Source organism: Furipterus horrens, unplaced genomic scaffold, assembly GCF_987537825.1.
Source record: "Furipterus horrens unplaced genomic scaffold, mFurHor1.1.pri manual_scaffold_2, whole genome shotgun sequence".
NCBI lineage: Eukaryota > Metazoa > Chordata > Mammalia > Chiroptera > Furipteridae > Furipterus > Furipterus horrens.
Window position 1 is genome coordinate 23,291,257 of NW_028327172.1, and position 72,089 is coordinate 23,363,345.

General features: G+C 35.3%; 1 pseudogene; it reads left to right on the forward strand.

Annotated features, from left to right (window-relative positions):
• Positions 1-47,774: 47,774 nt before the first annotated feature.
• LOC150018024 (small ribosomal subunit protein eS6 pseudogene) lies at positions 47,775-48,561 on the forward strand (annotated as a pseudogene).
• The last annotated feature ends 23,528 nt before the right edge of the window (positions 48,562-72,089 follow it).

The window sequence follows — 72,089 nt, forward strand, 5'->3', positions numbered from 1 at the left end:
TAAATTAAAGATTACTCCTATAACTTCATTCTTAATCACAAATAGATAAGCCTTCTTGATTTTGAGAAAAACAGCAGCCGTACATAGTTTCTGAAGAATTGCCCAAAGCTCTGGATTGCAGCTCGTGTGCAAAAAAGACACACAATCCCGTGAATGCCTGTGGGATTATGTGGCACGTGGGAACATTATTGGTCACATACAGGGTTAGAATAAAGGCTGAGAACATCTGATCTAGTCCACCGAGGGCCAGTATATTAAATTGAATCTGTAAGTTAAATATTTGCCAAAACTTTAAAATGCAACACAGCTCTCGATGCAGCAACTAGATAAACCCGATCGGTCACAATGTTTGGTAGTAATTCTCCAAACTGAAAGGAAAGTACAACTTTGCCTAAACAAACACATTAAAGTGTTTAAATATGTCCATGTCACAAAGAAAATGAGTTGGTGTGGCTAGGACTAGGATTACAGGCTTCAATTTTAAAGGATGGATTACAGTGAGCAGAAATGGTGTGAGTGATATTAGCAGTGGGAAGATGTTATTTTTACCATATAATCATACAATCAACATTGTCCTTCAGTAGTTCTTGTTTATGCAAAGGCAATAGTGTATTATAGCAATAGATAGTAAAAATGGAAGACAAAGTACTTTTAATTTAGATTTGGAATCTATTATCTACTTTTAAATGAATGGGCAAGTTCATGTGTTGGGAGTCACTTAAAAAATCTTAATAAAACCTGCCCTAGGTTACCTAATACTTTCCACCTTCCCTGTTACTTCAATTTTTCTCACCACGTTAGTAAAACTTTCTCTCCAGCTGGTGCTTAAGTCTTCTCTGATGTTGGAAAGGTGATCGTTACACCTTTACGAGGGCTACATCAAGAACAGGTGGAGACATGAAAATATTAAGAAAAGAGCTTTAGCATTTTAGAAACTATTAAAAGTGAAGTTCTTGAGACTCATGCTCATGGAAAATCTTGAAATGTGGTTTATTAATTCCATTTTTTAGTACCTGAACAACATAAATTATCAAGGTGAACTGTGATCAGACTATATTTATGATTTATTAGGACACTTGGAAAGAATTTAAACTAAAGAGAGTACCTTAACACCTAATGTAAAAATAATATTCTCTTGTAAAATAAATGAAAAATATAGAAAATAGCAAGATAATATAAAAATCCCCAAGATTTCTATCATTTATTAAATAGTATGTAATCACTTTTTTAAAACTATATTTTATTATGTTGTTACAGTAGTTTCAAATTTTTTCCCCTTTGCTCCCCTCTGACCAGTACCCCCCTCCTCTCCAGCAACCCCAGCCCCCTTAGTTCATGTCCATGGGTTGTGCATATAAGTTCTTTGGCTTCACCCTTTCCTATATTATTCTTAACTTCCCCCTGTCTATTTTGTATTTACCAATTATGCTTAATCCCTGCTCCATTTCCCCATTTCTCCCCCTTCCCCCTCCCAGCTGATAACCCTCCAAATGATCCCTATACCTATGATTCTGTTCCTATTCTGGTTTGCTTAGTTGGATCTTGTTTTTATTTTTTAGATTCAGTTGGTAGTTATGAGTTTGTTGTCATTTTAATGTTCATAATTTTGATCTTCTATTTGTTAAGTAAGTCCCTTTGACATTTTATATAATAATAGCTTGGTGATGATGAGCTCCTTTAGCTTTGTCTGGGAAGCCCTTCATCTGCCCTTCCATTCTAAATGATAGCTTTGCTGGATAGAGTAGTCTTGGTTGTAGGTCCTTGCTTTTCATCACATTAAATACTTCTTGCCAGTCCTTTCTTGCCTGCAAAATTTCTTATGAGAAATCAGCTGATAGTCTTATAGACACCCCTTTGTAGGTAACTCTCTGCTTTTCTCTTGCTGCTTTTAAGATTCTCTCTTTATCTTGAGCCTTTGGCATTTTAATTGTGATGTGTCTTGCTGTGGTCCTTCTTGGGTCTAGCTTGTTTGGGACTCTCTGTTCTTCCTAAACTCGTATGTCTATTTCCTTCGCCAAATATGGGAAGTTTTTCTTCATTATTTTCTCATATAAGTTTTCAATTTCTTGCTCTTCTCCTTCTGGTACCCCTTTGGTTTGGATGTTGGCATGTTTAAAGTTGTCCCAGAGATTCCTAAGCCTCTCCTCATTTTTTTTCAATTCTTGTTTCCTCATTCTTTACTGGTTGACTGTTGTTTTCCTCCTTACAATCCAAACCATTGATTTGAATCCTGGTTTCCTTCCCTTCACCATTGGTTTTGTGTGAATTTTCCTTTGTTTCACTTAGCATAGCCTTCGCCTCTTCCCTTATGTATTTGCCATACTCAAGCATATTTGTCAAGCCTATGAGCATTTTTACTACCAGTGTTTTGAACTCTGCATCTGTTAGGTTGGTTATCTCCTCGTCTGTTAGATTGGCTATCTCCTCGTTGCTGAGTTCTCCCACTGGGACTGTGATCCTTTCCCCCTTTTGGGCCATACGTCTCTGTCTCCTCATCTTGACAGGCTCTTGTGTTTGTTTGCTTCTGTGTCTTAGGTAGAGCTGTTGCTTCTGTTACGTTGTAAGGGGCGGAGCCTTAGGTGTTCATCAGTACAGGGCAACCTATTTCACCACGTTGTGGCGCTGTGTGTGGGGGAGGGCTCTGAGAGGGAACAATGTCGCTTGCTCAGCACTCACCCCTTTCCAGGTACTTCTCTCACTTCGTATGGGACTGGTGCCTCTCTAGTTGTTGCCCTGGCTGTCATTCCCAGGGTGAGTGGGTCTGTGGATGTTCTAGGACTGTGAGGGCTTTTTAAACAAGCGGACTCTGCTGAGAGCCCAGCAGTTTCTTCCTCCGCCCCAACCCCCACTGGTTTGCACAGTCAGAAGCAATGAGGCTTGATTTTCCCCAGCGCTGGGACCGTCAGCTCTGTGATCTGGTCTGGTGCTGTGAGTGCCCTCCAGGTGTCCCTCCTGACTTTTTAAAATGTGTGACTGTGCTTCCCAGTAGCCTGCCGCTGCCACCACTGCGGCTGCCACCACACTGCATCCTCTCCGCCCTGGCTCCACTCCTTCTGCCTATCTGGAGGAGTATTTCTTCTTTATATCTTTGTTTGCTGAACTTCCATGCAGTTTGATTTTCTGGAACTTCTGGTTGTTTCTAGTTTTGCAGTAGTTGTATTGCTTCTTAGTTGCGGAGGTAGATGCAGCGTGTCTGTGTAGGCCTCCATCTTTGCTCGAAGTCCCATATGTCAGGCCAGTAACCACTTTTTAATACTTGTTACATCTTCTTTCTCTTTTGTATTAATATTTGTGTGTTTTAAAAAATACAATTAGCATCTAACAATTTTAACTGCCTTTTTGTTTCATATATTAGAAACATTTTATAAATCATTAAATTTTATTTTATAATATAATTGTTAATAACCATGTAGTGTAGAAAAAACTCTAAATGTATATTTAATTTAGTCAGATAACTTACTGTGATAAGTTATTTATAGGTTTTTTTTTTCCTGTGTAGATTTTAGATACTTGTACAATGAGAATGAACCTAAATTCACCAGCCAGATATCTTTTTGATTTATATGGCAGGAAAATTGAAGATATTTCAGAAGGTAAGTGGCAAAGATTTTGTAAACTAGATGATAATATTATGAAAGGCATTTATATAATTTTGTTCTTCCTTTATACATTTAAAAGGAAAACATACACAGCATTCCCTCACTTATCGTGGGTATTACGTTCTAGACCCCCCCCGCCCCCTGCCACGATAGGTGAAAATCCGTGAAGTAGGAACCTTACATTTATTTTAGTATTTATATGTATTTTAAGGCTTTATAAACCCTTCCCACACACTTATAAACAATTCCCACCCCTTATTAACCTTTCCCACTCCCTTATTAACCTATTCCACACTTTTATAAATACACTTATGTTCTTAAACATATTCTACACTCTTAAACCTACGTAACTTTAACAACATACGTATACAGTACCACAAAATCCCATGATATAGCAAAAAATATGAGATAAATAATTAAATATAATATTTTTAAAAATACCACGATACAGTGAGGCCATGATAGGTGAACTGCGATATAGAGCGGGACTACTATAATAAAACAGCTTAATTTAACGTGAATAGTATATCTTTCTTATACAAAGGGAAATCGTGAAAGGGCATTAAAATTTTGGGAATTTTATATTTTATTTTATATTTCAGCGTGTTTTAGTCCATTTGGGCTACTATAATAAACATACCATAGACTGAGTGGCTTACACAACAAAGTTATTTTTCACAGGTTGGTACAAAGATCAAGGTACCAGTAGGTTCTGCGTCTGTTGAGGGCCTGTTTCCTGATTCTTCTCACTGTATCTTTGTGTGGTGAAAGGGGCAAGGGTGATTTCTGGGGTTTCTTGTGTAAGGACACTAATTCCATTTTGGAGGGCGCCACCTTCATGACCTAATCACCTCCAAATACCATTTCATCAGATATTAGGTTTTAACATATGAATTGGGGGACAGGGGAACACAAACATTCACTCTATAGCACAGAGCAAGCTTCAATTTTTTAAAAAAAGATTGATGGGTATTTTAACTTTAGTAAACCATAACTTAATAAAGTAACTGATAAGTTTTCATAATTTAGCAATTTCTTTGGTATAAGCTTTCAAAAGAAAAATGAAAAAATGTACTACTGTATGCTGAGATTTTAAAAAATGTTTGGGTTAACTTCTACAAGTTTTTCAGAAGTTTTGATATGTACTTTAAAACACTTCTATTGTATGTTTTTGTCAAAATATGAGACCAACATTTTTATTTCTTAAAGACATTGATTTGCTAGTCTTCAAAAGCAAAAATACCATGAATTCCACATTTGTGCTACTACTAAATTGCTATTAATAGTAATTACTATTACTTTATGTTTTTAAATCTACGTTTTATTTCTTCAGTAGTAATTACTATTATTTTAATAGTGCTACTATTAACACTATTAAACGTGCTATTTTTATGGGCCTATCATTTTATGGACCTTAGTTCCATATGCTAGAGAAGGCCAAAATATAAAGTGGCATGCTCTAACTGCAAGACAACTAAAAGTGATTTTAGGTGGCTATACTGAATACTCCCCTTTGTTTCTAATATCCTTTCTTATACTCTATAAAAACAAACTTTTCTGGCTTTATTATCCTTAATACTATTGAGTGATCACGGTGATATTTTTCTCAGTAATTTTCAATATTTGTATTAAATATGATACTTATTTTTAATTAGGGCTTTTCATCTGAAGATGTCAAAGCACTTATAGACACCCATTATCTAGATGGTTTAGATAGTTATTTACATGTAAGACATAAGTAATTCAGGGAATCTTTCCTTATGGGTCTTTTGGTTGTTTTTTTTTTTTTTTTTGAGAGGTGCGGAGAGTATCATTATTAAAGTTGATTTCTTGTTCTTTGCATTTTTATCCCCTTCTCCATCATGCTGGCTAAACTTTTCTTTATGATCGACAATATTTTATAATCACTCTTAAACTTATATTAATAAAATAAATAAATAACTTATTTTGTTAAGATCTAATCTAGCTTTGAAATAGTTCCAGCTCACCTTAAATTTTAGATTTGAGTTAATTGTTAGAATTGAAACTATAAGGAACTCTGGTTAAGATTAAAGATTTCTATTTAGAAATTTGATTTTCTCCCTCCCAAATGTGGTATAACAAAAGTACTTAACAAAACAAAATGTCTCTGACTCTGAGGCATACTTCATGGATGCCAGAGACATTCGGATTCACACCTCATGCATCACGTTTCCCAGAAGTGTGCTATTATTACATTTTAAAGCATGTCTTGCCCTGTGTTTTTGCATACTTATAAAAGCTTATGCCAGCTGAAATTAGCCTATGCAACCACTAACATGTGGAAGCATAACAAATTCACTGGACTTAAAATATGTAAAGAAGCTAATCCTGTTGGAGAAACTTCCATTCTGTAGCGCTCTACTCAGTTAGCATTAGGCTTTTACATTTCTTTTCTCTTTGTTAGTGTGATTGTGCGCATCAGGTAACTGAGTTCCCTAAACTTTTATGTTTGATGGTCTTCTGAACTTCAGCTTGGGTAAGGTCAAGTGTTATGTGAAAGTTATCTCTTAATTTAAATAAATAAATGCTAATATTCTGATTTGACGTATAAGGTGTTTTTGATTGTTTTTTGCTTGCTTACTTGCTCTGTTTTGGATCAGAGAAAGTCATTTAATAATGTTTAATGTTAAGATCATAGCAATTACTTTTTATTTTTAAGCATAGATTAGAAGTGTTATTGTACCAAGGTCTAAAAGTAATAGATACACACAAATAATTTTTTTTTATCTAATCTGTTGCTTCTTTTTTGGAATTAGATATACTTTCTCCATGTATGACTCTGTCTCTGTTTTCCTTATTAATTCAGTTTGTTCATTAGATCCCACATCTGAGTGAAATCATACGGTATTTGTCTTTTTCTGACTGGCTTATTTCACTTAGCATAATGTTCTCCAGATCCATCCATACTGTTGCAAAGGGTAAAATTTTCTTCTTTTTTACAGCCGAGTAGAATTTTATTGTGTAAATATCCCATAGTTGTTTTATCCACTCATCTACTGATGGACACTTGGGCTGCTACCATATCTTGGTGACTGTAAATGACACGTCAATGAACATAGGGGTGTGTATGTTCTTTCAAATTAGTGTTTTGGGGTCCTATGGATATATTCCCTGGAGTTAGAATGCTTGGTTCAAAGCAATATATTTTGTTTCATGTGGAAAAGTTCTTTGGTTCCGGCTTCTGTATAGATCTATTTTTTCTATGGAGAAGACAATTACCCATTCTGTAAAGATGCTATATTCCTATATATGGTCAACATGCCATATAGCATTTATGCTGGGACATAATACATGCCTGAAATATGCATTCTGCAAAATCACTCCCAGAAAAATAATAGGGTTATGGGAAAAATGGACTTGAGGAAGACGATTCAAATTCTATTCACCTTTAAAACCAGAATACTAACTAAAAATGGTAATTTTTAACTTAAGAGAATATGAACAGCCTGAGTAGGCATCTTAAGGTGCCACTTCAGAGCATATTAAAGATGCACAGAAACAATACTTGAATGTGAGACAGTGCAGATGGAAAACTACTTGGAGGTTTGAGCTAGAGGGGTATTCTTTTCTTTTATTAAAAAAACACTTTAAAAATATTTTATTTAATTTTTAGAGAAAGGGAAAGGGAGGGACAAAGAGAGGGAAACATTGATCTATTGCCTCCAGCCCAGGAACCTTGCTGGCAACCCAGGCATGTGCCCTGACTGGGAACCCAAACAGCGGCCTTTCTGTTTGCAGCCTTGTGCTCAACCCACTGAGCCACACCAGCCAGGGCCAGTGGCACTTTCTTTAAGGAAGTCACAGAGAAGAGAGACTCCCACAGGACACATCAGGCAGGGAGTGCACCTTTCTGAGAAGGGAACCCCAGAACAGCATCCATCCTAAGGTCTTTTTTTTTTTCCTACTACAGGATAGAGTTCTACTCCTACTGTCTTGGCCTTCTTTGCCGAGAAAAAGCATAAATTCACCAACCAGACTTCCATATCATACTGACATCATTCCCCTACTTACCAATTATAGATGAGCTGTTTGGTGTCATTGAAGCCCATTAACAGTGGCAGAACACATACAGGTAGTACCAGATTTTGATGTAGTTGTACAGTAACACTCTCATTACACCTGACGTTGCCCAACTTTTTGTTCTCATAACTTCTTTGGCTTAATTATTACATCTCGTGAACCAGAGGGGTCACTCTCCCACTGGAGGAAGAAGATCTTAAGTCTCTTAGGAGCTTTATGAGGCTTCTATTCTAATAACCAAGCCCTGGTCCTTTGTGGATCCTTCCAGATCATGGTGGATAACATGAAATTTACCTTGGAAGGTACTAAGTTAGACTAGTACATGAATTAAATTGGTTCCATGGTCGTGCTATTAAACACTGAATGTTCATTTCCTATTCCATTTGCCACCCCAAATTATGCCTGGCAACTGTGTCCAAAATAGCTATATATTCTCTGACCAGTTCTTCAGAAATTCTGCAATGAGATCAAATGACAGAATTAACATGTTTCAGTCACAGCATTGAAATAACATAGATATACCCTGAATTTGAATCTTAATTCTTGCCCAGTGTCAATTTTCTCATGAAGAAATTAAATTTAAAGTATAAAATTGCCCCAAAACCAAAATATAAAAATTTAAAGTTTACATGGAAGTAAATTCCAAAATAATCTTACCTTTGTAATTTAAACTCCAATAAAAGTTCAAAGTCCTCAAGTTAAAATTCAAAGAAATTAAGGTCCTGTGTAATTTTTATTCCTCCCAGTGTCAGCCAGATGGCTTCTGGATGCCTGGTTGGAGCTGGAATTTCTCCAGGAGCTACCGTCTGGGCTCCTGCTGTGGGTGTCATCCCTCAGGACCGCAGAATTTGAGTTGGGTCTACACCAACTTTATCACATGCCTTACTTCCAGCTGAATCAAAAGATAATCACAACGTCAGCCTTCCACACCCAGCACCTTCAGAACATTAGCCAATCCGGTTTCTAATATGGCTATTCCTAGCAAAATGATGTTTGTAGGACCCTATGTGGGCATGATCCAGACGTGCAGGACAGTCGACAAAGACCATAGCAGAGACTAAGGGAAGGGAGGCAAAGAAGAGAAAACATTATGTCAGTCTTTTCAAGATGCTAGTTGATTTATGCTGTTGAACAGGGCCTATGACCTGTGACATAACTCATTGCAGGGCATTCTCCCATCAAGACATTCATTATAGTATTATGTACTTACAATATCTTGAGGGAAAAATTAACCAGTGCACGCTCTCTCCTCTCTCTAAGAAGCTGAATTAAATGTTGGTTAAGTGCTCTGGTTTTAGAGCCAGAGTTCAAATTTCAGTTATGCCACTTACTGTCTGACCTCGGACAGATTATTTAGTTTCTCTGAGAGTCAGTTTTCTGATCTGTAAGTCAGAGATTATACTACTTATCTTAATAGGTTGTTGTAGGGATTAAGTGAATTACATGTGAAACCTTAAAACAAGTGCCTGTCACTTGGTAAGCATTATGTAACATTGTGGTTATTGCTGCTAATATTATTTTTGTTATTCTCAAAGACTGTACTGAGAGTGTTGCATTCTTTACACTGGTAGGAGACCCAGTTCTAAAGATGTGTTTGAGATACTGCTTTTCCCTTTGTGAAGTATTCTCAACAACTTAATGTCCCTTTCCCTCTGAGTTCCATGTTTTCGGACCGTGTGCTGGACTGAGGGCAGGCCCTTTCTTGTGTCATAGCCCCCACCTAGTCCTGGGAGCGCTGTTTTCCGTCCTGGGTCGCAGTGGCTGCTCTAACAACTGCCTGCGGTTATAGAATAGTTTTAAGTTTAAGAAACATACTTTACGGGCTCACCTTTCCCCTCATCTCCATATCGGCTTCAGTTGGAGAATAGCTTTTGGTGAATTTCTGAGTTGAATTAGCTGTTTGTGTTGTTGAGGCTTGTTTCTTTAGGTGCCCAGTGAGGACCAATACTACTGCCTTTTCCATCTGAAGACATGGCTGCCTTAACGTTTCTGTCCTCATTTCCTGCAGTATTTAGGATTTGCCTCTACCATACTGTTCCCCTTAGAGAAGTTTCCTTTGCTAACAGACTTGGGCTGCACTGTTTGCTGCTGTTGAGTTCTTTCTTTCTTTCTTTTTTTTTCTTTTACTTTCCCTTTGCTTTCTGCTCCACACTTGTTTTTCTAACATATTCCTGTAGATATTTTTCTTGCAGTGGCTCTCATAGTGAGAGATATAAAGTCAATAAGTTCCAAGTTTGTCAATAGCATCCTTTGTTGAAACCAGTCTTATCCATTTTCACCTCCCTGAGTTAAATAATTGTACCCAAGATGTATTTTCCCACCACCTAACAGCTAATTTAGATCTGTACTCTTTGCTCTATTATTGTTCTGCCTGGATCCCTGTAATATAATTCATCTTGCCATTGCCTTTATAAAATCTTAGGCCCATAAATTTTCAGAGTTCACGAAAGACTTTGTATTTAGTATTTTATGCTAATTTTCCTAGGAACCCTTCTCCAATTTGTTCAGATGTTACGTGTCCTCTGTATAATTGTCCCTTTCTCAAAAGAGATTTTCCTATTTCTGTTAATTTATCTGTAACATTAATGCCACCTCTTCCCATTGTTTGGGATTCTGGCTTCTCTGGGGGATTGTTCTGAATTTGTTCTCAAAGACCTTTATCTTCCTGTTAGATTTCAGTGGACCCCAGTTATTGTCCCTGATTTTGTAAGAATTAAATATTTTCTCTTTTGTAATAACCTCTTTAAGAGTAGATAGATTTGGATATATTTCCTGTACCCTCATACCTGGTCTTCAGGAGCTCAGTTTTTCTTTTTCATATTTGTCAGGTGTGTATGCTGAGATCAGATGTTATCTTTATTCTAAGGCAACCTCTTTCCTCCTCCAGCTAAATAAGCTTGTCTTTTATTTGTTTTCCTGCATACACTGCTGCAATCTCATCATACGACTGAAGCATATTTTAATTATTTTTAAACACTTTTAAGATGATAGTTGCCATACAATGTTGTGTGAGTTTTAGGTGTATAGCAGTTACTCATCATTATGTACCTAAAGAAGTGATCACTGCAATAACTCTGGTAATCACTGTCACCATACTAAATTGTTACAATACGTTTGAGTCTTTTCACTAACCTGTACATTGTCCCTGTGGATTATGAATTTTATAACTGGAAATTTGTGTAGCTCTTATTCCCCTTCACCATTTTTACCCACATCTCCTTGGGCAACCATCAGTTTCTTTTCTGTTTCTATGTGTCTGTAAGATTGAAGTTATTTTAAAAACACTTTACTTTCTTTCTGATTCTTTTAGCAAATCTTATTCCTAGATTTGTAATACTTCCATCAAGTTGCTTCTCTACCTTAACTGAAGACGAGAGAGTGTTCCTTTTATAATATATCCACCACTGTTTTGTGGGTGAAGCTGAAGTTTGGGTTTCTGAAATTTAAAACCATCAACAAAATTTATATGACAAATAAATTGAGAGCCAACTGAGGTTGGTAGAGGTTCCTTTAAAAGCTTGTGGATGGGCTATATGAATCTAAGGTTAGCTCATCCACAAGGCCTTTATGGCCCAGAATACAGTTTGAAGACTAGAATTTGAGGCAGGGAATTTAGTGCTGCCTATCTGGTCTGGCCTGGTACTGACAATTTAAAGATAAAACCTCATGGCAGCACACACAGAACTCTGCTGCCTTTATACCAGGTCTGTCTGGAAAAAGTCCAGCTATTGTTAGTATAATGAGAATGGTTTGTGCAACATTGATGTTACTTGGCAACCAAGGAGAGTGGACTGGAATGCGCGTGTGTGAACAGTGATGACTTCTCTGTACTAGTCAGGGGGAACAGTAGACACTGCTGATTGAACATGTGTACTGTATAGCCGTTGCATTCAAAATGACTGAATGAGTAGAGCAACAGATCTACATCAAATTTTGCATTAAGCTTGAACATTCCTCTGCAGAAACTATTTGGATGATTCAAAAGTCTTTTGGGGATGATGCAGTGAGTGCAGCGCAAATAAAATGTGCCATAAATGCTTCAAAGATGGTCAAGAATCTGTTGAAAGTGACCCACATTCTGGAAGGCCTGCAACAAGCAGAACACCTGAGAATGTTGAACGTGTATGAGCTGCAATCAACAAAGATCGGTGACTGACAGTGTGAGAACCGGAAGCTGATCTGGGGATTCCAAACACTACTGTGTCTGAGATTTTGATGTAGGATCTTGGCATGAAACATGTAGTGACAAAATCTGTTCTGCAGCTTCTGCTACCAGAGCAGAAGGAACGTTATGCTATAATTGCTAATAATTCAATTCAAACCACTAGTAATGAACCAGATTTCCTCAAGAGGTCATAGCTTTGAAAGAGACTGAAGCATCATTTCCCTATGTACTATGTTTCTTCTGTATCTTCTTCAATAAATGGCTGTTTTTCATAGTGCATGGCTGGATACTTTTTGGACAGACTTTGTTCTTTAAAGTCCTGGCCTGCAGATGTGGCTATAAAACATCTGCAGAAAAGCAGCAAATGTTGTTCCGCCTTCAATGCCTAAAATGATTTTAATCTCAATCTCATACTTAACTTCAGTAACAGGTGAAGTTCACTGCATGGTTTAAGAGTAAACTGTAGCAGCCTTCACAGAAAGGCAAGCATGACCAGTGAGGGGTGCTGGGGCTTTTACAGTCCTTAGTGCACTAAAGCCATCATCCACTCCTGCCTGGCTGGCATTTTCTGAAGGCCAAGGCTATTGGAAAACAATCCCAGCTGCATTTAGCAGCTATGGCCCATCACACTTAAAATTCTATATAGCCCTTGCCTATTAAAAAAATTTCTGGCCAACCTCCCTATTTTCCATGTACAAGCCCTTTGGTAAAAATACAACTATAGAACTGTAAGTTTATCTCCTTGACCCAATATAAGCTGCTTGATGCCACTAAGGTTAAAAAGCAAACAAACAAAAAACTAACATAGTCCTTGCATATTAAAGCACCATCAAAGCGTAAAGCCACCTAGTCAAGACCCCTTCATAAATCTCAATCTTTTTGTGTTGTTTGCTCTCCAAAAGTACTTGTATATTGCTTGTGGAAATGTAAAACGGTTCAGCCACTTTGGGAAACAAGTTGGTGGTTCTTCCAAAAGATCAACACAGATAAACATAGATAAAGATAAACACGTGGCCCTGTAATTCCACTGCTAGGAATATACCCCAAAAGAACTGAAAACAGAATCAAGCAAGCACATGTCCATACATATTTATAGCACCATTATAGATAATAGCCAAAAGATAGAAACCAAATGTCTGTGAAAGGATGAATGTAGAAACACATGTGCTATAGACATACAATGGGTTATTATTCAGCCATGAAAAGGAATGAAGTATTGATAATGCTTTAATGACCCTTGAAAATACACCTTGAAAACATTATGCTAAGTGGAGGAAGCCAGAAATAAAGGGTGACGTATGATTTCATTTATGTGAAGTATCTAAAAAGGATTTATCCAGATGCAACATAGACTGGTGTTTGCCAGGGCTTGGGTGGGAAAGGGAATGGGGAGAAGTTGCTTAATGTGTAAAGGACTATCCTTTTGGGATGAAGGAAGTCTTTTGGGACTGGATAGAGGTGGTGGTTATTCATTTTGAATGCCACTGAGTTATTCACTTTAAAATGGTTAGTTTTGTGTTATATGAACATCACCTCAATAATGTATTTTTTCAAAAAGAAGTGGAGCAGAACCAACTTACCCCAGTTATTCCAGCCAGGGTAATTCTAGATCGGCTGATGGCCAGCTGACTCTAAGACGTGTGAGCAAGCTCTGTCAAGGCCAACAGCAGCACCCAGCTAATTGCAGACTCAAGAACTAAATAAATGCTTATTGCTTTATGCCACTGAGTTTTGAGGTTGTTTGTTATGCAGCATTATTGTGGCAACAGATATTAAGTACAATTAGCTCTTTATATTAATTAATATTATTGCATTATATCTATTCAGTAGTTAGACAGCTAAATTCTATTCCTACATCTTAATTCTTCATGTTGCTAAAGGGTAATCTTCCTGTATTTATTATTATTTTTTGTTTAAAACTTTATATATCAAGACAGTCTGCACACTGTGTATCCTGATATTCAGGCACCTTCGTTATGTGGCCTTGCCCTATCCATGCGACTCAACCACCCACATCTCATGACTTCCCAGCACACACCTTCTGTTTTAGCTAGATCAGCCCCTTCAGTGTCTCCGACAGTGCATTGCCTTGTGCAGTTAAGTGTCTGAAACATAGAAAGTGATGAAAAATACTTTTAACATGAATGCATAAATTATAACTAAAAAAATTCTTTGTTGAGTTAAATTTGCAATGAATTACCCACTACTAATTACTTTTTGTTGGCATTCTCACTAACTCACTAATGTCGCTTAATGATTCTCCAGCCACTTAGTGGAAGGAGTATTTTGTCATATTCCATAAAACATTAAAAGCTTAAAAATGCTCATTTATTAAACGCATGGGGCAGTATAGAAACAAATGATAATGACCCTCTGATATCTACTTCAGAATAGTGTTGTTAATTGATTTATTTTGGATCTCAGCATCAGAAGGGTTTTTGGTCATCACCAAAATCCACAAGTGTTCATTTAGTCATTGCTTGATTCATTTCTGACAGCTGTAATTTCTTTTTAAAGTATCTTATTGCTATCTGAAATCTGTTCTTTTAATGTTTACTGTTTGTCTCCACTGTGCCTTCAGGAGTTACATAATACAAATTAATTCTGAGTCTATGACTGTCTGTCAAATATTTGATCATGTATGATTTAAATCTCTTTCAGGTTAAATATCTCTAGTCTTTCCAGCCATTTCTCTGGACCCTCATCCACCTGTTCCCTCCTTTCTGTTCTATCTAGTTTCTGGTATTCCTCTTTGTGGGACCTCACATTGTACATAATTTTCCAAGTCAATCAAAGACCAGTAAAGCAGCCCACCTTTTCTTTCCTTTTTCAGGTCATCGTATAATCTACAATTGCATCATTATTTCTGTTAGACACATGATATTGTTGACCTATATTGATCTTCAAGTCAACCATTTCCCAGGTTTTCTCATAATTTTCTTTAAGCTGCTACGTCTTCTTTACCCTGTACTTGTATTGCTGAATTTTTAAATGTGAGAATAGAACTTTATACATCAGTTCCTACTAAATTTCTAATTATAAGGTTTTTATTTAGTAGTTTAGCCTGCCAAGATCTTTCAGATACTTAATCTATCATCCAGAGATTAACAGTATCTAAATAAATAGAGTAGATATTATAAAACAGTCTAAAAGTTAGAGATGTTGCCCTTCTCTGAGAAACATTGTACTTAGGTTCCTTTTGATGCTAAGTTGAAAATTTAGAACACTGAGAAAGAGCTTAATCAAAATGTTTCCCTTTCCTTTTATGCCCTAAAATTGCCTAGTACGATTCTTGTGTTTCTGGTACTGCTCCTGCTCTGGATTCTGTAATCTGGGATTCTGTAACGGTCCAAATAGCTTGGGCCCTGAAAATGGCATTACCTTTTTAGCTAAAGGTGGATAATTCAGAAGGGTGTATAGCCTAGGAGCTGGAGTTTAGCCCCATAAGGCACAACTGTGTGTGTGTGCATGCATGCATGCATGCATGTGTGTGTGTGTGTGTTCATTCTGATTCCTTTTATTGCTTTCTCCAGGCCATACCTTTATTTTGCCTTGTTTTGGTTATTAAGTGACATATTTCTCTGTCATTTCTAAATTGAAACATTTAAAAGCAAGCAACCATAGATTCTATGGGACTTAGCCAGGAGTTTTGCAGACCCTCGATGTTTTCCTGCCTTGTTGCAGATACACCCATTTACCTGGGTGGAGGCATACAGACCGAGTAGTACCTTGCTTGAAGAAAATAGATGTTAACCACAGTCTATTGGGATTTGCTTCCCACTGGAAGAAATAATAGTTATAAGCTGTATTGGAGATCTGAAGACCCATGTAGGGAATTTTCCCAAGAGTCTCCCTCCATGCTCATTAAATATTCCTTTAATATGTAAATTACCCCATGTTGGGTCTCAGTGATTACTATTTATTTTTCTAAGCGTTCACAAACCATTCACTTTATAATCTGTTCTAGAACTTTTCAGGGAATAATATCAAACTTAGGGATAAATATGTTCTTTAAGTGTATTTATTTGCCTCCTTTCAATTCTTGGGCCCTTTTCCTATATATCTTTATTGCTCAGATTTTATGAAATGTAAACCCTTATGCATCTTGCTGAAGAAGGATGTCAAGTGCTCGTGGTTATTAATCAGCCCTTAAATCTCTCCAGCACGAATTGGTGTATACAAAGGCAGCCAGTAAAGAGCACGTTTGTGTAGGAAAGATGCTGTTCAGAAGTCATCAGACCCTCCCTGGGAGTGTGCTCCCTGTGACCTTGCCTTGGTTTCAGGCTTCCTTGGACATGGGCCTCGGTGTCTCTTAGTGATTTCCAGGCGTCAGGTACCCTTGTTGCTTGGACAGGAACAGAAAGTGCTAAGTAATCACTGATTTATAGTTCTACTATTTGGTTTATAGAGAATTTTAAGACTTTTGTTAAGGCTTGATTTAAGAAGTGCTTTTTTAGTGGCAGTTAGAGACTCCATTATAATTGGATATCTGTCATTTTTATTAAATACGTGAATGCAGATTTGTGTGATATGAACATTCACGAAACAGTCTAATCTGCTCACAGACTCTTCAGTATGTTAGAAATTCCCTTTTGAAGTCTTTAAAACATAGACTCTCTTTTATATTCATGAAGATATGGTCATCACTTCTAGGTTTTGTTGGGCTAAACTTTCTTCAGGATTTATGTAATTTCTTTTTAAACCAAGTCCTTGCTCTTTTCCTCTTCTCCTTGAATTTGTCTTTCTGGCTTCCAGTTTTTAGATCTCTTATGTCTCAGTCTTTGAACTCTAATACCAAAAATTTTACTCTGATTTTAATGACTTCTCTATGTTCCTAAAAGTTCATTATAAAAAACATTACAAAAATGTTACTACTACCTGTTAGAAAACAATTTTTTAACGAAGTTCTCCTTATAAAATCACATGATTTAGCAGAGGTTTGGTTTTCTTCCTCCTAAGAGTTTTTTAGAAAAAAGATGAAATATAGACAAAAATGTATACAATGCTAATTAAAGAAGATTCTTCTTTTGTGACACAAACATGGAGAAATAAGTGTCAAAGGGGGGAACCCTCTATTGGAATTGCTAAAACTATTAAGACTTTTTTGTTTAAATAAAATGTTTAAGTGTAAATAATCTGTTCACTCAATATTTGCATCCAAGGAGACCAAAACAGCTTTACCCGCATTATCTGACTCCCAGGTCTCTTTGAATTAGGTGTGTGTGTGTGTGTGTCAGGTGTTATCATGATTCCTGCTTTTGAGACTGAAAAAAAAAAAAAAAGAGAGAAAGAAAAGAGGGAAAGAAAAGGGATCTAGCTATATTTTTTAGATTTGTATTAATTGTGACTTTACAATATAGCAGTAGAGTTTTGAGACATTTTACAATTAGCTTGCTTTTGACTGTAACTTACATATGTAAGTGCTGTGTATATTTGCTTTTGTTCTTGCTTTACAAAGATTTTTACTACATCATTTCCTACTGGGTCAAAAGTTAATTTGTTCCTCAGCTAATAAAATTTGGGTTTAGTGTTTCTGAATAGTAATAAAAGTAAGAATAATAATGTAAAAAAGTGTCATTTATTATAGCAAGCAACTATGACACTTTTAAAGGCCTTTATTTCTAATTTTTTCACATTGGTTATGTTTGTTAAGTTTCATACAGCGTACCTCCCAAAACTAACTGTAAGACAATACTCTAAATTTTAAAGAGCTTTAAGTTCCAAAAGCCAGTCATATATATTCAATTATTATGTATTGGTATAGACTGTGGACACATAAAAATAGATTAGATATAGTTAATTCTCAACATTCCCTTACACAACCTTAAGGTTGTGCATATACCAATTCAGTTAAGTTATTTTACATTATAACTACATATCAAATATTTTAAATGCCCCCAAAACTGAGTTCACAAAATACTGGCATTTTGAAAGACACGCACACACTGTTACTTTTGTTGAGGGGAAAGGCAATACTGAGACAATAGAATTCTAGCTCATTTCTACTTGTATAAATCAACTTATTTAAATAAATGAATTGTGTATGCTGACCTGTCCCACCAATGTGCTACTGGGGGGATGAAGAAAGACGTGCATGGTGGTGGAAGTAGAAAGAGGCATAAAGCGTATTGGAAAACTACCAAATGTGCCCTGCAAATGGGCCCTATTCAGAATCAGTAAGCGTATGATGAGTGAAGTGGTTTTGAATATCGCCTTTAGATTCCATGCTGTTACAAGGCCAGCCCTGAACATGGCAACTCTTATTTCCACACACAGTACCTCTTCACTCTCAATTTAACCCCAAAATCTGATGAACCCATTACTCCATACTTGATTTCATGGAACAAGGAGTAGATATAGTTACAAATGATCAATCACAAGCCGTGAACCAAAGCAGCAAGGCATTAACAATTCACACCATTTCGGTCCACTTGCTCAAGCAGAAGATGTGCCAGCATATTTAATGCACAGCTACTTCGTTCAGTTTAAGAGAAGAACATGACTCGGGCTGCATTTTCAAAACAGAGAATTCCTAAGATTTCATACTTCCTAAGCCCCAATGTCAGCGTTGGTTCACCCACCTATCAGCAATTAAAATAACCAGGTGTTCTGTAAAGGTCACATTGTATAAATTATATTTTGCTCAGGTAAAAACAAGGTGACCTGTGAAATTCTTCTCCCCAATGCATCCCTGTTCTGTTTGATCCTATCATACAAATCAATGTCTCTTACAGAAGTATTATAACACTGTAGACCCCACAGGCAATATGCCGTCAGTTTAATAGGATCACTGCAAAACTAAAGCAGCTGTGAAAGATTGCTCTAAGTATAGCAATTGTGTGCTTGTCATTTTGTTCAGTGGAGGAAAAATCCAAATTTGGGTAGGCACTGGTATTTAAGAAAACGACTGCTAAATCTTTTCTTGTAAGGACCTTCGGGACAATAGGATTTGACATATAGCATGTAAACAAAAGTACACAGCAGCTGTTAGTTTAGTTTTGTTTGAATGAAAATATACTGATATAAATCAAGCAACATGCGAGACAGTATGCTCTCTCCATCCTTGAACCTTCCCAGCAGACCATGCTTTTGAGTGGTGTCTGTTGGTTGCTCTGGGACCTGGAGTTTTCCAACTGTTACCTAAAGCTGGGTAAGGAACATTAAAATGCACACATACCTTGACACTAGCTTAGATTCCCTCTAGGAATACTTTCTGGATGGGAAGTACTCGAATCTTAGTATCTTTTAGAAACTTGCTTTGTTTTATTCAAAAAAAGACTTTTTAGATAAACTTCATTTAAAAAATAAATTCCAGTCAAATTGGTGGGAAACTTCTAAATGACATCCTCCTAACAATAGCTGTGTATTTTTGAAAATGAGATCTAAAACTTGCTGTCAAAGAGTATATAGAAGTTTATTTATAGCTAATTATGCTCTGGGCAGTGCTGTTTTATTTTTTTCCATAGTCTCATATATCTGACTGAAATGTGAAAATTACAGTATTATTTAAATTATGATCTGGATATTTAATTGACATGAATTTTAATTTATAATTGGAAGCAGGTTATTAAAATTTTTTATGATATCTAATGCTTTTTGGAAACAATAATGATTTAAAAATCATCTTTTCAGTTTTTCATAGTAGATTCAAATGCAGTATATAAACTGTCTCTTTTAAAATGAGGTGTTGGAGAGAGATATATATTCCTTAGGTGAAGTGGTTTTGAATATTGAGTCTATATCAGTTTGGTAAGTTCCATTAGCTTTGTGGTTTCTCTTTAGAGGGATTTTTGGCTCCTTGTCAAAATTTTTGTTCTGTTCCCATTATAAATCCCAATAAATTCAAGCTTCTTATCAGTGATGAAGTGGTTTTAAAATAAGTTCTGCTTGAAGGCTGAACAGTTTATTTTCTTATGAATAGCACTTCAACTCATTGTGTTTGGGGTTCTTAGAGGGAATTACCTTTATTATTTAAAATAGCTATTTTGACCTTAATCTAATATTAATTCTGTGTTATTGTAGTTTCATTGTATGTCTTTCTCCATAGTAACATGATTTTATGACAGGGTAGAAAAAAGCACATAAGGATTTCCCAAGGACTTTTTAAATACCCACCTCTGGTCTTCTCCTGACTAGTTAATGCTTCATTACCAAATCATATTGTTTTCTTCTTACGTTTTTCCTCCTTCTCATCAAAATAATTTTATATGGAAAATTAAAATGAAACAATCAGACATGCCCACAATGTACTTCAAAAGTCTGGTATATTTACATTTATTTGTCAAATTTTGATCAAATTTTCATTAGGTCACACCAAGTTACAAATTTGAAGTGATTGTGTGTAGCTGGATGCATGGTCCTAGAACTTAACCTAAAAGACTCTCCGCAGTATATCCAGACTACATTTATTCATCCAATAGTCATTTATGATGCATAGCTTTTACCAAATTGAAAAATATCATCACCTCAAATCCCAAAGCGTTTATGATTTACTGTAGGATATAAATGGAAGGGGAGCAGTAAGGACTAATACAAATCAATAAGGGAAAAATAAAAGTGTAAACAAAGCTCTGGGAAACATAGAGGAAGTAGCAATTAATTGTGCCAAAATAACTTGGGACATTTTGCCAGAGGATGTAACATTTGATGTGAGCCTTGAAGGACAATATATTACCAGGTAGTAAAAAGGAAGAAGAAATGCAAAGGAAAAGTAACAGAATGCATGAGAAAAGTTGATGGTTGTGAAACTGATATAACTACTACTTGTAATCATATGGCCTATTTACCCAGTATGCTCAGTATTAACTCTACCTAGTAAAGTTACTCTTTTTGGTCACATGATTTATTTATTCAGTATCATAACTTGAGAATAAACAAAATAGATTGAAAGTGATCATCTACATACCTTTAAACCTTCCCAGTGGCAGAAATGATCTTAATGGCATGATTCCATTTGACTGATCTATGCATGTTGATACATTTAAGGAATGATTAATTTCCAAACCTTTTATCTAATAACAGTGTTGAGGACTTAATGAAAATATTGAAATTACAGAAGAGCAAAGTTGTTGTCACAGTCATGTACACAGGAGAAAATAGGTAGGACACCTATAAGAAAGGCCTCAACCATAAGGGGAAATGCGGTATGTAGCCATGCACACAAATATTAAAGGAACACAGGATTATAGGAGCCAACTAGCCTTCTTGAGTGAAGCATTATTTCTGAGTAGCAGTTTGAAGGAGGCACTTATGGTTTGGAAAGGGGCACAAATACTATATATATATAGTGGGTTTTACTAGCTCATAGAAACATGTAGGTTTATTCTCTTTCCAAGGTTGAAAAATATCTATCATCATTCCTAAGTCATTGTCCTTATTTCTTGCAAATCTTTATGCAGTAGCCTTCTTTAACAGAATGAAACTTTGCTTTAGAAACAGAGGAGAGGAGAACTCTGCAGGAAAGAGAGAAAACCATTGGTTAAGAGCACCTAGGGGTCTTCTTTGGTATAGAATATTATAAATATCCACTAAAATGCTTTAAAAATAATCCATACCTTAAAAATCTATAGTTAGGGTTTATAAGTCAAGTGAATTTTTAAATAAAATTTTCTATTAAATTTTATAACTATCATGTTAGGCTAATGCTTCTTCTTTTTTTTTTATGGAGAGTTCTTTAGCTGGATAATAAATTTTATTTTTTCAATTTTTTCAATATATTAAGATAATTTATATTTCCTTTCTAAGCACTTAGGCATATCATTTTCTTATGTTTTCTGTACCTTGCTAGTTAGTGGAAACATTGTTCTTGGAGTGCGCTTTGTCTTCCTTTTCAAGAAGATCATCAAAGTTACTAGTTTGCAGTTTCCAAAAAGAAAGAGCCTTCTAATCCCTAGTTCAGAGGCTAACCTTTATTAGCACTCTTGTGGTTATAATGAGGACCTTGCTTCCAGCAGGGAGATTCGGGAATACTGAACAGATTATTCAACAAGTTCAGAGCAGATTCTGAAGTCCCTTATAAAACCTGCTTGTGAATACTGCTTTCTTTGCTTTACTGTTTCTGGTTTCCATAGTATTCCTAATTACATAAATCATGTGGAGCATGGGAGCTATTTTCAATCCAATATCAATTCTGACACAGCTTGCATTTTCATATAATTTGTGTTTTTTTTTTTCTTAAAGCTGTATTTTTTTTTCTTAAATTCATATGGAGGGTACAAACTCTGAAAAAAGTAGTTTTGTGTTAGAAGATCTATGAAATGTTTCTTTGGGATCCCTTGGACTGACAAAGAATTTGAAAGTTATTTTGTGACATGCATAGATGAATAAAAGCTGTAAGTCTAGAGAATCTGAAAGAATTTTCTCAGGGTTAAATTCAAGATCAAATCTATGATTTAAATTATTCAAGTTTATTATCTATTTCTTAATTTTAAACTTAATTTCAATTTAACAGTCTTTCCATATTCAAAACTGCTAGATTCAATGAGTGTACGAATTAAAAGAGTACAAATTGAAATCTAATAATATATGAATATTGTAGCAGTTAACTAAAAGCACTGGTAATTCTGAAGCTGGGTTTCTTTAGAAAAAATTATAATCAGAACTGACTTATATTATGTGTTTCTGAAACAAAGACCTATAATTCTGAAAATTAGTTTCTCTTTTGCTTTTTTATTTCTTTTATAATATATGTGATCTTATATTTTTAAAATGTTTGAGGCATTTGCTAAACAATTTATAGAGAAATGCAGTTGCTTTGAGAGTATAAAAGTGGTTTTAATATGTGAATTTCAGGAATTTAGTTTTAGGCTGGGTGAGTGAATTTCATGCTCATATCTGAAGATGTCTAAGTAGCCATTGGGTCATAATTTCCTTTTAACTTTATAGTAGTTTGAAAAAGTCTTAAACTCTATTTCCAATATTCTCCTTAGTTTTGAATATACTAGAAAGAATTTCAGTTGTGCTTTGGTAGAGAGTTGCAGAACTTAGTGCCATAAAATGCAGAACTTTTTTTACTAAGAACAAAATTCAGCAGAATACCAGTAGCAAAGCCAATTTGCATAGCTCAGTTGCTCAGCAGCTCTGCTGAACCTAATTGTAATTCAATTTCCAGATTGTTACGCTAGGCCTCTCTGCATAAAATATGCAACATATAACATAACCAATGGCATGGACCTGTCTTCTTTGCTGATGATCTATTTAATTTCTTTTTTATAAAAATATGTATCAGAATAATGTAGCCAAGCTATTATAGTTATTTGTATTATATGTTTACATTGTATCACATGAATACACTTCATTAAAGACCGAGTTTAAAAAAATCCTTTCATTTTTCTGGGTTCCCAAGTGTGCCTAAAATATATATTTCTAATTTCTTTATTTCTGGTTTTCCAGAGAGAAATTGAATCCTGAAAAATGTTAGCTAGCTGCCATGTTATTTGACTATTTTACATGAAAAAGACTGCATAAGCTAATCGTGTGCAAAAGTGTATAAACATGCCTTTCAAGTCCATATGGATTTTGCAATACAGGCCCACAAGTAAATATCTTCTGTTTATAAAAACGCATACTGGAATAGCATCCCTAAATCATTGACTAGCTTGTATCCCACAAACTTAAAAACAAAAGCTTATGATAAAACGCTTGCTTAAGATTCTCCCCTTTACTTTTAAACAGCCTTGCCGCCCTGTTTCATGGGTTATTTAAGCAGTAGCAATGGAGAGTTGAGTAGAATGGCTTATAAAGGTGTGTATTATGTTTTATGAATAATTTCCAGATGTCATGTTTTAGGTATAAAGACTCCTCTACGGGAAGCTGTACACAGAAACAACATGGATGTTACAATTTTATCAGGACAATGCAAGTAGATTTCAGCAAGGTTGGTTCCAACTCATCTGTGATAAATGAGAAGATAAGGCAATCAGTGCACACCATGACACTCTGTGCAGCTAGTTAGGCACACTTCAGAACTATTCCGGTGTGCTCACAAAGCTTATGAGTCTTCCATGGGGGTGTCTCAATATAAATACATCCTTCATGGTGGCCACTAGTAATGCAGGAATTGCCTCTGTAAGACTTAACCTAGGTCAGATATAAATAATAGATGTTAAGAGTTAGCTCTGGTACCGGGGCTGTGTTCCAGGCAGTGTGTTTCAGTCGGGTCAAAAGAATTTATTTTCCCTTTTTTTCTTGCTTGCGTAGTTCCTCTGCTTGAAAAATACCTGCAAAATTCCATCACACCTTTGCGGGGACCAGTTTGGGTCTCTAAGGGAGAAGGTTTCAGCCCCTCAGGAGCTAAGATGTACATCCAAGGAGTTCTTTTGGCCTTGTACCAACGTTTAAAGTCTGCAAAAAAATATTATAAACAGGTGAGTCAATCCTCTTTAAAAACTGTTTTATTATGTGTTTTTAAATGTACTTGATTGTATAAAAGCAGTGATTGGCATTGTGTCATAAAAAAACTGTGACATGTATTTTGTGAGCTCTTTGCTCATTAGGGAGCCAAAATGCTGCTTCTGTAATCTCAAAGCCAACAATAATGGGGCTAATTGTATCTGTCTTTTGGTATGGGATGTCATATGTCTCATCTTTTCTTGCTACATACTGTGCAAAGCAAAGGCAACTTCTTATGAAGAAATTCTATAGACAGTTCTTAAATAAGAAAATGAATAGCTACTAAGTCATTTGAAGGTTTAAATGTTCAGTCCTCGCTCCCAGTATGAATTCAGAATTGCTGTTGTAGAAGTTGGGCTAAAATATAACTAATTGTATTCTGGGAAATGAAATTGTAAATAAACTTCATGTCAAAAGTAACTTATCTCATTTATGCTTATTTAATTTGTATGTTTCCAAACCTGAAAGTATAGAAATAGAATTAATGTATTTGAATTAGGTTTAAGTAAATTTTGTTGTTTAATTCCTGAGCGTTTATTCTATAATTGTGAGTGTGTATGTAAAGACTCTAATATTTTTATAACTACTTTCAGGGACTCTGACTTATTTTAAAGTAGAATTCATATGTCAAAACAGAATGATTGATACCATTTAAAAAATAGAAATGGAGTTGCCACATTTTTAGAATCCTCTTTGGATTTATTCTTAAAAAGTTAAGACAACATTTTTCTACGTTAAATAAGAGCTAGGTTTTACATTTCTAACTGGGAGGTTTCAGTTTAGAACTGGACTCATTATCTCAGGTCACAGGCTGCTGAAAAATGAATATTTTGAAAGCATCATGCTATTAATCTCTGTGTGCAGGGGGGAGGGGTGGTGGGAATGGGATTCAGGCTCAGTGTTCACAGAGCACCTCCTGCTGTCTGGTTTGGAAAAGAACAACTAGCATTGATGAGGAAATTCTTGTACTAAGGTGCCCAGAACTGGCAAGAAACAGCTTCCCGTGAGAAACTTTAATTCTCGAAATGCAGTTGGTTTGTCGAGTTAATACATTTCAGTGAATCTATAAGGGAGACTAATAATGATCATAGATAAGGCTATTTATAATAATAAGTATAACAAAAGAAAAATCCAACTTATTTTAAATACTTTGTTAAGCTGATATATGTAAAAACTAATGTGAAATATATTTTATTGTATTTAGATTAAGTCACTTAAAAATATTATTTAACCTTTACAGTTAAGTGATATTGTATAATGGATTGTGACCAATTTAATTACAATCACTTATTTGATATTAAATGGTTTGATTCCACTGATTAGTCAGTTTAAAATTATTTAATGTTAAAGAAAACATGAGACCATTCTCCAATTCAAGAAAAGCACTGTTTTCATCAAACCTAAAAACACTTAAACATTTTCTAAATTTTATTAAAAGTGAGAGTGTTAGAGATAAAACAGCTCAGGATAGTTGTGGCATTTTTTTCTTCCATTTAAAATTTAAAGAGAGAAATAGTTGTATGAAATTGAAAAGTGCTCTGTGTATTATGAGAAAGAAAAATGCTTTAGGCATGATAGTTTTGAATGTAAAGGTTTCTTTATGACTCAAAATTGATAAAAAACATTTTATTAAAATAAATATTACATGTAAATATGAACAAAATTAATATTTTTAACATCTCTGAAATTATCTGTATCATCATTATGCTAAATTTAGAAATACATAAGAACCTAGGTTCTTTGCCATTCCTAAACAAACCTTTTTCCTTTCGTTAAATTGTTATAGCTTAAAACTTTGCACTTAGGAATTTTAATATGCTACTTGTTTAAATTTTGTTTTAAAATATAGAACTGGAGAAGAAGAAATAGGTATTTGCATAGTATGCAATCTATGCAAATATCTGTTTCTTTAGATATTCTCAATTACATGTATTTTTGAGTTTTCCTTTGCATTATTATATTGTAACCTAATTAAAAATTTTTGCAATTTTTAGAAAAGTCACTGTAGTGGTAGCAATATCAGGTCATTGGTGGTTAAGTGTTAAGCCAGGCAATAGCTGTATTTGTCAGTAGGACTTCTTAGCAAATATTTCTCTCAGCATTAATGAACTTTATTTGAACTGCATTTACTTCATTTGACCTTAGGGACAGCCTTTTCTATTTAGCTTTATAAAAGATTGTGTTAAGGAATCATTAGATAGGTAAAATGGGGATGGATGATGCTTCCTATTTCTTTAATGAATCTAAGCTTATAAATTATAGGGTTACATGAACTCTTAATATCATTTCCATCCGTTCCACTTCTGAGATCATACATAAAAACAATATTGTTTTGCTGATTTCTGTCAAAAGATTGTAGACTTTCATTGCTGTTTTGGAATCTCCACAGGAAATTTCTGTTGAGTAAACTGTGATGATGTCGCTTCAGAAGAAAAGTCAGAACTTACTGGTTTTATATTTATGAACTGAATCATTTTTAAATTTTTAACTTTAACCTGGTTATTATAGCATGCAACTGAATTAAGTGAAACCCACTAATTAGTGTGGTCTTAAATATATACTGACTCGTATATATAAAATGTGGTATTTTCAGTACAGCATAAAGTCACTTACTCTTACATTTTCACATTTATTTTCTTAAAAGTGGGAACATCTTAGAAATTGCTCACAGCTAAGCAGAATCTATTAAATTGGTAATTTTTGGAGTAGCATAAATGAGTTCATATGAAATGCAGTTAACACTTTCAGAGACAGGGCCTGTTCCATCTCATTAGCATTCTCGTTCTGTCGCGGTGCTGTTGGTGGGGGTGTTGAAGTAGGAATGCCATTGTGTCGAGTGCCAGTGTTTGGGGACAAACACTGCTGTGGAAGGAACGTGTGAAAAGGCCACAGTCCTGTCAGTGAATGAGGAAGGCTGTGCTTTCTGTGTGCTTCAAGCAGGGAAGCTGTCATTCATAGGCCTAACACAGCTAAACAGAGGCCAAAACACAAGCCTGCACTACCTTTTAAAATGATATTAGTGATTTTTAAACATGATCTTCTTTATTTATGATCCTATATAGAGCTTTTAGTTGCTGTCAGTAAACAAAATATATGTCAGTCTGTGCAGAAACACTGTAGAGATGCATAAAAGTTTATGGAACTGTGCCAGGAGACTATATAAATAATGATTCGGGATAGCTGGTCTTTAGTACAAGTGAGATTTTTTTGGGAAACATTCATTTCTAGAAATGTCTTCCTGATTTTGATCCTGCTTTGATTTTTTTCCTGCCAACCAACAGAATTCTTGGAGACTTTTTTTACGTAATGAATGCATAGCACTCTTCTTTTAAAACACTAGTTTGTACAAGAGGTCATAAACATATAGTTTTAGTCATTTAAAATGTTTACAGAATAGCCTAACAGTTGTTATAGCTTGCTTAGTGATTTCTGAAATTCAGAGAGAAACAAAGAATATTTAATTGTAATATCTTAACAACCCCCATCTTAATTATGAAAAAAGCCATAGTCCCTTTGGTAGTTAAGACATAAACTAACTTGCGGAATTTTTAATTCTACTTCTTATTTTCAGCTCTCTCGAAAGAAATGATCAACTTTGAAATTAAATTTTAGTTTGTTTGATTACTTAAAAAAAAAACCCTCAAATATTTCTTACAATCTTGGGGCATTTTCTAAACTTTGGCATTATGTAGAAAAAAACTGTCAATTTTCAATTATATCTGAAGCTTCAGTTTTATTTTTATGATTTTAATTTGGAAATACTAACTGGGCTATTTCTAACAGATCAATAGTCATAAAGTTTGTTGAAAAGTATAATTTTCTGCCTAAGTGATTTAAGTTATTAAGGCATATAGTCTTTTTTTGTTTGTTAATTTAAGCAGGGTACTTTTTTGAATGCTATTGTATGCTGCTTCTAAATTCTCCATATTTGTTGCTTTGAGTTTAAAAATCTCAGACACTAAATCTATTTCAAAATTAGGTTTTACCTTTTAAGCTGCAACTGTACTGTAACTTTATAATTAGATGAAGAACTTCAGCATATATTGATTTTTCAGTTTAAAACTGAAATGTACTTTATTATTACATGAAATTAACCTCTACCAAAGCCCTTAGCTTTTATTAAAAAAAAAATTATGTTAGTGTTGGTTCACTTTACATACACTTTCAGGAAATTTGATACTTAGATATCAAATCAATAATAAAATATAATTCTACTCAGATTAGAATTACTATTCAGAATATACTTGAATTACATTTAGTGCTAACAGATTTTGTTTATTGCAAAATGTATTTTTAAAGGAATCTTACCATTTCTTAATTTTCTATAAGAAAGTATTGAAAGTTTGTCTTTTCAGATTGTCTTTCCAGTTTGTGTTGTGTCTTAGAGCAATCAAAATCATTTATTGGTCTTTCTACACATTACTGAAATAATCACTATTTCTGTTTCATTTTTATGTATACTTTGTGTAATATGCCAGCTACTTTTTTCCAGCTTTATTGAGAAATAATTGACATATGCAGGTGTGTAAGTTCAAGGAGTACAATGTAATGATTTGGTACACATATACTGCAAAGTGATTACCACAGTAGGGTTAGCTAACACTTCCATCACCTTACAGAATTACTATTTCTTTTTTTGTGGTGAGAACAGTTGAGATATATTATTTTAACAGCTTTCAAGTATATAATACAGTATTGTTAACTGTAGTCACTTGCTGTGCATTAGATTCCTATTCATATGTACATTAAAAATTGGGCTGTTTTCTTGGTTTACCCTTCCTGAGGCAATATCAAAAAATATTTCAGTTTTGAATTGCTTGATGTCCTCAGAAACCTTGGAACAAAACTACAAGATATAAATATAACTTACTATTAAAAACATTACAGTAGCATTGCAAATGTTGCAAAATGAAGTCTTCTCTGCAGGTTCTGAAAGGTAATTTTTTAGAATGTTAGGTTGATTGTAGATCTGAGAGATAGTGGCATTTTTTTCCCCCTGAAACCAAGCTGCATTCTAGTTACTTGAAGTATTTTAAGAACCTTAAACTTGTGTCTTTTTCTAAGTGTCATGCTTTGAGCAGGCCTAACATCAGTTAAATGAAGTGAAAATTGCATTCTTTTCTTGATAGAGATGAAAATGGATTTCTGGTCATGAAATAGATGTAGTTGTCACTTTTTAAAAAAGGTGTCAGCAGTTTGCTTCAGCGAGTAAGGTGCCAATTCAGTATGGCAGTAAACTTGTGATCTGAGCAATCAATAAAATGCTTCAATAACTTCTGCTTCATTACACTTATAATAAGAGGCTATAGATCCATGGCACATAAAATGTTGATAAAGAGGCTATGTTGGGGCCGACTGTGACAATTTTCTTGAAAGTACAGTAAGTGCAATATTGCCATCTAGAGTTTGTGCATAGGTAATTATTACAAAGGGAAAAAACTGACAATGAGATAAAACAAGAAATGTTATTGAAATACTGTTTATTTTTCGTCATTAATCCATGGCTCATTTATCTTCATGGGACATTTCATTCAATTTGTTTTAAAGATGTTTATGTCATGAGAAAAAATTTCAAATCTGTATTTTTCTCTAACTCTTTTATAATTATACTACCAAATGTCAAATATGTATCTCCAGTTCAAAATTGAACTTTTTACCATAAAAACTATTTATTACATAAGTCCCTTTGTAAAAAGATGAACTTAAAGATTTTTATTTTTTTTGTTGCAATTTGGTTATATAAAACAGGGAGCTCTATTTACCTCTCAGTTTGCTACCTTTCAGTTTAAAAGCTTTTATTTGTTAATATTAAACACTCCTAAAATAAAGGCCAACTTATGTTAAAAATAGTATTTTAAAATAATTATATAAGAGGATAGAATTTCATAATGTGATTATGATCATTTTAATGACTAAGTTCCATTTGGGGATTATCTAAGACTATGTCTTCATTTTTAAATCAACATTTTTAATTGAAAAATTATTTAATTTTATAATATTTTGAATGAATTAGTATGAAAAATACATTTTTAAACTAAGCATTATTGAGTTCTTTCTCTCTGAACTTGTGACTAAAAATGCCAGTTGTATAATAGAAAAAATTCAGATCTACATTTAAGTGTTTTATGATACTTAATATAAGGTAAAGTTGATATAGACAACAATAAGGAACATTAACTAATGAGGGAAGGCTATTACTTTTATTCTTCCAAATTTTTCAATTTGAAAAGATAGCTTTTAAAAATAAGTTATAGACCCCAGCCTTCAGATTTTACTGAGAACAATAATTTTGCATTAATATATTAGTAATACATTCCCCTAATATTATTCTTTTTAAATATTTTCTGTTCTCATGTCTATGTGTGAATGACTTCTATAATTGTAAAAAATAAGAATGATTATAACATTTATTTTCCTTTTTGATCAAAGTTTTGTCCTCAAACGTCCTAGCAGTGTATTATCTCTACTTATATTTAAGACAACTCTTTAACTAGATGAAGCGCTCTTATTTTGAAATTTTTAATCGTATTGCATAGCAAATGTTGCATTTTAAAGCCTCCAATAACTATAGAATTGTTCTGGTAAAGGAAGTGAAAGTAGACCTGACAAATTTTCTTTAAATTACTCAACCACCTATTGGTATTATTGCCCATGACTCTTTTGAAATGAGAATAAATTTTATAGAGTTACAGCAGCAAAGTGAAAGAGTGAGGTTGATAGATTCTCTGAACAGTTTCAACACCCACAGGTATTATTTGTAAGAAAACAATCATGCCGAGTCTTCAGCTGGTTAGAGAGGGCATAGCATTCCATCTTCACCTGACATCCTATCTGTTCCATCAACATCCTGGGCACCCTGCCTGCCACCCCCTCCTCCCAAAACAATAATGCTCACTGAGAGGTTTGCGTGAATGGACAAGAATATGAATTTTTTCCCCTTTTCCTTGAAGAACTAAAACAGTATTGAAGACTTATTCTTAGAGGGAGGAAAACCAAATGTCTTGAGGATTGACTTGTATTTTCTAATTTTCTATTCAAATCGATCATTGTTGTCAGTGATTGTTAGTTAAAATCTTTTTTTAATCCTCACCCAAAGACATTCCCATTTTTTATAGAGAGAGAGAAAGAAGGGAGAGAGAGAGGGAGAGAACATTGATGAGAGACAAACATTGGTTCCCTCTCAAATGTGCCCCGACTGCAGACTGAACCCGAAATCCAGGCACATGCCTTGACCAGAAATTGAACCTGTGGCCTTTCGGTCCATAGGACCCTCCTCCAACCAACTGAGTCACACTGGCCAGAGCTGTTAGTTAAAAATCTTTGGTTATTAAAGCTGACTACTGGTTGATGAAAGGGAGACTCTTAAGTGTAAACATTTTGGAAATTGTTGATTCACTTTATTTTATTGAGAGACATATATTGGTTTCCTCTCACCTGTTATTAATAGCACTAGTCTGAACACACCAATAGTAACAACAAATTGCAGATTTTTAAGTAATATAATTCATTATTTGCTTATATTTTATATATGTAACAACAGATGAAAATGACATTAATTTATTACTCTCTTCAGTCAGATTTTCTCAAGTTAACGATGTCAGAAAATCTTTTCTATATTATTTCTTAAAAAACAATAAACACCCTGTTACATTTTAAAAGGATTTCAAGTTCCTAAATAAAACCAATTATGCATGGAAAAAGGATATGGTAAGTCCATTTATCAACACAACATATGTCACTGGGAAGTAAACGTTAGAAGTTCCAGGGAAGAGAATGGTAGCAGAAATAAAAAGTGCTGTAAAGATCTTAGTCTTCAGCTTTGGCAATCCACAGTTGAGTTATTTCTAGAGTTATACTGCTTAATATTCTATTTCCCATGTGGTTTAAAAATTTAATTATAATAAAAAATGTTTAGTTTCTCTGTTCCACTATCCACATTTCAAATATTCAATAGCCATATCATCACTGAAAAATCTATTGGACAGTGCTGTTCTAGAAAGAAGAAGAAATTCCATCCAGATACTGTAATTATACTCTGGCATGAGATTCTACATGCTATGGCAAACAAAATAACAAAGGCTCTTTTAACACGATCTGGGTTTAATTCAGTGTTGGGTAGATAAGGTACTCTAATTTTTACAAAACAAACAAAAATAATGTGAAAAAACACATAATCACATAGCTCACAATCTGTTTGCCATCTATACCAGGTTAATTAAATTAACCATATCTTGTTGGGTGAGAAAAGTTCTACCTACCTGAAAAAAAAAAAAGAGAGAGAGAGAGAGAGAGAACCAAAGAAACCGACTCAAATGATGAAGTATTGATTACTCCTTATTTTTGTGAGTTAACCAGGATTGAGGATATGGGAGAACTATCCAAGACTTTGACCTTAGGAAACTTACATTCTTTTAATGGAGATAAAACACACACACACACACACACACACACACACACAAAACTATTTGGAAATATACTTTGCAGATATATTTTGCAGTGTATAATTAAGTGCTAAAAATATATGGTATAGAGGCTATGTTGTATGGGGACTTAAATAAAAGAAAGATTAAAAATAGATTGAGCCCTGGCTGCTGTGGCTCAGTGGATTGAGCACCAGCCTGCAAACCGAAAGGTTGTCAGTTCAATTCCCAGTCAAGGCACATGCTTGGGTTGTGGACCAGGTCCCCGGTTAGGGGTGTTTGAGAGGCAACAGATTGATGTTTCTCTCCCTCTCTGTCTCCCTCCATCCCCCTCTTTCTAAAAATAAATTAGTAAAATCTTTAAAAAAATAGAATTAAAAATAGAATGAAAGCATTTTAAGGTTGAAACAAATTTTAGAGGCCATCTAATCCATTCGTCTTATTTTATAGGTAATATGTGTAAAAACAACAATAATGATACCTCATTGGGTTGTTGTGAGGATTAAATAGCTAATGTATATAAAACTATTAACAGCAGTACCTGGGACATAGTAAGTCATCAGTAGTTATTAGTTATCATCATCATCATCTTTATAATTATTTTTAACTTTATTGAGGTATAATTGACAAATAAAATTGTAAGATACATAAAGTATACCTTGTGGTGATTTGATATACATATACATTGTGAAAGGATTACCACCATATAGTTAATCAACATATATTTTATATATATATATATATATATATATATTTGTGAGAATATATAAGTTTGACTCAGCAAATTTCAACTATAATCATCATAGTCATTATGTTTTATATTAGAGTCTCAGGTCTTATTCACCTTATAGCTGAAAGTTTCTACCCTATTACCAACCTCTCCCTTTTCCCCCTCACTCTGTTTCTATGAATTTAACTTTTTAAAAGATTCAACATATAATATTATAGATAAGACAATTGAGATCATTTTCCAGAGTGAGATAGCAAGGCAGAATTGTAATGGGACTAGAGTGCTGTTTTTGCTGTTGAAGCAGGCTAGGTATGTTTCGTTAAGTGAACTATGGGAGGGTTTGAAAAGGAGACTTATATAGGTGGTGGCATGAATTTAGGACTAAGATATTATTTTCAATCAGATTACAATGGTTTGGCCAAAGAGTTCATTTGGTTCTTTCTGTACAATAGCTATAGTAGTGCTTAGTTGTCTTTAACTTTATTCAAAAATAGTTTTGTTAGATTGTATTGTGACAGCTGTCATATCAGCATGCATTTTAAAAAACCCATCAAAATTGGTGAAACTTTGTGTAGCCATTTTAATATTGAAGATGGAAGAAAATAAGCAACATTTTTGGCATAATATGCTTTATTATTACAAGAAAGGTAAAAACACAACTGAAACAAGAAAAGATTTGTGCAGTGAGTGGAGAAGGTGCTGTGACTCCTGCTTGGGATTTCTCACTGGACAATGCTCCACCGTCAGGTAGACCAGTTGAAGTTGATAGCAATCAAATCGAGACATCGATTGAGAACAATCAACCTTATACCACACGGGAGATAGCCAGCATACTCAAAATATCCAAATCAAGTGCTGAAAATCATTTGCACCAGCTTGGTTATGTTAATTGCTTTGATGTTTGGGTTCCACATAAGTTAAGTGGAAAAAAAAAAAACCTTCTTTATGGTATTTCTGCATGTGATTCTTTACTTAAACATAATGAAAATATTCCATTTTCAAAACAAATTGTGATGGGCGATGTAAAGTGGATACTCTATAATAATGTGTCATGGAAGAAATCATGGGGCAAGCAAAATGAACCACCACCAACCACACCAAAGGCCCGTCTTCATCCAAAGAAGGTGACGTTGTGTATATGGTGGGATTGGAAGGGAGTCCTCTATTATGTGCTCCTTCTAGAAAACCAAATGATAAGTACTGCTCCCAGTTAGACCAACTGAAAGCAGCACTCCATGAAAAGTGTGTGGAATTAGTCAACAGAAAACACATGATCTTCCATCAGTATCACGCAAGACCACGCGTTTCTTTGATGACCAGGCAAGACTGTTACAACTTGGCTGGGAAGTTCTGATTCATCTGCCATATTCACCAGACATTGCACCTTTGGATTTCCATTTATTTCAGTCTTTACGAAATTCTCACAATAGAAAAAAATTTCAGTTCCCTGGAAGACTGCAAAAGGCACCTGGAACAGGTCTTTGCTCAAAAAGAGAAAAAGTTTTGGGAAGGTGGAATTATGAGGTTGGCTGAAAGATGGCAAAAGGAGGTGGAACAGAACAGTGAATACGTTGTTCAATACAATTATTGGTGAAAATGAGAAACGTGTCTTTTATTTTACTTTAAAATGAACAAACTTTTTGGTCAACTCAATACTTGATACAAAAAAGGTTATCGGTGACCTTTGAAGGATAATGAAACCTTAGAGTGAAGGGTTAAAGATGTTGAGGAAGTAAGGGCAGTGGGTATACCTCTCAGAGGTTGAGAATGACCCATATTTTTTTTTGAGGTTCACAGTATATTAATGAAGAAATGAAAAAAGAGGATTTTGAAACCATTGGGTATATTTTACATGATTACACTTAAAATATCTCTATTAATAACCCTTCACAGCATGACATAATTTTTTTTATTTCTATCATAATTATAAAATTTGTAAAAATATTAATTCATAAACCATATAGATAGCACAGCCTGGTGATGGAACAAAAGTTTTGGACAGTTGTCTTCTTTGGTTGATTCTGTCACTGCATCTCTTTGATTGTATGTCTAACCTTATTTGGAGGTGGAAAAAGGCTAGATTTATGGCCCATTTTGAATGAGGCCAAAATTCTTTCCTGAGCCTTAGGGCTAAAGCGTCTGAGATCCTGGAGTGGCTGAGGACTGTGAATGGGGAATGAAAGTCACTGAGTTTGGAAAGCATGTGCTAGAGTAAAGAAGGAGACACATGCTTTAAGAAAGCAAATTCACACAAACACTGCACGAGATATGCAAAGAAGTATTTTTTAACTGTTGCCTAAATCTGATTTGACTTTTTGTACAAGATATTACTCACGGTAGTGGGGGAGAAGTAAAACTAAATTTCATTCAGGCCAAATAATTTAACCAATTCTTTTAAGTAACGTTCAGCTTTTTGGATAAAGAGGCTGAGACACTCATATTTCTGCTCTTCTTCTGTGTTCCCTGCAAGTGGCCATCCGAGTTTATAGGGTGTAGAAGGGGGTCAGTCACAGCTGGGGTTGTTCCTCTACAGGTGCACAAAGAGCAAGAGGGAGTCGTTTTAAGGAATGAATGACTAGATTCTTCTCAACTTCCATGTGTACTTGTTACTAAAATTATCCTGCCGAAGAACATGGCGCTGTGTGCCATGGGTCCTTTCCCAGCAAAGCTGCCTCTTCCTCACTGGAATCTGCTCTGGTGCTTCATCCTGGAGTGTAAAACTGTCCAGGGATCAAACAAAGGGACATTTTATAAAATCAGTGCCATAAACTTCTTGTAGGGCTCTGAACCTCTCCTTGTCGTTATTCATATATATGTTTCTGTTAAGGAAGAAATGAGATAGAAATATGTATTGGAGAAGAAAAAACAACCTGTAACCTTTCTGATTGTTAAATAAGAGCTTTTTCATATATTTAAAAAATGGATGATAATTGATATAAAATTGTTTTGGTATTTAATCTCACTGGATAGATTGGAAAGACAAAATTTATTTAGTAATGTCAATATTTATAATATGCCAGGAAAGACACCCCTTGCAACTGTTGTTAAACTAATGATAATAAAGTTTTAAATGTCAACTTAAAATGTTAGTACATAGTTTTCTAAGTTCTTCTAGGTAGTGTGTGAGTAAAATATTTGGAGTTTTCATGGTGTCATGAAAGGAAAATAAAGGAAAGTGAGCCTTTCAGCAACATGGTCTCCAGCCACTGAGTTTTCACTGGTGTCGTCCATTGCTGAGATCTGTAGATGATATAACTCCTGAACTGCTGGCTGCCTTCTGCTTGGGCAGGAGTGCTCCCTGAAGCTTTAGCCTTAGCATGTCTCTCCTTAAGTTTCTACCACATTCTTCATCTTGTCCAAGGCCTAAGCAGGTCACCATGCAGCCTCTGCAGTGCAGTCCCTTGTGGGTGTTTGGGCCCTTAATATTTGTGCTCCTTTTTGCTAACAACTTTCTACCTTTTGTTTCCTGAGGGGCCCTGTGAGAATCAGTAGCTCTTCTCTACACCCAAACTGACAACACTCGGGAAAGCCTCCTGCACACTATTGCATTCCTAGGCTCTGTGGGTCCACCCCCCTTACTTCTGCTCAAGGCTGGTGAAGGGGTGAGGCTCAATACAGTCACCTTCAGAGATACTAAGTGGGAGTCTATATGGAAGCCTTTGTCCTTAGTCTTCTCCTCAACTTACCTGACGTACCTGACACTCTCTGGGCCAAAGGTGGGAGGTGTTAGTCCAAACCCTATGTATCTCAGCTCTCCCTCCTCTCCCATCCACCCAACACTTCCTGTCCTACCTCGTTCTTACTTCTTTTCCTTATAATCCCTTGAAACCAACAGGGGTGAACTTGGAGCTTTATGCCTCTCCTACATTGGTGGCTTTCAAATGTCTATGACTGAAATCCATAGTAAGAAATATAGTTCATATCATAATCTACAGTAAAAACATACATTTTCCTTTGCATTATATACATGCCCTTTCACACATGTCTATACAACAAGATTTAACCTTACCACATGTGAGGCACTGTTAAAATGTTGGTGTGGACCTGTGAAATTGATGTTATAGCTTACCAATGTATAGAATGAGGGCTATATCATCCTGTACAACTTAATATGGCTTTTTAAATTGTGATAGTTCCCCAATATTCTATTATTAAGTTTTCAAACATACAGAAATGTTGAGAGAATTTTATGGTGAGCACCAATATTTCTACCATGTAAAATCTAGTATTAACATTTTATTGTACTTAATTTATCAAATGGCTATTAATCTAATCATCTCTGTATTTATAAGCCATTTTGATGCATTTCAAAGTAGTTTCAGACACCATGTACTTTTTCCTTTCTCTCTTTTCCATTCTTTCTTTCCTCTTCCTTTTTCCTTCTCCTCCCCTCCCCTTGACTCCCTCCTTCTCTCCCTCCCTCCCTCCATTTTAAGCTGGCATATGCTGTGATTGCTTTGTGTCTGGGATGTACTAGGTTGTTGACTATCTTGAATATTATTGTAAGCTAGAGGTGGAATAGAAACACAAAGCCGTGAGCAGAACTAAAGCCACAGGCCTGCTGGGCTCCTGGTTGGAAGTAATCCATCGTGTCTACTGAAGCATAACAGGGACTTAAAAGGCTCTCTGTGAGGTGAGGTTCTGGGACCTGGTTCACTGTGTGAAGGCAGTGGCAGGGTTTCCAGTCTTCTCAACCCTCATCTTAGTCTAGCTCAGGAAAACCGGCTGAAGAAATTTGCAGACCTATTGATAGGAACAATGGATTTATAGAGACCTCTGGGCTTAGGGAATGAAAGAGGAACAGAAAGAGACAGTTTGATTTCTCAGAACTGAGCCAGCCACCTGCTGCTTCTGTGATTGGATGTACTATCCATACAGCACTAGAGAGTAGGAGAAGCAAACACATTTTTGGAACTTGTTTTTGCATTGGAAGCAGTGAGCTAGTTGGAGACAATTAAAGCATTGCCGAACAGGGAGGGAGGACTACTCAAGAAGGATGCTCAACAAGGGTTAAATTTCAGTAAGGATGAAAGTGAACTCACAAGGAAGGCAACACATTCAAGAACAATGGTGACCTTATAAATTGATAAAACAGAAATTTATCGATTTAATTGATTTTCTATTTTTTAGTCTGCCTTTCACTTTATGGATTTCTTTTTAATTATTCTTCTCTGCTTATGTAGGGTTTTATTGATTTTCCTTTTTCAAGTTTCTTAAAGTAAAAGTTGAGATTGTTGTTTTTAGATCTTTCTGCTTTTCTAATATAAGCATCTAATGCTAAATTTCCCTCAAAGCATTGGTTTATCCATCAAATTTCAATATTCTGACTTTTCATGTCAAAAGATTAAAATGTTTACTTGCGATTTTCCCATCTTTATTTGGAAGTGTGTTTTAAATTTCTAATTATTTGGGGATTTCTACATAACTTTCTGCTATTGATTTCTTGTTAACTTCTGTTGTGGCCAGAGACTATACTCTGTTTAATTTTCTTTGGAATATGGTCCAAATGAATGTGCCATGTATGTTCCACTTTGTTAGGGGTGTTCTATAAATGTCAGTTTACTCAAGCTGCTTAATATCATTGTTGCTTGAATTTTTCCTTATCGTTGCTGTAACTGTGGTTTTGTTTATTTCTCCTTGAAGTTCTGTTAATGGAGTCATATACATTTAGGATTGTTACATTTTCTTGGTGAATTGACTTTTAAAATATCATTATAAAATGTTCCTCTTTATTCCTGGTAATATTCTTTGTTCTGAAGTCTACTTCTTTTTATACTAATATAGCTAATCCACTTTTCCTTTTACTTGAGTTATCACGAAACATTGTTTCCTATCCTCTTACTTTTAACTCCTCTGTGTTTTTACATTTAAAGTGTTTCTTGCAGAAAGAATATATTTGTGTCTTGCTCTTTTCCTCTGATATGACAATCTCTTTCTTTTAATTGGAGTGTTCAGACCATTTATGTTTAATATAATTATTGATATGATTGGATTTGATTTTGTCACTTCAGTTCTGTTTGTTTCATTTGTTCTTTTTTCCTTTATCTCTTCTAAATTAAATGTTCTTTTAATCATTTCACTTTATAATCTATCATAGGCTTATAATATATCTTTATTTTGTTTTATGTGTATGAGTGTATGTGTAGTTGCTCTAGGATTTATCAGATACATATTTAATTTTTCATAATCTTCATTAAATATCATTTATTACTTCATTATAACCTAAGAAATGTATATCAATATATTTCCATTTATCTCTCCTGTTCTTTGTGCTGCTACTGTTAAATATTTCATTGTTTGAAAATAAAGAGAACTAAAAAAGACATTTCCATCCCATACAGGAGAATGGGAAACACAAAGCTGGAAAAGAGTGTGGTACGATCATTAGAAAGCAGTGAGATGACTTAATTTAAGAAGAAATCCTAGTATAAAGGAATGAGGAGAAATAAATTTGAACTGTTAAGAGAGTCTTGTTGATGGAAGAATGTAAGTGGAAAGATAGTGTTTATATAATTTCCTCTTATATTTGAAATTCTGAAACTAACTGCCTTAATCCCTGGCAAACAGTTGTAGCTGCAGCTTTCTTCTCTAACAGCTTTTTATGGAATTGGAGGTGATTTGTTCCCTAGTTCAGTCTAATGGTTACCATAGGAATAGTTAGTTCTAAATAAGTAAAACAGAGAAAAAGAACTGGAAAAATAGCCCGCAGACTAAAATATGTGTAACAAATCCAGGAAAAGAGGAGGGAGAATTTTTAAGAAACAAAGGCCAAAACTTTGATAAATATTAAAACCCAACAGATCAAGAAGCTCAACAAATCCCAAGCAGATAAGTCCTCCCCACCCCAATAAAAACATAAAAGACACATAATAATCAAATTGTAAAAAAATGTGCTGTGTATATAAAATCTTAAAAGCAGTAGAAATAAACCTCATAACATCAGGAGAAACTCAGATAAGAAGGCTATCCAAAGTCACCTCAGAAACTTGTATTAGCCAAAAAAACAACAGGACAGCGCTTAAAGTTTGAACGATGTGGAGAAAAGGAAACGCTTGTGCACTGTTGATAGGAATGTAAGTTGGTGCAACCACTATGGAAAACAGTATGGAGGTTCCTCAAAAAATTAAAAATAGAACTACAATATGATCCTGCAATTCCACTTCTGGGTATTCATCCAAAGAAAATGAAAACACTAACTTGGAAAGGTATATGAACATCAGGTTTATTACAGCACCTACAATAGCCAAGATAGGGAAGTAACCTAAGTGTCTATAGACACATGATTGGATAAAGACACTGTGTTATGTATGTACAGTATTCCCTCACTCACTGTGGGTATTATGTTCTAGACGCCCACCCCCACCCCTGGGATAGGTGAAAATCCGCGAAGTTGGAACCTTACATTTATTTTAGTATTTATATTTATTTTAAGGCTGTAGAAACCCTTCCCACACACTTATAAGCCATTCCCAGTCCCTTATTAACCTTTCCCACTCCCTTATTAACCTTTTCCACACCTTTATAAACACTAATTATGTTCTTAAACATATTCTACACTCTTAAACTTAAGTAACTTTAACAACATACATGTACAGTACTGCAAAATCTTGCAATATAGTGAAAAATCCATGATAAATAAATATAATATTTTTAAAAATCCCGCCATACATTGAGGCCACGATAAGTTAATTGCGACATAGCGAGGGACTACTGTATACACATCCCAATTCTTTAGCACCATCTCAGGCATGGGGGCTGGAGCACTGTGATTCCAGGTTAAAGTTTGTGTAGGCTTGTCCTTGTTGTGATCACTTTTCCCTGCTTCTTCAAGTCATGCATGAGAATCAACCTTATTACTTTAAAGTGGCAGCTCATGTGCTAGTCAATTTATATATATATATATATATATATATATATATATATATATATATATATAATATACATACAGTGGAATACTACTCAGCCATAGAAAAGATGAAATCTTGTCATTTATGACAACATGGATGGACCTTGAGGTTATAATGCTAAGTGAAATAAGTCAAAGACAAATACTGTATAATCTCTTTGTATGTGGGATCTAAAAAATAAAACAAGCTCATGAATGTGAGAACAAGTTGGTGATTGTAAGAGGTGTTGCTGGAGGGTGGGAGAAATGGGTGAACTGGTTGTATTTTTTAGTTTAAATAAATTGAGTAAAAAGAAGCATTTTTTACAATACAAGAGGTATTTTTTTTTTCAAATTTGGGAGAAAACAGTGTTAATATCAAAAATAGTTTCATCAAGAAAAACTATCAGCTACTAATTTTTATTAGAAACTAATTTCTAGATAAATATTACTCATTATGTGTTTCAGAGAATCTTCCAAATGTTTCAGCAATTATACATATGAATCTTTATTGAGTGTTTTATATGTGGTATGAATTTTGTGTGAACAATGTCACTTATGTCAGGGAAATAAAACCATTTTCACTTTTGATTTTGACATGGATTTCTTAGAGTATAGGAATATTGGTATCAAGCCTTCACCCTTTCTGTTTACTTAAAGATTATGGCATACCTTCAGAGTCATACTTCATTCTTTGCCAAGTCAGTATTCTGACTTACTAACATGGGTACTTCAGTCAGATTGCCCGTGTTCAAATTCAAGCTCTACTATTTAACCAGCTCCATTGCCTTGGGCAAGTTAGTTAACCTCTGTTTTTCAGTTTACTCATTTATGAAATGGGGATAATAATAGGGTTGTTATGAGATAGTACTTGAAAAGACTTACAAATGAGATAATGCTTAAAAATGGTAGTATATATCTGTGCTTAGAACAATACCTGGCACATCGAAAACACTATTTTATCATCTCTTTTCTCATGTTCAATGAGTTGCCATCTTTATTGAGCATCGTGCCTTATTCTTAGCTGGCACTCGATATATACTTGTTTATGAACCAGTGAAAAAGTAAAAACACTTGTTTAAAGTTTTCTTTTAGAAAAGGCCTGATTCTTTAACTAAACTTAACTCTTTAGGCACCTTTCTTTCAATGATCTATTTGGATGCACTCAATATACCTTCAATACTCTCAAGTAATTTCCAAGCTTGACAACATTGGAATCACATAGATTTCACCTCTGCTTGATTGATACTTAGCTGATTTGTGGCAGGATCAAGAGTCTAGTTTATCAAAAATGTTCTAGAGACTATTCTGATTCTCAGCTAGTTTTAAGTATCATGAGAGTCTTCTCTATTTTCTTTAAACATTTCTGAGGTTAGTTTAAAAAAATCTTTTAAACACGACTTTATCCCCTCTAGCATCTTTTAACAGGTTGTGCATTCTTTTGAAGATTTAATTTCACATATAAATAATTTTTAATTTAAATTAATTATAATTTTTTCATATATATATATATTTTTAACTCTATAAATTGTTTGTTTCTAATCTATCATTGAATAATATTTATTACTTCATTATGATCTAAGAAATGTATACCAATATATTTCCATTTATCTCTCCTGTTCTTTGTTCTGTACTGTTATATATTTATGTCTAATGTGGGCTGTGTGTGTGTATGTGTGTGAGCATGTGTGGGTTTCTTTAGGACCATCCCAGGCATGGGGGCTGGCTAGCCTTTGGAGCACTGTGGCTCCAGTTAAGGCTTTTTGAGACTTGTCCTTGTTGTGGTCACTCCTTCCCTGCTTCTTCAAGCCGTGCATGAGAATCAGCCTTATTGCTTTAAGTGCCAACTCGCATGCTCGGAAAACTTTGCTATTCAATTTCAGCAAAATTACCCACCAAATTCTACTGAAAATCAGGACCCTGCCATAGAATTGGGATGTTGTCCAGGTTTGGTGCACAACCCAGACACCAGTTGGTTGGAGTGCAGGAAAGGGGATAAAGTGGAAATTTTAGTTAAAAATGAGGATATAGGTTTTAAGTACTTCTGAAAATGTTATTCAAAGTTATATTCGAAATTTTTAATCCTTTCCAACCTATCATCTGTTACATCTTATTGTGACTTTTTATAAAAGTATGCTGATATCATAAAAGATAAAATTTAGCTCTTAAAGCCCTCCACAAATGTCATTAGACACTGGACAGTAAATATAGTCCAAATAACCTGATATCATGAAATATAAAAATCAAGGCAGCATTGGAATGACAATAGCTTTTTAAAAAAAGTGATGTCCGTTTAAGGCAAACAGTCTTTTGTTGCATTTAGGTAGTGACTGGAAATTAGAAACATAGAAGATACGACTTGAAAAGGAAGTCATTGCTGTAAGCCTTTTCCTTTAAACATTTATTCTTAGAGTATTAAGAGAAAAGCTTTTGGAGAGAAGAGTAACAATGGTGATGATTATTATGTTACCTTGTAATTTTGTACCAATTGCATTAATTTCCTGGAGTTTTGGCTTTTTAAAGAACTTTACTACACATTAGAAATGCTTTCTCTTATTTCTCTTCCTATATCCTCATTAATTAAAAGCTATCTATAATCATACCTGTGTATTTTCTGCTTTGGCAATATTTATATTATGATTGATTTTTTTTCTAAGTAAAATACTAAGAAACAAAAATGCAGTATGAAAACTTTATTTAGTGGGAACAAATTTTACAGAGGATTTATTTCTGAATCTTGTAATGCTTATATTTCTTCAAAAATCTAACAGATTTTCAAATAATGGCCAATCGATAAATACAGGTTGAACACACACAACATTTGAAAGAAGACATCGACAGAGATATAGAATATACTTTATAAAAGGAGCTATTAGCTGAAGTCTACTTACATGTTATTTCTCTACTAAATTGTTTTATATAAAAATGAAATAGCATTGCTTTAGTGACTTTTATATTTTAAAGGAAGAAGAAACCCATATAACATATATATGTTGGATCATTTAAAACAGTATGTGTTTCACGACTTCTTATATTTGAAGTATCCTGTCTTATAGTAAATAACTACTCTTTCAAGCATGTACTTGCCTTAAACAGAATAGTTTCAGTGCACAGTCACTGGAATGACACATGTAGATGTGCATTATTTTTCTATGTAAGACATGGTTTCTAGTGACAGCTTGTAAATCTTTTCTTACAGAGTTACATCTGTTTTTTTCTCACTTGTCTACTTAGCAGATGGATCATATGGATTACTTTGTGCTGTTCTTTTGTACACATACGTACTTTTCCCATTTGTGATGTTTATTCACTAAGACAAGTTTTCAAAATCTACTTTAGTTGTTTCCACCTCTCCAGATCAGAAAATCTAACACAGAGTTTTTTCAGTTTGACTTAAAACAATTTTGAAGTTTATATATTTCAGCTTGCATTTACAAATAGACCTACCCATTTTCAAATGTAAAAATCAGCACAGATCAAAAGTAAAGACATATTCACCTACTTCTTGCCATAATTTATTTGTCTTTGCGTGGAAATGAGCCTTGTTTGTTTTGGGAACTTCTGTGTAATGTTAACATTTGAGTCTGCTACCCCATCTCCCTTTTCCAGCCTCCACCCTCCCGTTTATAATGTTGTTTCTGAGGGAAACGTGTTTTGAATCTCATGCTAATTAATAAAGACATCAATTGAAACAAAATTTACTTGTACTGTTAAATAGAAAAAAAAAAAGATTTAGATCCAAAGGCTGAGAGATGAGTCGAATTATTTTACCACTGTGCAAGGTATAATCTGATTTGTGCTTTAAAACGACCACTGAGAGTGGACGCTGGAACCCCAGTCAGCACTGGCTTGCACCTGAGGTTCGGGTGAGGGAAAATGGGACAGGTGTTTTAAAACCAAAGGCCACACACCATCTCTGTCCACTTGTGGCAGCTAAGTCTTGAGAGGCTAGGCTAGGACTCCCTGGGCTTGATTATGAGATAAGGGCTGGATGGCTAGAGGGAGTTCTTACTGCATATAGCTCCCTGAGCTGATCCAGCAGGAAGTTTGGTTTTATGACATAGACTTAGGACATTCCAGCAGAAATGAGGTCTGCAGTGGCTAGTGGCCAGGTTGGGGTTCTTCAGCACTTTGGATTCTGAGGTGTAGATCTTCCCCTTCTACAAACAGATACCGTCTACGACTGCAGCGAAGTCAGAGTTCTTCTCTAGGGTACGTAGTAGGATCGCAACTCATCCATGGATTCCGAGATCTGAGTTCAAGCGTTAACAGACTTTTACAGCATAAATTCACCTCAACTTTTTTGTATGTATAAATTAAAATTAATCATTGATTTTAAGCTTTTATAAGCATTTGTAAACTTCTCCATGGGTCTAGTCCTGTGTCTGGCAATCATCTCTCCATTTCTATCTTCTATTATATTTTCCTCTGCCACAAGGGGCAAATATAATAGTTACAGTTTCTTTCCACCTAGATTAGCAGGAATTCCAGGGTTTCCTCTGGAATTCTCCCCTTTTGAAGTTTCTTAATTTTCTTTCTTATTATAACACATCTCGGCATTAGTGAAGCTGTACAACAGCTGTAATACCTCTAAAGGGAAGGGGTCAGGAACTCCATCATGTTCTGCCCTCCACAGATAAGATTGCATGACATGCTTCTCCCTCAACAGTACTATTCCCCTCAGGTTTATGAAACTTAACAAGGGGCACCCCAGAGCTTCTTTCCAGAACAAAAAAGGAGATTTGCTCCCTTTATTTTTAGGCAGAGAAGAGGCTGACAAGCTTAAAATGGCAACTAAAAAAAAAATCAAAACATTTTGGCTAATGGGGCATTTTGTGAGTACACATACATAACACACACATAATGTTTTGCATATATATCATATCCATACACACACAAAACATATATCATGAACTTTAGATTGCTAGTATTGAACAAAAATTTATATTTTAGTTGTTTGGACATGCTTGAATTCTCTTTAGGCAAATTAAATTTTTTAAATGTGGGACTTTTAACCCTATTTGGATGTGGATATGATGGAAGAATACATCTATATAAGTTAAATATATAACTATTAAAATATTTTGCTTAATTTTTATATTATGAACATTTTGCAATATTAAATATATATTTTTATCTTTATATCTCTATATTTAATTGCACGTGTTCACAGTAATTTATTTCATATATTAAAGGTAAGAGACAAATTACCCTAAATTAGCATATCTCTTAAATTTAGCTGCATTGTATAGCAAACAATATCCTTTTCCTTCGTAAGGAAATTTATATCTGAACTAAAGTGATGAAAACATATTTCTGTTATCTTATTTGTAACCTGTAATTTCTGATGACCAATTTAAGGTATATTGTCTCGTTAAATGACATTAAATTAGACCTCAGTCGTCTGTTTCCTGTCACTTCCTATTAATTTGCACTTGTTCATCAATCCTTGGGGGAAATCAAAGCCTGTGTGGCTCTCCTTGATTTGCATAATGCTCAGTGAGGGCGTGGTCAGGAGGCACCACCCCCTCTCCCCACAGACTGACATTCTTTTGCTCACTGTTAATCCCACTGGTCCTGGCCCTGTGAAAGCATAATAAATGAGACTTAAAAAGTAACTTCAAAATAAACGACTGTTTTAAATGTTTAAATCTACTTTTACATTATACATATCAAAGTTTAGTTTTTTGTTGTCATTTACTATTTTATGTCTCATCATCAAAGTTTCTTATAGTTAAAATATTAACCATTTTTCCAGGGTTTTCACCTTGGAAAATCCATGGGCAAATGACCTTATTTTGTAATAGTTTGGGGGATTATATATGCACGCATTTCTAATTATGGAGTCATATTGTTTGTAACTGTAAAACAGAATATAGGCCTCATGTGGGGACCCGATCACCCTGTTTTCATGAAAACAGCTCTTCTTTTTCACAATGACTTAATATTTGTCATCCATTTTTTAAAATGTAAGAGTCATCCCATGAGTGTATCAATGATCTTCTATAAAATTTCAGAAATTTATAAAGCATAAAATTAAAGTTTCCCAACCAAAACCATGCCCCAGAGATAATTGCTTTTAATATTTTTCTGGGCATATTTATATAAATAAATAAATAAATAAAATAAATACAAAAAAAATAGAAATACTATATACTTTTTTTCAAGTAATACTTTGTAACTTATTTTATTATTTACTATGCCATGGACCTCTTTCCACCTGACTGCATACCGAGAGACCACTTTTCATGGCTGTATATATTCCACTATGTTAGGCTCTGGGGATCTAAAAACTGTATTAGATGTTGATAAATAGATATATAGGTACTTCAATAAATAGAATTAGAATTATTGGAAGAAATAATATCCACATTTAGTTTTTCAAGGATATTGCCTAATCCCTCAACAGGAATTTTGAGTCTGTTTATATTGTATCCAAAAATGAAGTAGTGCTCCATTTCCCTGCCTCTTTACTTTTATTCACCTGTGCCAGCCTCATGGATTACAAAAAATAATCTTATTAAAAATTAATAAGCGGCCTCGGAGGCATTCGGGTACCTCAGGATGAAGCTGAACATCTCTTTCCCAGCCACTGGCTGCCAGAAACTCATTGAAGTGGACGATGAACACAAACTTCGGACCTTTTATGAGAAGTGTATGACCACAGAAGTTGCTGCTGACACTCTGGGTGAAGAATGGAAGGGTTATGTGGTTCGAATCAGTGGTGGGAACGACAAACAAGGTTTCCCCATGAAGCAGGGGGTCTTGACCCACAGCTGCGTCCGCCTGCTGCTGAGCAAGGGCCATTCCTGTTACAGACCCAGGAGGACTGGAGAGTGAAAGCGCAAATCTGTTCGCGGTTGCATTGTGGACGCCAACCTCAGCGTTCTCAACTTGGTCATTGTGAAAAAAGGGGAGAAGGATATTCCTAGTCTCACTGATACTACTGTGCCTCAGCGCCTGGGGCCCAAAAGAGCCAGCAGGACCCACAAACTTTTCAACCTCTAAAGAAGAGGTCCGCCAGTACGTTGTGAGAAAGCCCCTAAACAAAGAAGGTAAGAAACCTAGGACTAAAGCACCTAAGTTTCAGCAACTCGTTACTCCACGTGTCCTGCAACACAAACGTCGGCGCATTGCTCTGAAGAAACAACGTACTAAGAAAAATAAGGAAGAGGCTGCAGAATATGCTAAACTTTTGGCTAAGAGGATGAAGGAGGCCAAAGAAAAACGCCAGGAACAGATTGCCAAGAGACGCAGGCTGTCCTCTCTGAGAGCTTCTACTTCTAAGTCCGAGTCCAGTCAAAAATGAGGTTTTCTAAGAGTAACAAATAAATAAGAGCTAACATAAAAAATAAATTAATAAGCTAATTATTAGTGAAGTTAAATGTACTTCTCTATGTTTATCAGTCACTTGTATTTCTTCTATAATTCATCCATTCTTTTCTTTAAATAACTTATTTATTTGTTTGTTTATTTTTAGAGAGAGGGGAAAGGAGAAAGAGAGGGAGAGAAATATCACTGTGTGGTTGTCTCTCACTCACGTCCCCAACTGGGGACCTGATATGCAAACTAGTCTTGTGCCCTGACTGGGAATCGAACCAGTAACACTTGGTTCACAGGTTGATGCTCAATCCACTGAGCCACAGCAGCCAGGGCCTCATCCATTCTTAATTTTGCCCATTAGCTATATTCATCTTCTCTTATTTAGTTGTGAACATTCTTTATAAGTTAAATGTTTTTCAGTTATCTGTCATGTAAAAATGTTACACATTTCTCCCTAAATTTGTCATTTAAATTTTCTAGTGTCCTTTGACATATAGTAATTAAATTTCTATTTAATCAGCTCCATCATTTTTTTAAGAAGTATATTGTATTGATTATGCTGTTACAGTTGTCTCAATTTTCTCCTTTTGCCCCTGCTCTGCCCAGTACTCCCTTTCCCTCTAGCAGTCCCACCCCCCCTTAGTTCATGTCCCTGGGTTGTGTGTGTAAGTTTTTTGGCTTCTCCCTTTCCTATACTGTCTGTTTTGTTCCTACCAATTATGCTGCTTGATCTCTGTACCATTTCCCCATTTCTCCCCCTTCTGCCTCCCAGCTGATAATCCTTCAAATGATCTCCATATCAATGATTCGGTTCCTTTTCTTGTTGTTTGCTTCATTTGTTTTTGTTTTTTAGATTCACTTGTTGATAGTTGTGAGCTTGTTGTCATTTTAATGTTCATAGTTTTGATCTTCTTTTTCTTAAATAAGTCCCTTTAACATTTCATGTGACAATGGCTTGGTGATGATGAATTCCTTTAGCTTTACCTTGTCTGGGAAGCACTTTATTTGCCCTTCCATTCCAAATGATAGCTTTGCTGGATAGAGTAATCTAGATTGTAGGTCCTTGATTTTATCACTCTGGATACTTGTTACCAGTTTCTTCTTGCTGCAAAGTTTCTTTTGAGACATCAGCTGGTAGTCTTATGGGAACTCCTTTGTAAGTAACTCTCTACTTTTCTCTTGCTGCTTTTAAGAGTCTCTCTTTATCTTTAATCTGTGACATTTTAATTGTGATGTATCTTGGTGTTATCCTTTTTGGGTCAAACTTGTTTGGGACTCTCTGTGCTTCCTGAATTGTATGTCTATTTCCTTCACCAAATTAGGGAAGTTTTCTTTCATTATTTTTTCAAATAAGTTTTCAATTTCTTGCTCTTCTTCTTCTCCTTCTGGCATCCCTATGGTACATTTAAAGTTGTCCCAGAGGTTCCTAAGGCTCTTCTAATTTTTTTTTTCTTTTTTTGCATTCTTGTTTCTTCTTTCTATTCTAGTTGGATGTTTATTTCTTCCTTTTGTTCCAAATAGTTGATTTGAATCCAGGCCTCCTTCTTTCCACCGTTGGTTCCCTGTATATTTTTCTTTATTTCACTTTATGTAACCTTCATTTCTTCCTTTATTTTATTTTTTGTCATGCTCTATGAGTTCTCTGAAAATCTTTATCACTAGTGTTTTGAACTCTGAATCTGATAGGTTGGGTGTCCCCATTTTGTTTAGTTCTTCTTCTGGATTTTTGTCTATTCTTCCATTTGGGCCATATTTCTTTGTCTCTTCAATTTGGCAGCCTCCCTGTGTTTGTTTCTGTGTGTTAGGTAGAGCTGCTTTTGCTCCCTGTCTTAGTAGCATGGCCTATGTAGCAAAAGAACCTGTAAATTATGTGGGGCAGAGCCTTATGTAATTGCCAAGGTGGGGCCACCTCTTCACCGCTTTATGACTCTCTTTGTGGTGAGGGGCTTAGAGAGGGGACAGTGCTGTTGCCTGACTTCTGACAGTTTGCCCAGCTCTTGACCCATTTCCAGTCACTTCACCTACTTCCTGTAGGTGATTGAAACCCTTCAGATGTTGCCCTGGAGTTTGTGTAATGCTCTAAGACCATGTGGGCCCTTTAATCAGATAATATCCAGCCGTTTCTTCCATTACCCAACCCCCATTGGTTTTTACAGTCAAAGGTAATCGGGGTTTCTCTTCCCAGTGCTGGAACCCTGGGCTGTATGATCTGGCCTAGGGCCTGAGATCATTCACTCCCAGGGTATCCCTCCTGATTTTTATCTATCACATGTGAATGTGGGACCATCTGTTCCACTGCTGCCTCCACTGCTGTCCAAGCCACACCGCCTCTCTGCTCCATCTATGCAGCTCCGCCTCTCCTACCCATTTGGTCGAATGTGTGTTATAGAACTTTTATAATATTAATTAACAGAGTAATTCATAAACTACTCTGAAAGTTTTGATATTCTATAACACCTTATACTGAATTTTAACTATGACCATATATAGACTCCACATTACAAATTTATGTAGCAGAAAATACAAAAAGGAAAATCATTGATAGCCCTCAAAATATGAAAGCAATTATTTCATTTTGATTTTTTTCCTGATTAAAGAACAAATACCTATGAAAATTTTTAAGTAATTAACTTATCTAATCTTGATCCAAGAAGCATGTTTGATTCATTTGATATTGAATTTACTTTCAAATCCCAAGGTCTCACAACTTAAAACAGTGGAGGTAGGATAGGGAACTAGGGGAAGTAATTAAAAACCCATTCAGATAGTAGCCAATGTGGATAGTAGCCACTGACTAGGGGGACCCCATTATGTATACATAAATATTTGTTTCTGATAAATATAAATCAGCTTAAATCAACAGGAGAATGAGTAAACCATAGTCTAGACAGCGGAGACATCATATATTCTTCATCATTATAATATTACTACACTTGTGTGGATTTTCATTGTTATAACAGTTTGAGTAATGTCCTGTGAGAAATACAGAAGCTTGAGTATGTGAGGCCAATCTAGCTCTGACCCCATGCTCAGTCCAGTTGGTGAAGATGGACTTCTCAATGTGCGTATTGAGTCATGAGGTGATCATGTATCAATAAGAACAATTACTTTGTTTAGAGTTTGAAAGTCATAAAATTTTCTGAAGTATCTCATGGATCAACCAAGCAAACTAGGCCTCATGAAAAACAGGCTACCTAAGAATTTATTTAACTTGCTTGCATAGGTCAAAGGAGCAGATTCCAGAGAAATAGAGATATTTATCCTTTCATGGATCAGGGAGACAGTAGAATTCAGAGGTTAAGAGCCAGACTTCTTTGGTTTTAATCCTTGCTGACTCTTACTGTGTGACTGTGAATAAGATAGCCTGCATGTGTCTGGGGTTCTTATTTATTGAACAAGAATATCTACAGGATTCTGTGAGTATTAATGAGATATTATATAAAATGAGCTGGAAACAATTCTTGGCCCTTCTTTATCCATTTGTTGTTGAGGAATGGATAAGTGTATATTCTAAGAGTTTGATTAGCTTTGGCTGGTATGGCTCAGGAGATTGAATACTGCCCTGTGTACTGAAAGGTCGCTGGTTCAATTCCCAGTCAGTGCACATGTCTGGGTTGTGGGCCAGGTTCACAGTTGGGGGTGTGCAAGAGGCAGTTGATCCCTCCCTTTCACTATCTCTCTAAAGATAAATAAATAAAAATCTTTAAAAAAATGTTTGGTTAAAGTCATCTAAAATTCATCTCTCAGGAATGTTTATGGTCACTGGGGACAGTAGCAGTTCAGCCATGGGACATATATTAAAATTCAGCATTTATCTGAAATTTAAACATAACAAGGCTCTTAAATTTTTATTTGCAAATATGGCTAAGAAGGTGGATGGTGGTGATTAGAAATACTTAGGTATATCCTAGCATGATAGACAGTGAACAGAACTTAATTATTTATTTGATTATCTAATTTTTTATTTTTGATACCTTATATTTTTGCTGTTACTATGAGTGGGATTTTAAAATTAGTAGTACATTTTCCATTATGTAGTATTTTTACCATTGTTTAGTTCTAAATATTTTATAGTGTCAATTGTGATGTCCCTGTTATTCCATAATTTATTTAGGAATGTATTTTTAAGTTTTCAAATATATGCCTTTTTTTTTCCCTTCTTACAATTGCAGGCTTTTAATTCAGTTGCTTTTCTGTCAGGTGGTTAAATTCCCCCAGAAACACAGCTTGAGAGAGAGGACTTCTGTACTGTTTATTCTTTCATTAGTGAGGATAATTCTAGGAGCAGAAATAATGGATATAAAGAGGCAGAGAAGAAGGAAGAGCGCATGCAAAAATTTGTTGCTGAGTTGGCAAACATGAAGCATGACTCAGTGCTCAGCCTCCATGTGAACTACATCTCAGTACAGTATGCCCTCACTTTTTACGGGTATTACATTCTAGACCCCCTGCGATAGATGAAAACCTGCGACTAGGAACCTTACATTTATTTTAGTATTTATATATATTTTAAGGCTTTATAAACCCTTTCCACACACTTATAAACCATTCCCACTCCCTTATTAACCTTTTCCACACTTCTATAAACACTACTTATGTTCTTAAACATATTCTACACTCTTAAACCTACATAACTTTAACAACATATGTATACAGTACCACAAAATCCCGTGATACTATAGCAAAAAATCTGCGATAAATAATTAAATATAAAATTTTAAAAAATCCCAGGATACAGTGAGGCTGCGATAAGTGAACCGCAATATAGAGAGGGACTACTGTACTGTCCTTTCTGTAGGAGACAGAGGGAAGTATTTATCTAATGACTTCCTTTTCCGATTGGTTGAAGGTTAGCATGGTGGAACACCAACTTTCCCATACTTCTGGGTTATACGTGTGAGAGCACCGAACAGGTTCCCATAGTATCCTGTCCCTCAGCATCAACAGAGCAGCCACTGGGTAGGAATGAGAGGTCTATGGCTATGACTGGAGACAAGGTCCTCTCAGGTCGTGCCAGGCGATGGCATGGTAAACCTGAATGGACTGGCTGTTATGTAGACACCTTAGTCTGTAACCAGTGGCTGCAAACTATCTCTGTAATGTCAGAGACAAAGTAATCACTGCTTGGGCTTTGCTGAGGGGTTAATGTGTATTGTTATACACATTTTTGTTTGTATATTTATAAGGGGGATAAATGGTAATGGAAAAAGTTTTTTTCAATTTTAATTTTTTCCATTACCATTTATCCCTCTTACATCTTGCACCACAATCACCACACTGTTGTCCATGTCCATGAGTCCTCTTTAGTTTTTGCTGGATTCTGCCCTCCCCTAACCCCCACCTCCATAGCTATCAACTTGCTCTCTTTTTTTTTTTTTTTGAGTCTGTCTTTATTTTACTTGTTACTTTAGATTGTTCATTAGACTCCACATATGAGTGAAATCATACGGTATTTGTCTTTCTCTGACTGGCTTATTTCACTTAGTGTACTGTTCTCCAGGTCCATCCATGCTGTTGCAAAGGATAAAATTCTCTTATTTTTTATGGCTGAGTAGAATTCCATTGTGTAAATGTCCCATAGTTGTTTTATCCACTCATCTTTGATGGACACTTGGGCTGCTTCCCTATCTTGGCAATTGTAAATAACGCTGTAATGAACATAGGGGTGCTTATATTCTTTCAAATTAGTGTTTCAAGTTTCTTCAGATAGATTCCCAGAAGTGGAATCCCTGGGTCAAAAGGCAGATCCATTTTTAATTTTTTGAGGCATCTCCATAATGCTTCCCACAGTGGCTGCACCAGCCTGCATTCCCACCAACAGTGCAAAAGGGTTCCCCTTTCATCACATCCTCGCCAGCACTTGTTGTTTGTTGATTTATTGATGATAGTCATTCTGACTGGTGACCGGTATTTCTTTTTAACTTGTTGAATTTCTGACCGTTATGACATAAAGCAGAATATTTTTCTTACTGAAAAAATTATACTGTTGCCACTATCATAGTTTTTCCTGATTTTTCAAAATCTCTTTTACTTTTTCATTTAAAATTACTAAATATGTTCTGTAATGCTTGTCACACACTAATGTCAGTGAATCTAAGCTATGTTTAAGTTATCTACTGGCATCTAGTAATTATGTTGAACCATGAAATGCAAGGCAGTATCTTCTGATGTGTAAAATTTCAATCCTGAAGAGAATTCTTTAATTTAAAACACATCTTTAGACAGTTTTAATTTAAACTTCTTTTACATTTAAGAGTTACATACTTTCCTTAATTAAAGTTCTCCTTCGATCAATAGTTTACTAGGGTCTTGTGTATATAAACATATACATTGTTAGAGAGATGGCATAAATATTAAGTGTCATTTCATGTCATTTTTAAAATTTTTAGATTTTCTAATCAAAATTTTCCATTGTATAAAGACACCAAATTCCTTACAAAAGGTGGGCAACTGTACATGTTACAAGTAGACTTTCAAAGCAAATTATCTCCTGTGGAATTTGTTTTAGTATTTTGCAAAAACACGTATTATTCCTACATATTGAAAGAATATTAAAATAACAATTTTGTCATGAGAACTTTTTAGCTAAATTTTATTTTCAGTTCTGTTATGAACTAATATTAAAAAGCCCAAACACTGAAACCTGATAATTGTGTTGGTACCAGAGTATGTGAATTCTGATACCTTTTCATCACTTGTACACTAGGAATTCTATTTTTTAAATGATATCCTGCCAGCTTTTTCACAATCCATTAATTCCTGGATCAACATCAGAAGGAATGTCAGAGCAGAGTGAAATTCTTGTAAGACACAGATGTCAGGATCAAAAGTCAGAGACATTCTCGAAGCAGCAGGGAAGCAAGATTGTTAGACTTTAATCGGAACAATTAGTATCTGCCATGTGACAATCTCGATGTCCTGCCTTATATTTCTGTTAAGTTTTAAGCATGCTAAAAGACAAAGTCCTCTTCCAAGTTTGGTGGAAAATATCATGAGCTTTTGGTCTGATTAGTTTTGTCAAGAATTCTTAAGTTTTGTTGACCCTCTCCAAATTTCCTTAAATGGTAAATTATTGACACACTTAGAGAAACTAGGGGCCAACTGTTATAGAGACAAGTTTTCATCTTCTCTGAGTGCATGTAATACAATGTGATTTGCTTTATGGATGTTCGTGATTGTTAGTACTCAGGAGACTTTTCTAGCTATTTTATAATATCTCACAGAGTGAGAGCTTTTATGATCTGGTCCCAGATTGCTCCAGTGGATGTTCAATAAATGTGAATCATTGATGAAGGAGAAAGTAATTAAGATTGTATGTTGAGATTTCAGTTAAATAATTTCTTTGAAATTAGCCGTTTTACTGTGATTGTGTCTTCATTAAACAAAAATAACCTTTGGAAAAAAATTAACCAATTAACTGTTTTCACTATGTGTTGTCAATAAATTAATGTGATTTTTTAAGTAATAAGTTACTTTGAGTTTTGCAGTTATTTCTTGTAAAAAATTTATAACAACAGTTTATTTATTCAGAGGTCAGCTTTTGGGACAACCTCAAACACCAATAAATGTGAGTTAAAAGACATGTCTGGCAATGAGAAATGGTTCTTTAATGTGTGAGCATTAAAAAATAGTTGAGAAGACCCAGACACCAAAATTATTATTATTGTGATAGAATTAATCAATTCACTATTGGTGGAAAAGGGCTCTCTAATTGGCTAATGACAACTGTAGAAACAAGCCAAAAAACCATGGGAAAGTGTATAAATTAAAGAATAGAGAATAGAGAGGAGGCCAAGAGCATGATGCCATTAACAGGGGCAGGAACCTCAAGTAGTGACAAGGCTGACAAATGGTGGGCACTATTGTGACAGAGGCTTTTCTCCTGCTATGTCCATGAGTCCCCCCAAATAATAATATGAGTATGCTATATTTTGATATGGCCTGCTGATATTTACTTAGTATTATTCAAAGTGTAAAGAAAGCATCTTGAGAATTTTTGTTTTTATTGTTCGATAACATATCTAATTAAAATATACATTTACTAGCCAAAAATTGCCTTTAAGCAAATCCCATGATTACCCCTTCCCTTAAATAGTGCCTTAGACATTTTTTATTTAAATTTCTGGAACTGCCATTGAGACAGTCTTATAATTGAGTGAAAGAAATACTAGCTAAAACTGTAATGGAAGGTTGCACGATGATTAATTCCATAATAACCCTTACATATATTCTTTAGCAGTAGAAGCAGATTATTGCATAGCTTTCCCGAGTGGGCAATAGTAACATGTGCCTCTCAGTAATACTTAAAGGCCTTATTTATGTTTATTTTAATGATGATGACAAAAACAGTTGTAGGATTTACAACTGTATACTTCTTCAAATATTTACACATACATTGTATCAATTAATTCCCCCAACAGTGAAGTAAGCATTTTTCAATGTTAGAGAAGATGAAATTGACTCAAAGTAGTTTAGTCAAGTATGTAAAGTCACTTAACTAGTAAATTGTGAGGCTGATATTGAACTCCATAGTTTGTCCATTGCATCATCACTTCCTCAAATGGTCCAGGTGGAGCAGAAATGACAAAATGACAAAGATTTATACTCCATCAATAAAAAAAGGATTAAATAAATTATGGTACATGCATATGATAGAATTGCATAGTCATTAAAATAATGCTATGGAACCACTTTACTGATGTAGAGAAGGCTCACAGTATAACATTAAAAAGTGAAGTTTCAGAACAGAATAAATTATATGGTCTCAGTTATATATATAAAATGTTTTTATGTGTAAAGAAAAAAACACGGTGGTTTTTTTCTAAGTTATAGGATAATAGGTAACTTTAAATATTTTCTCATACTTTTCCATTTTTTTTCTAAATTGTCTAAAATGAGCATGTAGAGTAATCAGAAAAAGTTATCTTGTATAGTAGTTATTTAAATAAATTCATAGTGCTTGAAGGGGTGCCATCAGAAATTCTGGTAGAGAAATTATGGATAAATTTGGGGTGAATGATCTCACTACCAATTATAAATGTATTTTCAGTTTACCTTTGTTGCACAGCAAGAAATAATATATTGTCAACATTGAATCAAATGCAAGGGCTGTGATATCCTGAAAAAAATGACCAGTTATGATATTATAGAACTTTTTGTAGCTAACTGACTGCAGTAGTGCTAGAGGTAAGGACATCCAATGTATTTATTTTCCTGTTCTTCCCATTGGTTGTGTAAAGGATAGAACTGAGATTTTTCTGTTAATATTATGATCAAGAGCTGGTCCAAGCAGGCCTGAATCTGAACTGTCCAGTTCAGTTCACCACAGTCATTGATTTGCTTATGTGTCCTACAAAGAATTGGGATTGAGGACTTCCTCAAAATATTTTTTCTTTGTCCAGGAACCATACATTCAGGCAAAACATTTTGCTCTACAATACCTGTGTGGTATCAAGTGATTCGTTCTGTTGAGTTAGCATGGTCAACAGAGTAGGTGTTGGGTTGTGTTCCTCAAAGAGCTAGTGAATGGCTTTCAGTGTCTGGTGTGCCAGCCTTCTGTGCAGGAGGGTGAGGCTACTGGAGGGCCATGTAATATTTACCTGGTGGTCTGTGTACCATGTATTATTTTTCCAAGGGGCGTGAGTCAATCACTTTGTTTGTTAATCCTATTTATTATGCACTTGCTTGCTGTGAACACAAATTTATAAGATAAATAAAAAATAAAAATTACAGTCTGTGCCCTGGAAAAGCTTAGAATCCAATTAGAGAAGTAAACCACATACTGATATATGAGAACATATATGTCATAATAGATGAACAAATACAGACTGATGTAGCACAAGCTGAAATATTATGGAGAGATCAGACACAAAGGCATCATTTGCCTTCATCACTCAAACTGTGAAAACAAAGGGACCTTTTATATTTACCTTTTTCTCTTTACTATATTTGACCCAACGCTTACTTAGCATGTGGTAGGAATTCAATAAATATGGAATGTAATGAGTGAATTAAATTATATAGTGTGATTCTTAAAGAGGATGTAACAACCATACAAGAAAAAAATTACACCAGTAAACAAAACTTTTGACCAAATAGCCAAATTATCACCTAATATTTAATGCACAACACATGATGTTCTATCCTTGCAATAAGAAATACATGGTTAGGGAGAAGTCTTCATTTATTACAAAACATCTTGCATTTTTATATCAAAATAATTTACATTTTTATTTAAGTTTTAAATTCTTTCTTCCTTGTAAAAATTGAATATAATCTATATATAGTAAAGGGCACATATCTTAAGTATATTGCTTTATAAAGTTTTAAAGATGTTAACTTATCCCTGTAATCACCATCGAAACTAAGATACAAAACATTTCCAGAAACCCAGATGGTTTCTTCTTGCATCTTCTTATTAATAGGCGCCTGAGGAAACCTTCATTCTGACTTTTATAACCATTGATTTGTTTGCCTTTTCTTGAGCTTCATATAAATGAAATCATGCAATATATACTCTTTGATGCCTGACTTCTTTTGTGCAGCTTAATGAGGTCCATCATGTTGTTGAGTATCTTAATTTATTCTTTTATATTTTTTGTATAGTATCCATTATAAACTGTACTACACTATACCACAATTTATTCATCCATTCTCCTATAATGGATATGTGGGTTCTTTCCAGTTAGTTTTTAACTATTTTGAATAATGATGTGTGTTCTTGTACATGTCTTTTGATGATATATTTACTTATGCCTTTTGGATATATATACCTCAGAGTGGAATTGCTAGGGCATAAGGTAGCAGATATTTAGCTTTAATAGATACTGACATGGCATTTTTCAAAGCGGTTGAACCAATTCATACTCCTACCAGCAGTGTATAGGGGTTCCAGTTATTCTGTATCTTCACCAACACTTAGTATTGTCAGTCTGTTTGATGAGTGTATATTGATGAGTTTTCTGTCATTGTTAATACCTCCATTATCCATGTGCTATAGTTTTTTAGGTATCACCTTATTGTTGAGTTTTGGATTCAATCCCTTTAACAAATATTTATCAAGTGCCTGCCATGTGCCAGAGGCTCTTCTAGTTGTTGGTGATGCCCCAATAAACAAAACCATTATATTCAGTAAGAATGTCTTTGCGCATTGTTTTGTCTTTAATATATCTCAAAGAATAAGGCTTAATGGCTCCTTTTATACAATGATAGATTTTTAAAAAATGGTTTATTTTTTATTGCATTATTTTCCATTACCATTTATCCCCCTTATACCCTCTTTCACCTCAAGGTTTTGAAGAAGCTTGGAAATCCACAGAAAGCAGCAATGTGGGTTTTTCCTTCTGGCATCTCACCTGAGAAAATAGGGGACTAGTATCTGCCACTGGTCACTCTTTGAACCTGTTCAAGACTCTTTGCTTTTAGACTCAGATTTTTTTTTTTTTTAATATCTTAAATAATGAGACTGGATAGGTTGAGCTGAGGTCTTTTTCAGCCAAGAATTTGCCTCAATGATTTGTCAAAAGTCAATGATGTAGGGTTGGACCTCTAAAGCTGCTCCTGGGGCCTTAGACTCCTATGAGTTAGGGGCTAAGAATTATTCTCCAGGGCAATTTTTCAATATCACCCATGTTTGCATTTCTGTCATTATGTGTAATAGTGTCATATAATCATTTTCTTTTAGGTATGTTGGCCAGGAATATTAAAGGGTCTGTATTTAAAGTGTGTATTGAAAGGATTTAGGGCACAGAAGAAGAATTGCAGCCATTGTTAACGAAGTCTTACAGACAAGTCCCTATGCTCAGTGGCTTGTCATCAATTTTTACTTATCAGAGACCTATTGTAGAAACCCTATCATTTTGGTCTTACATCCCAAAATTTGAATAGCACTTTATAAGCATCACTTTCAAAATATATGGAGTCATGTTGTACCACTGGTGGCCCAAGTACTTAGATGTAGCATGACCTCCTTGGTTAGTACTTTGATTCTACTCTGTGGGGCCAGTGACCCTGAGATGTATTGAGTGGCTAGAAAATTTCACGCCCCTTAACTTTGTCTTTGGAAATTCAAAATCATTTTCTGTTGTTCATGTTTCCTAGCCATCATAACTTTCCCACAAACACTTCTGAATCTCTGGCAGGGCTTTAAAATTACCCTTTGCAGGCTCAGCTATAGCATTTTATTGTCTCGTTTTAGCTGCTTACTGGGGTGGAAATGAGTATGCCAGAATGTGACAGAGTTTTGGGGCAAACAGAATTGTTCTCCTTTGTATTTTTGATTTCATTGCTCTAACTGGCCATGGAAACTAACCAACTGGCACATAGCAGAAGGAGGAGATCACTTTCAGAATTCTACCGCCTTAGAGTAGAAAGGTGATAGGAAGGTGAGCAGGTCAATCAATTGACAAATATTTATCCATTTATTCATCAACATTTACTGATACCTGAATGTGTACCAGGTAGTCAGTGTGAAGAGTTAAATATAAAAATATAAAAGTGTCTGGAGCTGGCCTGAGATGGTCATGGTTTAGTTGGGGAAGTCCTGTAAATAAATACATTCAATATGATGTAACGCTTGCTATAATATAGATCCTGATGAAGGTGCTATAGTGTACGAAGTAGAGAGTAATGCATTTTCCGTGTGTGTGCATGCACATATACACGCATCGGGGAAGGCTTATTAGGAGACGATGTGTCAACTGAATTGTGAAACATGACTGGAACTTAGGAAGGATGGGAAGAAATTCCTGCCAGGGGAATAGCTTATGCCAAGGAATAGTACCTTAGTGAACCAGTGAAGCATACGGCGACCTCTAAGTATGTAATTGATATAGTTGGATATGTAGTTGGGACACAGTTCAGCAGAGAAAGATGGTGCAGGTGAGAAACAGCTGGAGAGGCAAGCAGACACTGGACTGTTAAGCCCTTGTTAGCCCTGCTGAGGAGTTTTTCCATGAAATGTTTTAATTAGGAAGTGAAGGGGTTGGAATTACATTGTTAGGAAGAAAGTTGTCAATAAAGACGGGATAAATCAGAGTGGGTTAATTTTGAAAGCAGAAAGAATAGTCAAAAGGCTATTGCAATAATCCAGGTGAGACCTGATGAGGATCTGAATTAAGATATTGTGAGTGAAAATAAAGAGACAAAGAAGGATTTGAAGTACTTTGCTAAGTCAGAGTTGGTGGGACTTTGGCTGAACAGGGAAAAGGAAGGTGTGGGTCCCTGGTTTTTCCTTTGTGTGATCAAATTGTATCATTTACCTATGGACAGAAGCCTGTCTACTTATAGAGGACCTATGTGTGCTGAACATGCCAGGGGATACAATGAAGTTTAAGATATAGCCCCTGCTTATGTACAATATGTGCTGCTTTGCAATAATTTATATGGGACAGGTGGAATGGAGCGAAAAGTGAAGGAAAATGTAAGGTCAAGTAAAGGCACATAGATGGGAATAAATATGCTGAATACTCAATACTCTGAGAAGACCTACTAGGCTGGAGAAAGCCTTCACCTTCTCCATCCTTCATTCCTTCACCTCTTTGTTTCAACTTAAACCTAATCGTTCACAGACATCACTCTTTTTCTCATGGCCTTCCTTTGAGTTTGCTGTTTTATTTACCGCATACTCTCATGCTCACTATGGGAAAAGGACTGATTAACATCCATAGAATCCACCCATTGATCTTGATCTTGTACCACCATCAGTCAACAACTTTTCCTTTTTAGAGGTCACAGTATTCATCTATACCACCCTTTTTTATACCTTTTGACATTGTCTATGGACCTTGAGAACACTTTTTTATATTTCTTGATAATATCTGCTTGAGATAAAAAACTTCGTAAAATTTATCATTAAAGTAGGGAAAAATGATAGACTAGAGACAAAATTGGCAGCACACATGAAAAAGGCCTAATTTCTGAATACACTGAGCCCTTTCAGGTCAATAAGAAATAGATGGACAATAGAAAAATGGGCCAAGCATATAAATTGTAAATTTGCAGAAAAACGAAATGCAAGTGGCCATGAAAATATTGCATAGTGTTAATTGAACTCATAGATAACTTAAAAAATGAAAATCGAAACATGATGTGAATTTTCACATAACAGTGTGATGATTAAAAAGTGTGCTCGCAAGTCTAGAGCTAGTGAGAGTGTGAATAAAATAGATATTTACATATATTCTTAGTATGAGTGTGAAATAGGGCAAACTTTTTGGAGGGTAATTTGGTACTATCCATCAAAATGGGGATTTATATTAACAAGTATTTGAAGCTAAATGTTCAATATCATTCATTGTAACTGTTTGCAGTTACACTTTGGAAAAAACCTAAATGTCCATGAATAGGGAACTGCTTAAATTAAGGTTAAAAATTGAATTAAATATTATGCTGCACATTGATAATGAGTTGTATATATGCAGCGATGAGCAGGACCCGGAATAATTTTTGTTACCACTTTGCTTTTGCTATCAATTTTTATAGATTGAACACATTCTGTGTTTTGTTCCTGATTACAGTCTTTGCTTGAAATATGGAATGTTGCTAAAAATCTGACAGATAAGAATGAGACAATTACACTTCTGTTTGGTGTTTTTACAACTAGCATTTCCTCATGGAATAAAGGTCTCCAAAATCTCTTTTCTTCCTCCCACAAGCCCACTCATTTGATGAAATAAAATTTCTCTGTCCACAAACAGAACATATAACTTATAATGTGTTTATAAGTATTTCTTGCTGTGAAAGAAAGAATTGTAGAGTGGCTGACTGAAAAGGTGTCACACTGATCCATAGGTAAGACACTCACTCACATGGGACAGCACAGGAGAGAAAGAAGATTTTCAGGGTCACATCTCTGTTCAAATCTTTGCTCTGCCACTTAATAATCATGTGTCTTTGAACATGTTGTTTTATCTTCTCTGAGCCTCAGTTCCCTTGTCTATAAATAGAAATAATGCAGCTAACCTTTGTAGCTGGAATATTAGATAATATATGAATTACCTTGCATGGAACTAAAACATAATACAGGTCCTCAGGGAATGGTAACTCTTCCTAAAATAACATTTCTAACTGACTTGAAAGTATGTGCCATCTTCACCAAATTAGGTAACTGATTCATATGATATTCTTTATACTGATTTGGTGGAATACACCATTAATATAAGTGTTTCAGTAGTTGCAACTCTCCTGTATTACTGGTCATGATGTCAACAGGATTTCTTAGGAATAACACAACGTCAGGTGTCCTTATGATCATTGATTATTTCGGTCAGCTTTGGTAAATGTGGTAGGCTCATAATGGCCTCTTGAAGATGTCCACAGCGAATTCCCGCAGCCTGTGAATATGTAAGTTCATCTGGCCAAAAGGACTTTGCAGATGTGAGTAAGTTAAGGATTTTGAGGTGGAGAGATCAACCTGAACTGGGCTTCAGAGTCACAGAAGAGGGTGTGATGATGGAAACACTGGGAGCGATTATGTGACTGACAGAAGCAGAAGTTGTCCTGATGTGGGTGATTTTTCTTTTAGCCAGCTCTAAAGGACGGTGACTATGCATTTTGATTTTTTGACTAGTGTGAGACTTCAGTTTGTTTCAGAAACAATCACCTTACTTTGTGCTGCTGTATGAAGTTCATGGCCATTTATCTAAGACATTGTCTTTGGTTTATTATTGATCTTATAATAAAGAAATATTACCAGTGTATATTTTTAACTTCATGTAGTCATTTTTCTTCATGAAGTTCTCGCTCTCTCTCTCTCTCTATATATATATGTGTGTGTGTGTGTGTGTGTGTGTATACACATATATACATATATATATATATATATATTTATTTTTTGGCTTATTTACTTTGCTATATATGTTTTTTCTATTTTCTTTGATCTGCTTTCAGGAGAAGATTGTAACTAGGAGCTTTGAGTGACTTTCTTTTTTTTGTTCTTGCTAATAATCTGTAATCATTAATCTTGCCAATACCTTTTAATTCATTAATAAGTTAAACATTTTTTTAGAGCAGCTGTGTGCCAGGTACCATATACTTGGCTTTGAGGATACAGTAGCCAACAAGACAGATATAGTCCCATTGATTCTCTAGTTGCCCCTAATTGGACTGGCACACATAGCTGGCATTAGATGTGATGTGGTTGTGCTTTTTAAATTCATTCAACAGATGTTTATTATCCCTGACCAGCACGGCTCAGTTGGTTGAGCATTGTCCCATGAAGCAAAGGGTCGTAAGTTTGATTCCTGGTTCAGGACACATGCCTGGGTTGCAGGCCCGGTCCTGGATTGGGGGCGTGTGAGAGGCAACCGATCAATGTTTCTCTCACACATCTATTTCTCCCTCCCTTCCCCTCTCTCTAAAAATAAATAAATAAAACCTTAAAGCAAACAAACATTTATTAAGCACCTACTATGTGTCAGGAACTGTTCAAAGTGCTAGCAAACAGACAGATAGGATATCTGTGGTCAAACAAGTTCCAGGGTTTCACATTCTGGGGATTGTGGGATAGGGGGACCGCAGCTCAGTTGTGCTGGAGATGGGGACCAAACATATAAACAATGAGTTAACAAGAACATATCAGGAAATGAATTAAAATAGTGTGACTCTTTTACCCTATCCTCCTTAGAAAACAGAGCCTGAGATAAAATCTTGCATGATAATGCTTTCCTGGGGGTACAATTCCAGGGAAGCAAGAGTGAGGGAAAAAGGGAAGAGAGAGAGAAGGAGGGTGAGTCAGTTCAAAGGGATGCAGTACCAGAGTGGCCACAGGTTTGCAGCAGGTACAGCTGGATACTGTCTTGCAGGATGTTGCCAGAAAGGCTGCATGAAGTTTCTGCAATCCAGAGCATCATATAGCAATGTGGGGAAGTAAGGCTAAATAATTGATCAGCTGCTTCCTGGTCATCTAGTCTCTGCTGACTCTAGTCATTGCTCTGCAAATTTCACCAGGCAGCCTTTGGCAAAGCCAGACTCAGAATCTGGGCCAGCCAGCACGGCTTGTTGGCTTCTGAAGGCTATAACTGAGGCAGTGTCAGGGCTTTATGACTAGAAGGTCTATAATGATTGGTCACTAGGGCCATTCTGACAGGGAAGCAAGGTAAGTATCTGAGAGCCACGGTGGTGAGGGCCAGATAAGTGGGCCTCGTGGGCCTGTGGTGGGGCGCAGACTGAATCCAGTATAGTTAAGTTATACAGTGAGTGACTAGGTGGCTGGTCCAAGGAAGGCCTCTCTGAGGAAGTGGCATTTAAGCCAAGACTTGAAGGACAAGGATAATCTAGCCACACTGCAGATATAGTGAACAGCAATGCAAGAGACCCTTCCCCCCATCCCCTGGTAGAATGAACATGGAGTGTTTGGGGAGGAACAGGAAGAAAATTAAGTAAGGGGGCTGAGCTACGAGGACAGGCAGGGATCAGGTTAGGTGAGGCTGGTAAATCATTTGGAGGAGCTGTAATTTTATGGTACGTGTGCTGTCAAGTGTTTGGAACACCTTCACCTGGGGAGTTAAATGAGCTGATATGTACCTCCAGGAGATTGCTCTGGCTTTCCTGTGGAGAATGGGTGCAGGAGCGGAAGCAGGGAGACAGTGAGGAGAGATTTGAGAGCACCAGTCAAATGAAGGGGATTTTATCACCAATTTTCAATGCTTATAATTCTTGTCTGGCTTAAAAATTTTGCATATGATTATTTAAGTGAGCAATGAAGTTGATGCTCGCCCCTTGAAATTTTAGGTTCAGTGTATTAACGACCTCAGATTACCTGCGAAACATCCCAAACTCCCCCAAGGTGATCCTGCTTTTGAAGCAGCTGGTGTTTTATGTGGCAACTCTGGTCTTCATTTTATAAATCCAGCCAAGCTTTTTGCCCCACGACAACCAACAAAATTCATTATGGAACATAACTTTGTGATTGGCGTCCAAATCTTAAAGCAGGGCAGGTAACCAGGTTTTGACATATTGTTATTTTATTTTCCACACAATTGGCTGCCTTGACAGTGAATCTCACATCTTCTTGCACATTGCCAAGCAGAGTTTTGGAAGCTCGTGCTTGGTGGTGAATGATGCAGTACAGTTACCAATCGGGACCTTATCCACTAATTCTCACTCTGTATCTTGAATGTTGCTCCATAGAGATTGAATTAGTCAGGGCGCTCAATTATAATATACAAATTCAACTGGCTACCTTAATCAAAATAAAACAAAAAAGTATTGGAATGACAGAATCAACAACAACAACAACAACAACAACAAAAAAAAAAAAAAAAAAAAGGAGAAAGAGCCTTGGAAAATGGGCAGAAACCTGGGACAGCAGAGACTTTTTGTGTCTTTGGGTAACTTACTTGAGATGGAAAGTCCAGGTTGGGGCACCTGAGGGACTGAATCTCAATTATGTGTCTGCACCCTGTGTTCCCAGGAAGAGTCCTCCCCACTGGTTTCCAAGGAGGAGACAGAGAACTATCCTCCACCAATAAATCATTCAGTGGGGAATGCATCCTAAATTGCCCCTGAACTGAAAAGGAGCTTGGATATTGAATAATTTTTTACTTTAAAAAATTTTTAAAAACTTTTAAAAGTAATTTTTGGATTGAATTTATTGGGGTAACATTGGTTTGCAGAACCGTACAGGTTTCAAGTGCACAACTCAGCAAAGCATCACCTGCGCCCTGCATCCTGGGGCGGCCCCAGGGTGCCTGCCTTCTGATGTGCTTGGGTGCACTGCCGAGCCAGCCCAGGGGAGGCTGGATGATTAAGCAAGAAACGCGATTCTTGGTTAAACTGAAGACTTCATTTGGAAACCAAAAATCTTAATAAATCTCTTAGGCCTACAGCCACATATTTTCCCTGAAAATAGGCATTTTTCTTTCCAGCCAAATTTGTTGAGGGTTGTGTTATTGAGGAATGAACTGAGATGGGTATGTGGAACTTACTTCATGGCATACTGTACTAGAGATCTGAAGACCTTCAGGAGATTTAAAACCAACTCCTGCTACAACTTCTTAAAAGATGGTGAAATTATCAAAATGCACATGAATCAAGTTTTAATATACTGTATGATGGGCTGTCCATTGTACCATTTCTTTGAATTTTCAGGCATGGTTTGGCAGTGCAAGAATTCTGTGACATTAACAAACTCAATAAAAAGTAAGTATATGGAAAAAACAAAACAAAACAAAATCTCTTTGACCAAAATAAAGTCTCTTTCTGTCCCCATTTATCTCCCCTTTGCCCACCTCCACCTACCCTCACCCCACCCCCCTTTCCCTCTGGCTGTTACCACAGTGTTGTTGCCTGTGTCTGTTCGTTGTATACATATGTATTTTGAGGTTAATCCCTTTATCTTCTTCAGTCCGTCTCCCCAATCTCTCTCCCCTCTGACAGCTCTCAGTCTGTTCCATGCTTCCATGCCTCTGTTTCTGTTTTGTTTGTCAGTTTATTTTGTTCATTAGATTCCACATATAAGTGAGATCATATGATATTTTTCTTCCTCTGATTGGCTTATGGCACGTAGCATAATGTTCTCCAGGTCCATTCATGCTGTTGCAAAAGGTAAGATTTCCTTCTTTTTTATGACCAAGTAGCATTCCGTTGTGTACATGGACCACAGTTTTTTTATTCACTCGTCTACTGATGGGCACTTGGACTGTTTCCAGATCTTGGCTATTGTAAATAATGCTGCTGTGAACATACGGGAGCATATATTCTTTTGATTTAGTGCTTTGGGCTTCTTGAAATATAGTCCCAGAAGTGGGATCACTGGGTCAAAAGGCAGTTCCTTTTTTTATTTTTTTGAGGAAACTTCATACTGTATTTCACAGTGGCTGCATCAGTCTGCATTCCCACCAACAATAATGCACTAGGGTTCCCTTTTTCCACATCCTCACCAGCACTTGTTTGATTTATTGATGATAGCTGTTCTGACAGGTGTGAGATGATATCTCATTGTAGTTTTAATTTGTATCTCTCTGATGATTAGTGATGTAGAGCATTTTTTTTTCATATGTCTCTCAGCCATCCGTATGTCCTTTTTGGAGACGTGTCTATTCCAGTCCTTTGCCCATTTTTAATTGGGTTGTCTTCTTGGTGTTGAGTTGTATAAGTTCTTAATATATTTTGGAAATTAACCTTTTATCAGATGTATCATCGGCAAGTATGTTCTCCCATTCTGTGGGTTCCCTTTTCATTGAATTGTTGGTTTCTTTTGCTGTGCAGGAGCTTTTTATTTTGATGTGGTCCCATTTGTTTATTTTTTCTTTTTTCCCTTGCTTGAGGAGATATATTGGCAAAAATATTGCTATGAGAATTTTTAAATTTTCAGAAAGAATTTTAAAACAGTTTTTAAAAAGAAAAAGAAAGAAAAAATTTACTACTGAGACCTTTGTGTTCCTAGCACTTAGATTATGTCTTACTTTAATTGATAACCAACATTTCTTAAGAAAAAAATGAAGTATTTTATAACCTTAATGACAGCTGCTATTATTGTTGGCTCCCTGTCTCAGTAAAATGGACTGAGTTCTTTAGCGACAAAACACACATCTAAGTACAATTTCTTTCATCACATATAACAGCCACAAAGAGCTATGTATTACAATATGATATTTAATAAAACTTAAAATAGGACAACTTTAGCTATCAAATAGCTATTGGGAAACACCCAATGAACAAGAATTCTTGAAAATTTCTCCAGTGGTGGAAGTACTTTAAATGTCTTGTGATTCAAAAGGGTATCTCACACAAGAAGTTCACAACTTTTATGGCTGTGTGTTTATGTTTCAGAGTTTTCTAAACTAGCATTGCACACACAAAAAAATCATATTTTGGAGAGTAAAAATTTCTTTTATTTAAAAAATACCATCTGTGAAATTGTGCATTAAGTGTTATTCAAATTAAAAAGGCACATAATGCCATTTCAAGCATATTTATACAGACATTACATTTATGAGATTGGCTCTTCCTTTGAAAAATATGCACATCCGAACTTGCTGAAACCTTGGTTATAATTTTTGTGGGGGCTGTCACCTTCACTATCTACGAAGGTTGTGTGTGTAGAGATAAACCTGGGGAGATCTTGTAGAATTGGTTATGGTAATTGGACAAGGTTAATGGAAGTTGTTGAGACGTAAGTCTGTTCCTCAGTAAGTTAAATTTTCTGTGCCTATGTGTGTGGGCATCAGGTAACGTAATGTCATACTAAGTTAGTTACTGGGATCACTCCAAAGTCCTTCTTACTTTGTTATAGCTCCCTTAACAAAGTAATTTTACTTATGTAATTTTCATTGTAAAAATGTTTTTTCCAAGTTAAGAATTATACTAACAATTTGATTTGAAAGTAAATCATTCTTTATCCTTCATTGATATATAATCTTCATGGTCACTTGATTTTTCCCTTTGGTAGTTGACTGGTGGAGAAAGTTGGACTGATTACTTCTCAGGTCTCTTCCAGTTTTTAAGAGTCCATGATTCTTTCATATGTGCATCATTTCTTATTAATATGTGTGACTGGGAAAGTTGTTTTTGTAGCTACAGGTTTATGGACTTCTTTATATTGTCAATAGGTAGGCAATAATATGATAGCAAATCTTTTTTTTTAACTTAATCTCATTCATTTAACAATAAATGGCAATTCTAGGAAATGTCTGCAGTTCTTTTAAAATTTAATATATAACTTTTCATGTTTATTCTTATAACTAAAAAGATATTAGAATTCTTAGGCTGAAGCTGATAATTACTTTTTTTTAAAGATAGAAAAAAATCTGATTGATAGGTATTAGAAGGTATCATCTTGGATCTGAAGTTTAGATAATAGGGAAAGTATATAATTAAAAAATTATTAAGAATCATGGTAAGATCTATATACATATATGTATATCTAAGCTATTTTGCACATTTTACATGATGGGAATCTGTCACTGACCGTCAGTTATTTTCATTCAATCATTTGTTTTCTCTTTTATCAATTACTCTTTCTTAATGTATTATATAAAGTGATATATGCCAGATGAATTTCTCACAGAAGAATAAATCTTTTGAGAGATTACAAGCCTTTCAACTATTATCTATTTAGAATGATTATTAGGTCAGTTGAAATGCCTATAAGCTTACCTTGATGGACTACAATTTGTCAGTGCTATACACATGAAACTTGTTTGAATGAAAGGAAACTTTCCCTAAAATAATCTTTGATTGAAACCAGGTTCTGGCAGTTACAATTTCTCCTCACCAAACACTTCAGGCTCTCTGCTTTCCAGACAGCACATGATTGCACTCAGAAGCTGCTGCTAATCATGTGACTAGTTCTGGCCAGTAAGTTGTAAGTGGAAATGATTGTCACTTCCATGATGGACCGTTTATTGCATGTTGGAGACCCTTCCTTGCTGCCGCTGAGACTTGGGGATAGTGGCTGCTCCATCGTTTGGGGTCCTGGAGAGGAGAGATATGATATATCCAGTCAACCTGCAAAAGACATGTAGATTGAAAGAGAAATAAATATTAGTGATGATAAACCAAGGATTAGCAAATGACAGCCCATGGGTTAAACCTGGCTTGCAACCTGTTTCCATAAATAAAATTTTATAGAAACGCAGCCACATCCATTTGTTTAGATGGCTTTTGCATTACTACATCAGAATTGAGTAGTTGCAACAAAAGCAGTATGGCTAGCAAAATTGAAAACATTTATTATCTGGCCTTTGAAAGAAAGAGTTTACCTACTCCTGTTTCAATGATGGATCTAGTGGTCCTTTTTCAGGGGTTGGCACTGTAGAAATCCAGGTGTAGAACTGGCACATCAGGATGCTGATTTTTTCCCACCCTGTCTTTTTTAAGCCCAACTATTGAAGTTTTGATCTCAGAAGCCTCTTGTGCCCAAACAAAAAAATAAGTATAGTGTAGGCAACAGAAATCTTTGACTGTGAAGTTCATTTGCTTTTAGAGAATGTGGTGCTGCTCTGTGGTTGAGGTGGCTAGGTGAAACATCAGGTTACAGGTTATGAAAAATATGTTTGTTATTGTTATTGTGCTCAAGTAAATAGAATTTAAGATGTTTTGAGGAATATTATTATTCTTTTAAAATAAGATACAGGTTTTACCAGGAGTTGGAAGAGAGAAGGTCCAGATGTCCTAACTAAATCTGAAAGCAGTGATGACTTTGGCCATTATTGACTCTTCCCTACCTTCATCCCCACCTCTACCCACATGTTCGACATTTTCCATTTTTGGACCTTAGCTTATGCTGCTTCTGCCCAGGGGAGGCAAAAGGCTCCCTAACCCAAATCTTTGTCTCTCCAAGACCCAGAGTGTAGTTGTAACTCCTTCCCTAAAGTCTTCCCTTATTTCTTTCTCCTCTAAACCTCTGCAGTGATGTGTCTCTTATGTCAAGTACAGCTCTCTGCCTTGTTTTCTGCTTTCTTTATAAGCTATCTCCATAACTACACCACAAACTCATGAGAGCGAAGTTTATTTTTTTTATAATTCAGCACCTAGTACAGTATTCTGCAAAAAATAAATATTTGTTGGATGAATGATTCAACTCTCCTTTTCA